The sequence below is a fragment of the Gossypium arboreum genome, chromosome 5, assembly GCF_025698485.1.
Source record: "Gossypium arboreum isolate Shixiya-1 chromosome 5, ASM2569848v2, whole genome shotgun sequence".
In the NCBI taxonomy this organism is placed as follows: Eukaryota; Viridiplantae; Streptophyta; class Magnoliopsida; order Malvales; family Malvaceae; genus Gossypium; species Gossypium arboreum.
The window spans coordinates 47,338,756-47,410,844 of record NC_069074.1 but is presented as its reverse complement, the minus strand read 5'-3'; the positions used below and the strand labels follow the sequence as shown (position 1 = coordinate 47,410,844).

Sequence of the window (72,089 nt, the reverse complement as noted above, 5' to 3'; positions counted from 1 at the left end):
TTTAGTGCCCTATTGGGTACTCTTGAATATGAATGGGCAGGTTGTAAAATTATACACCTTGAGTGTACTATTTAATTATCCATCGAAATTTCAATGATTCAACGGATAAAATACTTGACATGATATGAGAATTATGAGACGAAATGAATGGTGTCTTGAAAGAATATAGTATGATGAACTCCTTTATGCTTACTTGATGCTTATATGAACATTTATGTAACTAAATTGTTTGATTGAGTGTATGTGTATAGGTAAATTTGTCAAATTGATGAAAAAGCATGTTATATGAATGCTTAATGTTAATAAATATAAATTGGTAAGCTTTAATTCTTATTATACGAACTTACTAAGCATGTAATGCTTATTTAGTTTTATTTTCCCTGTTTTATAGTGCTCAGAAGCTCGTGAAGGTTCGAGATCGGTTGAAGCATCATCACACTATCCACTAGCTTATTTTGGATATATGTAGTAAAAATCATTTTGATATAATGGCATATATAGGATGCTTTATCATTAGTGGCTTGAAAATGATGTTTGTAACCTAGCCATTGGAATGGCTAGTAATGGTTTATTTTGGTATTATAAAGTAAGTTATTATGATAATCACATATGTGTTATGTTAAGTGTATGTGGTCAAATGATGTTAGTGCCCAAGTTAAACCAAGGTAAGATTATAAACATGTGTATGTTATGTTATACCATATTTAGATGTTAAAATTTGCTTGAATCAAATGCTTGAATTGGTTGGTATTTGGATGTAAGTTTTGGCGCAGGATATTGGTAAAATTTTGGGTGAAAAATGAAGCTAGAAATGGCTTTATTTTGTCCACACGGGCGTGAGTCTAGGCCATGTGTGACACACGACTTGGTACATGGGCGTGTAGTTAGGTCGTATGTCCCTTGCATCTTAAATTCAAGAAACAGAATGCTCAGAATTGAACACATGGGTAGAGACACGGGCGTGTGTCTCAGCCGTGTGTGCAACACGTCCTAGAACACAGACGTGTGTCTTGGCCGTGTGAACCTTGCACCTAATTTTTGAAAATTAAATTGATCACATGGCCTACTCACACGGGCGTGTGGTTGGCTGTGTGGCACAAGTCAGAGAGTTACACGGGGTCGAACACGGCCTGCGACACGCACGCGTCCCTAGACCACATGGGTGTGTGAGCCCTGGACCTAGGAAAATTTTAGAAAATTTTGTGAAAAATTCTTGGAGTTCCCGATTAAGTCCAAACTCGATTCTAATACTCGATTTTTCATGCAAAATCGGGCTATAAAATTTTTCTTTAAGAACAACTTCATTTATTCGTACACAAATTGTCCTTAATATGGGCTTACGAGGCCCAAAACAACCATCGAAAGGGATTCGGGACTGAATCGAAGACTTTAGAAAAGTTTGGAAAATTTTCCCCAAAGTGGTGCCACACGCCCGTGTGGGACAAGGGACACGCTCGTTTACCCTTGTCACGCCTGTGTCCTATGGCCGTGTCACTCTCTAACTATGACGTCAGCATCAATTTAGGGTTACACGGTTGTATCACATGCTCGTGTGGCCAGACCATGTGGTCAATTTATGTAACACCCCTCACCCGTATCCAACGTCGGGACAGGGTTCGAGGCGTTAACGGACTTAAACATTCACAACAACACATAAAATATTACCAACCATGCATGGCAAACATGCATATGCACATCACCAATATCAGACATAACATAAATAGCTAGATTTATAAGTCAGAATCATTAGCTCACTAAAGACCAATATATTTGGCCAAATTATAATAACACATGTTATAAAAACTAGGTCCCTATACATGCCACTCACTTGATAATTCTAGCATATGTGTTTATACGGTCAAGGTGTTGGCTTAATAGTGTGATGCTACCTCCGACTATCTCCAACCCTGAGCTAACATGACAACACTAAAAGAAATGGAAAGGAGGGGGTAAGCTTTATGCTTAGTAAGCTCGCATGAAATAATAATAAGCAATTTACTAACATGCTTTCCATAGTAAAACTAACCTAATTGTACATATACACATGTTCTGGTTAAGCTGCTTTCTTGAGTCACAGTCACTAAATCATTTATATCTGAAGTTACGGAACTCCAAATTAATATCTATAAATTTTCCCAAAAACTAGACTCATATATATTTCTACCATAAAATTTTCAGAATTTTTGGTCTAGCCAATAAGTACAGTTTATTATTCAAATTCTCCCCTATTTTGCTGTTTGACAGCTTCAACCTTTCTTCACTAAAATTTATTTATCTCATAGTACGAGACTCAAATAATATTCCTAATTGTTTCTATTAAAATTAGACCGATTCTAAGCATATAAATTATAACTTATAATTATTTTTCAACAATTTTTAACAATTTTTCCAAGTCAGAACAGGGGATCTCTAATTCATTCTGACACTGTCTCACAAAAATTAGAATACCACATAATATACGACTCTTTTGCTCCCCTTGTTTCTTTTATATGAAAATAGACTCATTAATCTTTAATTCCATAATTTATTTGAAATTTAATTCAACTTACACAATTTTTGGTGAATTTTTAAAGTCACACAACTGTTGCTGTCCAACACTGTTTTACTACTAAAATTCACTCTTACATAATTTCACTTAATCCATTTTGTCTTATCCAAGTTCACTCAAATATCCAGCATATTGCTCAAAATTTTCTTAAACGTATACCTGCACTTATTCATCATATAATCATGTTCATATGTATTTTTACTTAATCGATTTTCCTGTTGAACTCTTTGGAATAATAACTGATACTCAGTTGCCTGCACATATTTTCACACTTGTAGCCAAAACTATCTGGTACGCATAGTAGCCGCACTTAGTACTACACATGCGACCAATTATCTGGTACACGTAGTAGCCTGCACTTAGTACTACACACATGACCTAACCATCTAATACACGTAGTAGCCTACACTTAGTACTACACACGTGATCGAAGTTATCGGGTACGCATAGTAGCCTGCACTTAGTACTACACATGCGACCAATTATCCAGTACACGTAATAGCCTGCACTTAGTACTACACCCCTAACCTCACAATAGATCATTCGTATCGTTTCTATTTCGAAGGTTCAACCAGGAAATTCCTCACTTTCCAACATGTTACAATTTATTCATTGTCCTTTTCCAATTTACAATTTACAACAAATAATCATTCTATAGGCAGCCAAGTTTCATATGATAACAAAATATAATAAAATAAAAAGAATCGATAAATTATTTACATACAAACTTACCTCGGATACGGAAATGGCAATTTACCATTCTAGTCTATAAGCTTGTATTTTCCCGATTTAAGCCCAAATCTCAATTTCCTTGATCTATAATATCACATTTATCCTACTAATTAGTCACACTATTCATATGGGTCTAAAAATCATATTTTTTACAAATTTTCATTTTGACCCCTAAACTATTGCATATTTTCACTTTTGCCCCAAGGTTCAGAAATTAAAATTCTTCCTATTTTCTTATGTTTTATGACATGCTAATCATTTTTCCCTTCTATGGAAACATCAATTTCTCACTCTAACATGTACTTATGAACATTAGGTATTTTTACCGATTATGTTGTTCTACTCGTTTTCACGTAAAATCGCTTAGCAAAAGTTGTTTAACACAATTTCAAGCTTCATATTCTACCATTAAACATCAAAATACATGCATATCATTCATGGGTAAATTTTTAAACATAAATCCTAGCTCAAAATAATGGTAGAAATGAGCAGATCATGTTACCGGAATTTCAAAAATACATAGAACATTAAAAACGAAGCTCGGAATCACTTACTATTAAGCTTGGAAGCTTCGCCAAACCCTAAACATGGCTGCTCTTGGTAATTTTGCTGTACCAAGAAGAAAGGGACACATTTGGGGTGTAAAATTTGTCTTTTAATTCATTTTACCCCTAAATGACCAAAATGCCTTTTTTACTATTCTTTCAAATTTTACCCAAATAAGGCCATTTTTGTCCAACAAGTTATAAAATGGTTTAATTATCATTTAAGGACCTCCCATTTAAAATTTCATGACAATTATACACCTCTAACATGTCAAACTCAACATTTACACTTTTTACAATTTGTCATTTTTACTAAATTGAGTGCTCAAACGTCGAAATTTTCGAACGAAATTTTCACGAAATCATAGACAATAAAAATATAATAAAAATGGAATTTTCCTCATCAGATTTGTGGTCCCGAAACTACTGTTCCGACTAAGCCCAAAATTAGGATGTTACAATTTAAGTTAAATGAATTTTTTTCATAAAAATGATGCAGACTTCACGCAGTCAGATTACACGCCAATGTGGGTAGGCTGTGCCTCTCATATGTGGGTGTAGGGGACACACGACGATTCAACACGCCTAGACACATACCCATGTGTCTACCCGTGTGGACCAATTAAGGGTTATTTTCCAAACCAATAGTCACCCTCAATCACTTATACATTTAAACACATTTCATAACATGCAACATGATATGTTTAGGCACTCAAATATTCCACACCATGGCACTCTGACATCTTCCTAATGTCATCCTATTACACATTCATTTTGTTACACCATTTAGAAACATTCCACACCAATTTCATGCATTATCAAACTTGTTACCATAACTTCAAATTATGCATTCATGTTTATAGTCATTTTTAAGTTATTAGATAATCCCTTATCTTTTAGCATCTAATCCATACTTTATCATGCATTCACCAATCAACAACATATCACATCATAAAGTCACTAACACACCCATGCATGGGCAATTAGATTACAACCCAATGATCAAATATTGGCCATATCACATGGCCATTACAAAATGAATCATCATCATCATAGGCCCTTACAAATTGGCTAAATAGCATGACACATATCACAAAATAACCAAGTTCCCTATACATGCCATACTTAAATATAACAATTTCACTATACCTAATAATCTTTTGATAGTGTGGTCGAATGCTTCGACAACTTCCATCCCTGAGCTAGCTTAGCAGAACTACAAAGGATGGAAAGGAAAGGGGGTATGCATTAAAGATTAATAATTCCACATACAAATATTATGCAATAATAGTAAGCAATCAATATACAAGGACATAGCAACATATACCTAAAGATTATTCATCATTCAAACCTTTTGGGCTTACTTATCACATGTACATATATATATACTTGCTCATCACTAATCGTTCTTTTTCAAGGCATTCTTCATAGGTTTAGCGTACATACATGTACTCATCGTAGTATATCATATAACCATACCTCTTTATTATGCCCTCCTCGGGACTTTCATCACATCATTCACTATAATACCCGTTGAACACTTAGAATACTATTGGATACGTAGAAATTCGTACATAAGTGCCATATATACATACGTAGCCAAAGCTACCACATAACATGTAACGCTCACGGAGGAGCTAATCACGAGCTTGCTCATATAAGCTATCGGTTAAGGTGTAACTACACGGGCTGCTCACAAAAGCTGACAGGTATCCAACCACTCAAGGAGTACCTAGCCACTGGTAGGACACACAAGACCATTGCCCAGAACTTAATCACATGTATCGCATCCATCATGAACTCAGACCACTAAACGAGCTCGGATGCTTGCATTCATAACGAACTTGGACCTCTCAACGAGCTTGGATGCCACATATATCACGAGCTCGGACCACTCAACGAGTTCAGACTTCTTAACTCCTAGTGACATGTCACTTCCATCATAAACTATTCCTAAGGTTAAAACAGGATTTTCCTCACTTCCATATGGTACCCTTATCGCACTTGCTCGTGACGTCGTGGACAACGACCATAACATTACTCATGCTTTCATAACCATTAGTACGCATAACATTCATAATAATAACAAAATATTTATCATACAATATCAATACATTAAAATGTACTACATCACATTATTGGCATATGTACTTACCTCAGTACAAAAATGATGATAATCGAGCCTAATCGTCGTATACTTTATTCTTCCCTCGATCAAGACCCGGTTCTTGTTTTTCTTGATCTATGACACCAAATTTAACTTGTTTATTAATCACATTATTCAAATCAATCCATAATTCATGCCTTGGTAAAATTATCTTTTTACCCCTAACTTTTCACTTATTTACGATTTAGTCCCTAGGCTCGTAAAATGAAATGCATGCATTTTCTTTGTTACCTAAGCCTAGTCGAACCTTTACCATGCTCATATCAGCCCATATTTTCTCTTATTTCACATTATCACTACTTACTTTTACACTTTTACAAACAAGTCCCCTTTTCAGGTGTTTTCACTAAAAATCACCTGTTAAAAGATGTTTATCATACATCAAACATTCATATTCCTCCATTAATCATCAAAATACATGCATGTTACACATGGTTCAAATTCCATACATGAACCCTAGCTCAAAATATAGCTAGAAATGGGTAGATCATGCTTTAAGGACTTCAAAAATACAAAGAACATTAAAAACGGGGCTAGGGAGCACTTACAATCAAGCTTGGAAATGTTGAACAAACCCTAACTATGGTGTCTTGCAATTTTCGGCAATGGGAGAAGAAGATGGACACCAATTTTGACTTAATTTTCCCTTTTTATTCTTTTAATTACCAAATGACCAAAATGCCCTTAGGGTTTTTCTTTCAAATTTTTCCTATGCATGTCTATTTTTGTCCAAAATTATAGAAATTGGTCAAATTGCTAATTCGGACCCTCTAATTCATAATCTAAAGCAATTTCATGCTTAAAGCTTCTAGAATGCAAGTTTTGCATCTTATTCAATTTGGTCCTTAAAATTCAATCAGACATTTTATGCATAGAATTTCTTCATGAAACTATCACATAAGCATGTATTCATAACATAAACCTCATAAGAATCACATAATAATTATTTCTATCCCGATTTGTGGTCTCAAAACCACTGTTCCGACTAGGCCCTAATTCGGGATGTTACAACTCTCCCCCCTTTAGAGATTTTCGTCCCCGAAAATCTTACTGGTAAAAAGGTTTGGGTATTGTTTTCTCATAGTCTCTTCGGGCTCCCATGTAGCCTTTTCAACCCCATGTCTTTGTCATAAAACTTTCATAATATCAAAATTTTTGTTTCTCAATTCCTTAACTTCCCAAGCCAAGATCTTAACCGGTTCCTCACCATAAGTCATTTCCGGTCTGATTTCAACCTCTGTCGGTACAATCACATAAGAAGGATCGGATCTATACATGAAAAACATCGTGAATCTTTTCTAACTCAATCGGCAGACCAATCGATAAGCAACAGGCCTTATTCTTTCGGTAATCTCATATGGTCCTATAAAACGAGGACTCAACTTGCCTTTTCTACAAAATCTCAACCTTTTTCCATGGAGACACTTTCAAAAATAATTTATCACTGACCTGACACTCAATTTCCTTTCTCTTCAAGTCCGCGTACGACTTTTGTCTATCTGATGCCACTTTTAAACAATCACGAATTACCTTCACCTTTTCTTTAGTTTCCTTAATCAAATCTATTCCATGAATCTTATTCTCCTTAAGTTTAGTCCAATACAACGGTGTACAACATTTACGTCCATACAATGCCTCATAGGGTACCATTTTCAAACTCATCTAATAACTATTGTTATAGGAAAATTCAACCAACGGTAAGTACTTTTCCCAACTACCTTGGAATTTAAGAACACAACACCTGAGCATATCTTCAAGTATCTTAATTATTCTCTCAAATTGTTCATTAGTCTATGGATGAAAAGTGGTACTAAAACTCAGCTTTGTACCCAAAGCTTCTTGTAATTTCTTCCAAAACTGCAAAGTGAACCTCGGGTCTCTATCTGAAATAATCGATAAAGGTACCTCGCGAAGTCTCACAATCTCAGAAATATACAATTCGGCTAACTTATCAAGTGAATAATCAATGTGTACCGATATAAAATAAGCCAATTTAGTCAATCTGTCATCCACAACCCATACGACATCTTTTTTTCTTAGTGCCAACAGTAAGCATGTCACAAAGTCCATAGTGATTCGGTCTCATTTCCATTCGGGAACTAAAATAGGCTAGAGTAAACCTGAAGGTACCTGGTGTTCGATGTAATGCCTCGATACCCAAGACCATCGCTGGAGTCAAGCACGAGGTGTTAACGGACTTATTTCATTAATTAAACAGCTCCAACAATTTATTTTTAAAATTTCCAGACAAGCTGGCTAACTGCGTCACAGTCGCTTAAAAATTCATATCTCGAGTTTCGAAACTCGAAATTAAGATCCGTAAATTTTTCCTGAAACTAGACTCATATATCTATCTACTAATGTTTTTCTAGAATTGTTTTCAGGCCAATTAGTACATTTTATTAGTTAAAGTCTCCCCTATTTCAAGGTTCAACTACTCTGACCCCTGTGCACTACAAATCAAATTTCTTTCTGTACAGAAATCCAATAACTATGCCGTTTTATCAATTAAAAATAGACTAAATAAGGAATCCATACATATAAATTGTGATTCCTAATTATTTTTACACAAATTATGGTGAATAACTAAATTTAGAACAGGGAATCTAGAAATTGCTCTGACCCTGTTTTACCAAAACGTAAATATCTCATAAAATACAACTCTTTTACCTATTTTGTTTCTTCCACATGAAAAAAGATTCATTAAGCTTCAATTCCATATTTAATTCATCATCTAATTCTATCTCTACTATTTTTAGTGATTTTTAAAACTCATATCACTGCTGCTGTGTGATTCTATTTTATAGCCAATTTCACCATTTTATGGATTTCCATAGATTAGTTAGCACATAAAGCATACGTGTTATCAAATATAATCTCGATTAGCCACTCCAATAGCTAATCATTCTCAAACATTTTCATGCCATCTATGATCTATATCATAAGATTATATACACAAAAGGATTATAATGCTATACATGCCATATTCCAAAATATGCAAGCCACCATACCGAGATGGTCCGTTGATAGTGTGAGCGTGCCTTCGACCATCCTGATCTCCAAACCGGCTTGTCAAAACTACAAGAAGTGGAAGGGAAGGAGTAAGCATAAATGTTTAGTAAATTCACATGCAAATAACAAATAACTTAACAAAGCAATTATACCAACCAACATTAACATAATATCACCAAAACATATATCACATTTCTATTCATCATTCATCGTCTTACTACATTATTGTTATCATATCAAGTCTCAACCCGAGGGTTAAGTACATACCTGTCCAAAGTTCCCATTCCACAACACTTACCAATACATCACTTGCATCTTGAGTATTCTCCCATTTCACTAGAATTTTACCCGTTGAACACATCGGAATATAACTCGGATACATGGAAAGTTTGCACATAAGTGCCACATATGTAGCCAAGCTACCATGTAATCTGCCCATAAGCGAACTCGGACTCAACTCAACAAGCTCGGGCGTTCGCATCCATAAGTGAACTAGGACTCAACTCAATGAGCTCAGATGCCTAGTTACATCTCACGAACTCGATCTCAACTCAACGAGTTCGGACGTTCGCATCCATAAGTGAACTCGGACTTAACTCAACGAGTTCAGATGCCCAAATATCCAAATCTATTCCTAAGGTTCAACGGGACTTTCCTTGTCCGTACTCCTTTACCATTCTCCTTGGAATACCCATGACGATACTTTGGTAGTCTTTCACATTTTTTACATAATTCATAAAATTTTTGCATGTTGTCCAACAATGACCACAAAGCATAGAATTGCATGATAACAATCATAATATCGTATAAATAGCATTAAATGATTTAAAATAACGGTTATATTATAATATTTACATTTGAACTTACGTCGTATGCGAAAATGGTCATTTTTACCATTTTGTCCACAACATGGTATTTTGCCAATTTTTGCCCGAATTTCGATTTTCCTTGCTCTATCATTTCAAACATAGCCTAATAGGACTCATATTATTCAAATCAACCCAAAATCATATTTTGGCAAAATTACAATTTTTCCCCTAAACTTTAATATATTTACACTTTTGCCCCAAATCTCGTAAATTAAACTTCATCCTATTTTCTTATGTTTCATGATATGCTGATCATTTTTCGCTTCTACAGCAACATCCAATTCTCACTCTAACATGTATTTATAAACATTAGGTATTTTTATCGATTATGTCATTTTAGTTGTTTTTACGTAAAATCCTTTAGCAAAAGTTGTTTAACACAATCTCAAGTTTCATATTCTACCATAAAACATCAAAATTCATGCATATCATTCATGGGTAAATTTTTAAATAGAAACCCTAGCTCAAAATTTTGATAGAAACAGGTAAACCGAGCTACGAGGATTTCAAAAATGTAAAGAACATTAAAAACGGGCATAGAAATCACTTACAATCAAGGCTTAAAAGTGTTGAAACCCTAGCTATGGTGGAGAGCAATATTTGTCAATAACTTATGGAGAAGATGATCATTTTTGTTTTATTTTTCCCATTTTATTTCATTTAATATCAAAATGACAAATATGCCCTTCCTTATTAAACTTTCAAAAATTCCATCCATGTCCAATTTTTGTCCATAAACTTAGAAATTGGTCAAATTGCTATTTAAGACCTCCTAATTAATATTTCAAAGCAATTTCATACTAGAAACATCTAGAATGCAAGTTTTGTAACTTATTTAGTCCCTAACTTCAAATTAAGCACTTTATGCATAGAATTTCTTCACGAAATTTTCACACAATCATGAAATCATATCATAGACCTCAAAATAATCATAAAATAATTATTTCTATCTCGAGTTTGTGGTCCCGAAACCACTATTCCGATTAGGCCCTAATTCAGGATATCAAAACTCTCCCCCTTTTAGGGATTTTCGTCCCCAAAAATCTTACCGGAAAAGTGGTCTTCATTTATATTCCTCAATTTCATATTCGGTGCCGAAGAACTTTTGCTCAGGCGGTGCCTCTAATATATCTCTTTAATTTCTCATATATTCTGAAAGCCTATAGACTCATCTCTAAATTGTTCTTAAATTTTCAACCCTTCTCAGTTTCCCTTGTCACCTTGACATAAAACCCAGATCTCAATTTGGTTAATGGAGACTAGAATTTCAAGAAATCCAACAATCAAAGGGGCCTGCACTCTTCCAAAATAATCATACAAATTTTCATCATCGATAAATCACAATCCAATAACATCTGAATCAAATTACAATACACATTATTACTCTCTGAATGAATAGGAAAATTTTCAATGTAAGCTTCATACAATTCTTGCTATATAAACCTCGGAATAATAATACCATGAATTAGATCCAATCTAAAATTCAACATCAGAAGTTGATCCTCACTGTACTCTTTTAGTTTACTACTCACAATCACCTTTTCCTCTTTCCGCTACGGAAATAATTCTGATATAGCCCTGAAAATAATCCTTCTCATTTTCATCCTAATATCAATATTGGCAAAGATAATTCTGGTAGATCCTGATACTCGGCTTTAACCCCATCAACAACTCAAATTTTCTGTGACATTAAATGCTCCAAACTATCACATTACCTTATTTTCATGAAACACATCACCATTCATACAACAAAGGCATTATCGAAAATTAGGAAATCTTTACTCAATGCGACTAGTCCATTCAGACGCTTTGGTTAGCAATATTCTCATCTGTCCAAACCTTGCTAACATGTAATAAACTTTTAGCTTTCAGAAGATGAAAACTTTATCATTCTTAGTAGCTTCAACTCATATCAAAATTTTCTAAGAGATATACACTTCTCATTCAGACTATTTGCTTTTTACTCGTAAAGAAATGAAATTCTATTATCAGACTTAAAAAAAATGATCCTGACATAATTGTCATATGAAATCTTTCAAATAAATAATTCACACAGATTAAACACCAGAGCCGATCTAAACACCGTTGAATGACATTTCAAGTAATCCTTTCTTCTAGTTACTAAACAATTCATCACGTAGCGCTTTACTATTCATTTCTTACGCTAATCAAAACCATATCAATTGCATTAGCTCAAGCAACCAAAATATCTCAATTGAAGTCATTAATTATAATTAACTTACTTGAGAGAAGTAATCCACCATACCGATTGAAACTCGCACTTTTATCACTTATGCCTTTACTGTTGTCAAATCCTTACATAGAAATTTGAGAGATTCCAATATTAAAATCACCACATTACCAAGATCAAATCAAAAGTTTAGTTGTGCTTGTCATGATTATCACGAGCTGAAGAGCGCATTTCGAACATAAGCCATAATTGACAAATTATGGAATAACGATAACAAGAAAACCGAATAAAGAAATCCAAGATATGATACTATGTTGGAAAATCAAAAACCTAACTCTTAGGAAAATATAGAAGATCTCGAAAATTCCTCAAAGGAAAGAAGTCCAGAAGAAAACATCATTTAAATCGACCAGAATCAAATATAACAAGAACAATGTATCTTCCCATACATATATATCAAATGGAGCATTAAGTAGAAGAAACAGTATCATAATATCATACATATCCTCTCATCAATTCTTATTAGACGAAATGTAATAAAATGCCCGAGGAAATACAGTAATACAAATTATAAACCAATGGACTACCAATGCATCCATCTAACACCGTGATTAGAAAACATTCCCATATAACAAGAATTTCTTCAAAAGATCAATGACCATAGAAATTTTTTTGAGAACGGATAAATACATAGAACATCTCGAAGAAGCTGTTAAATCATCCCAGAATCGTCACACTCGGATATTACACATTTCAAATATCATTTCCCACAACTAGTTCTCGCCATCACAAATTTCATGTTAGACCTTTCACTAAAGAAGACCAGATTCGAATAAATTTTGATTTACACTTTTCTCGACCTTGTATCTCGAGTAATTCAATTTACCAAAGTAAATTCATTCTTTAACTGGGACAGTGCATAGCTCCAATAATCTTTATATCATCCTAATACTTTTCTAGCTCTAACTTTATTTACCAACTCATTCTCAGTCTCTAATCATGTTTATGATTATTCTATCACTAAACTCTTTGGTTTCTCAACCGGAAACTTATTCAGTACAAATCTCATGAAATTCCATTATAAGCTCCACTTCGATAAGGGGGAGGGGTTGTAGGGCCTCTGACTCAACTTTCTCGTACATATACATATTACACAATTTCCATCATCATTACAACATCATCAAAATCATATCATTCATTCAGGCAATGCATCATTCATGTTGGTTTACACAAATTTTCTAGTTATCCCATTTAGACAAGTATACTTATGCATGCATCGTATGTTTTCTGGATAGTTTGACTTATCCATTCATTTACTCAAACAAATCATACTCATGACATCATAAAAGGGCTAAACAAACATAGATATTTATATCACAATCGCAACTTTCATTTCGTGCATCATCATATACATATCATAAACTTCTATTCATACTTTTCTGAATCGAGACTCATCATAATCGTAATTTTATTCAAACACCTTCGCATCATATTGAACATGGTCAGTGCAGCTCAGTTGGAGAGTGCCTCTGTCCAAACAAGACGGTGCTCATACGCGTCGGGAGGCATCACACTATCACGGATCCGTAGCATGTATAGCTAGACTCTTACACATGCTAGGTTAGTCCGAGAATCAACCAAACCATAGCTCTGATACCATCAAATGTAAAGCCCTCGTACCTGAGACCATCGCCGAATTCGAGCACAAGGTGTTAACGGACTTAATTCATTAATTAAACAGCTCAAACAATTTATTTTTAAAATTTCCAGACAAGCTGGCTAACTGCGTCACAGTCGCTTTAAAATTCATATCTCGAGTTCCAAAATTGAAATTAAGATCCGTAAATTTTTCCTAAAACTAAACTCATGTATCTATCTACTAATATTTTTCTAGAATTTTTGGTCAGGCCAATTACTACAGTTTATTAGTTAAAGTCTCCCCTGTTTCAGGGTTCGGCTACTCTAACCCCTGTACACTACAAATCAAATTTCTTTCTGTACAGAAATCCAATGACTATGTCGTTTGTTTCACTTACAAATAGACTCAATAAGGAATCCATACATATAAATTGTGAGTCCTAATTATTTTTACGCAAATTATGGTGAATTTCTAAAGTAAGAATAGGGAATCCAGAAATTCCTCTGACCCTATTTCACCAAAACGTAAATATCTCATAAAATACAACTCTTTTACCTATTTTGTTTCTTCCAAATGAAAATAGATTCATCAAGCTTCAATTCCATATTTTATTCATCATATAATTCTATCTCTACTATTTTTATTGATTTTTCAAACTCACATCACTGCTGCTGTGTGACTCTATTTTATAGCTAATTTCCCCATTTTATGGATTTCCATAGATTAGTTAGCACATAAAGCATACATGTTATCAAATATAATCTCGATTAGCCACTCCAATAGCTAATCATTCTCAAACATTTCCATGCCATCCATGAGCTATATCATAAGATTATATACACAAAAGGATTATAATGCTATACATGTCATATTCCCAAAATATGCAAGCCACCATACCGAGATAGTCCATTGATAGTGTGAGCGTGCCTCCGACCATCCTGATCTCCAAACCGGCTTGTCAAAACTACAAGGAATGGAAAGGAAGGAGTAAACATAAATGCTTAGTAAGTTCACATGCAAATAACAAATAACTTAACAAAGCAATTATACCAACCAACATTAACGTATTATCACCAAAACATATATCACATTTCTATTCATCATTCATCGTCTTACTACATTATTGTTGTCGTATCAAGTCTCAACCCGAGGGTTAAGTACATACCTGTCCAAAGTGCCTATTCCACAACACTTACCAATACGTCACTTTCATCTTGAGTATTCTTCCATTTCACTAGAATTTTACCCGTTGAACACATCGAAATATAACTCGGATACATGGAAAGTTTGCACATAAGTGCCACATATGTAGCCAAGCTACCATGTAACCCGCCCATAAGCGAACTCGGACTCAACTCAACGAGCTTAGATGCCTAGTTACATCTCATGAACTCAGACTCAACTCAACAAGTTCGGACGTTCGCATCCATAAGTGAACTCAGACTCAACTCAACGAGCTCGGATGCCTAGTTACATTTCACGAACTCGAGCTCAACTCAACGAGTTCGGATGCCCAAATATCTGAATCTATTCCTGTAACGCCCCAAAAATTGGGCCTAGAAGAGTTGGGCTTTGAGTCTGGGATTCGGATAAAAGAAAACCTGAATATTGAGAAGTTTTGAATATTACTAGTGTTTAAATATATATATTGATAAAATATTTATGTTAGTACTAATATTTTAATTTTTATGAAAATTATTATCATTATAATTATTAGATACAAATATATTTATACAATTATTGTTGTTAATTTAGTGTTTAAATTAACATATTATCAAAAATTTTATGTATCTATTTTCATTGATTTATGGAAATTATAATTATTATTATTAGGAAAAAATTTATATATATTATCGTATTTGAAATCTTCATTATTATGGTTATTATTATTATTATTATTTTAGTTTTTAAATAAATTTAGAAGTATTTAAAGTGTGGGAAAAATTCGGACCAAGACTCTAGCAAAAAAATTATTATTTTTGCTTCTTTAGGGGATCTGGACATTAAGGTTTATTAATAAGTTAGGCTAAAATTAGACATAAGGAGGAGTCTGGTCCAGTGGTTAGGAGTGTTGGGCAGCAGAAAGGGAACTGAGGTTCGATTCCCTGCGTGCGCAAATGTGAGTTTTTTTTTAGTATACAGGTTGCGGTTGGAATAGGCCTTAAAGGAAGTTACGAATGAAGTTTGACACAAAGAGAGCCTGTGGTGCAGTGACAAGCAACGTATGTGTGTGTTAAAGAGGTCGCAGGTTCGATTCCGTACGTGAGCGAATCCTGTTTTATTTTTAAAGTGGGCCAGAACTGAAGCAGGTAAGGTTTATAATTTATTGTGGCCATATATTAGCAAGGAAGGAAGCCTGGTGCAGTGGCCAACAGCATGGGCGTGGGCGCAAGGCGGATGGAGGTCTGGGGTTCAAGTCCAGGCTAAGGTATGTTTTAATGTTATATTTTTAAAATGAACGGGACTTCAGCAGGTAACCTTTAAGATAAAATGGGACGGTATATTATTGAAAGCAAATGCGCGTCCCAGTGGCCAGCAGCATGCTGGGCAACCTGGAGGTCCCAGGTTCGAACAACGTCATGCGCAAAAGGGTGTTCTTTTTTGCTGAACGCACGTGGGAAGGACCGTACAGGATTGAAATGCTACCAGCTGCAGGAGGATTCGGCTGAATGGGGGACTGCTTCTCAGCAGTGGAGAGTTTGAATTAAATTCAAACTTTGATTATGGCCATGAATTAAGGAGATAAGGAAGGAATTAAAATTGGAAAAGGATTTTATTTTATTCTAATCTTAATCTTATTTCTTTTTACTCTTATTCTTTTCTATTTTTCCCAAAAGCTGAACAATTTTCTCATTTTTTTTTAATTATTTTCTTTCCTTCTCTCATCTATTCCCCTCTTCTCTTTTCTTTCTCCTCTTGCCGATTGTTCTTAAGCTAATCCCTCTCTTTTCTCTTCCGTTATTTCTTCCACAAACTCTCTACTTCTCATTCTTCCTCTCTTTCATTTATAGTAAAAGTTGAACCGATCATTCTTTTCATTGCTAACCGAATATCAACAAGCCAAACTCAAGGAGTCAAAGGAAGTCGATTGCTTTATAAAGTGACCCAAAAGCCAAAAGCACAAAGACCCTTGGGTGACTTGGTGGCCGATTCAGAGGATCCTTGTGGTACGGGTTCGCTAGTGTTTTAGAGTCATGCATGCGTTGAATCGGAGTTAACACGGATTGAAACCGCTTGGGTAAGTGAACCTTGGTAAGTGCTCGTAGCTTTAATCAATTCAATATTAGGGAGTTTAAGAAAAGCCGAAACCTCTCTAATTTAGGGAGATGGCCGAATATGGGCATAGACTTTATGGGGTCTTCTTTTAATATTTTTGGTTTATTTATTGAAGGAGCAGCAAGGTGTAGTGTCGATTTGGAGTAGCTTGGATCGCCGGAGTAGCTAGGCCTAGTCATCAATCGCGACAAAGGTAAGGTGCCTAAGGCCATTATGGATGGTGGCCGAATGTGTAAGTGTTAATATTGGAAAGTTCTTGATTTGGTTCAATTATTGCGAGCTGATCTATTTAACAATTGATTATAGGAGAAATCGCATAGGAGATCTCGTCAAGGAATATCGCAAATCGTGTGTAACGAACCCTTTCATAGCTTAAAGCGATAAAATGTCGAAAAGTCGAAATGCCAAATTTCGCATTTCGAGGACTTGTGAGCAAGTTTAACGCTCACTAGTTAGTTAGAATCGATGAGACGGTGATCGAGAACGATGGAAACGGTAAGAATGTGATTTTTGGCGTTCTTGGTAAGTTGGGCCTCGAGGGGCCGAAGTGGGGCCCATTGGGCTTTCGGGCCCATTTGGGTAAAAATTGGTAGAAAACGGAAATCTGTTATATGGCATGATAAGACTGTTAAAACCGTTATGGAATATAGGCTAAATGGGCCTAGATGACGAAATTGGCTAAGTAGGCCCATTAGGGTTTTAGGCCCAATAACTCGATTTCGCTAAAATGGGCCGTAATCACTGCTTGCACCCATGGATTGTTAGTAATCGTTAATGAACATGGAAACCCTAATTTTGGTAAAATTATGAGATTACCCTTATACCATGAAAATGACCGCTTTTGCCCCTAGGTTAAAATGACTATTATACCCCTAGGGTTTATGTATGATTTTAATACATGGGATTTTGATAAATATGGTGTGTATGAGATGCACATGACATGTATGATATGCACATGATATGTATGATATGCACATGAGGTAATCATAATCGCATTGGGTTGGGTTTTATATGGATGGAGGAAGTGCAAAAGGGCTTATGCCCTGCTTATTAAAGGGCTTATGCCCGCTTATTAAAGGGCTTATGCCCTGCTTATCAAAAGGGCTTATGCCCCGATTATCAAAAGGGCTTATGCCCCGCTTATTAAAGGGCTTATGCCCCGATTATTGAAAGGGCTTTTGCCCTGATTATTAAAAGAGGCTAGGCCTCCGGTTATATGATAAAGCAACTATGTTGCCAAGAGAGAGTATGTATGGGTGGGTCGAGTTAATCCCACATGGTGTGTTGGTTGGTACGGTGGAGAGTAGCGGATGGTGGGTTGAGTAGTCTCCCAAATGGGTTGCATTCTTTCATTGAAATTATATGTGATATTGAAATGGGCCTAAGGGCCATACTGGTTATAGTAAAGGCTTGACCAAGAATATGAAATATGAAAAGGCTTCACCAAATGTTATGGAATATGAAACATGAAAAGGGCTATGGCCCAAGATATGTTGAGATTGGATTTGGGCTCAGACCAACAGTCGTTATTGTTTTGGGCTCGAAAGGGCTTGTTGCACACCGAGTTTCCAAACTCACCCCCTTTCCTTAACCTTGCAGTGAGCCTTGATGTGGGGACTTAAGGAGAGGATTCAGAGTGGCCACGGTGATCGCTTTTGGACCTTTAAATAAGCATTGGTTTTATTTAATTTCCTTTAATTATTATTTATTTTGGGTTGTAATAAGGCCAATTTTAACTTTCCTTTTATTTCTTTTCTAATTATTTTAATTTTAATAACTTTAAAATTGGTTAATAATTATTCAAATGGGCTAGACTTAGGACGTGTTTTCAAAATGATACTTGTTTTCAAAATATCTCAACACCACGATTAATCGATTTATCAAAGACGCCCACTTAAACAAATTTAAACTCGATATAACAAAGTGTGGCTATGGTTGTGGGCATGTCTAGGATTGGATCCAATTAAAGAGCTTGGTACTTAAGCGACCTTCATGGCTCACCTCCTCTGTCTCGGATACCTACCGGTGCCCGACTTCCATACACTTTGTTAACTCAACAAAATATATGATTTTAAAACACTAAAACTAACGTGGGTTTTTCAACTCCAATGTGGCACGTCAGATTCGGCCATAACGTCTGGGCCGAGTTTGGGGTGTTACAATTCCTAAGGTTCAACGGGACTTTCCTCGTTCGTACTCCTTTACCATTCCCCTTGGAATACCCATGACGATACTTCGGTAGTCTTTCACATTTTTTACATAATTCATAAAATTTTTGCATGTTGTCCAACAATGACCACAAAGCATAGAATTGCATGATAACAATCATAATATCGTATAAATAGCATTAAATGATTTAAAATAACGGTTACATTACAATATTTACATTTGAACTTACCTCGTATGCGAAAATGGTTATTTTTACCATTTTGTCCACAACTTGGTATTTTGCCGATTTTTGCCCGAATTTTGATTTTCCTTGCTCTATCATTTCAAATATAGCCTAATAGGATTCATATTATTCAAATCAACCCAAAATCATATTTTGGAAAAATTACAATTTTGCCCCTAAACTTTCACATATTTACACTTTTGCCCCAAATCTCGTAAATTAAACTTCATCCTATTTTCTTATGTTTTATGATATGCTGATCATTTTTCCCTTCTCCAGCAACATCCAATTCTCACTCTAACATGTACTTATGAACATTAGGTATTTTTACCGATTATGTCATTTTAGTCGTTTTTACGTAAAATCACTTATCCAAAGTTGTTTAACATAAGCTCAAGCTTCATATTCTACTATAAAACATCAAAATTCATGCATATCATTCATGGGTAAATTTTTAAATATAAACCCTAGCTCAAAATATTGGTAGAAACAGGTAAACCGAGCTACGAGGATTTCAAAAATGTAAAGAACATTAAAAACGGGCATAGAAATAACTTACAATCAAGGCTTAAAAGTGTTGAAACCCTAGCTATGGTGGAGAGCAAAATTTTGCAGCAACTTATGGAGAAGATGATCATTTTTGTGTTATTTTTCCCATTTTATTTTATTTAATATCAAAATGACCAAAATGCCCTTCCTTATTAAACTTTCAAAAATTCCATCCATGTCCAATTTTTGTCCATAAACTTAGAAATTGGTCAAATTGCTATTTAAGACCTCCTAATTAATATTTCAAAGCAATTTCATACTAGAAACATCTAGAATGCAAGTTTTGTAACTTATTTAGTCCCTAACTTCAAATTAAGCACTTTATGCATAGAATTTCTTCACGAAATTTTCACATAATCATGAAATCATATCATAGACCTCAAAATAATCATAAAATAATTATTTCTAACTCGAAATTGTCATCCCGAAACCACTATTCGAATTAGGCCCTAATTCGGGATATCACATTCGACCTTTACTTGTTGACAAATCAAGCATCTCAATACAAATTCGGATATATCTCTTTTCATACCGTTCCACCAATACATTTTCTTTAAATCATTGTACATTTTTGTGCTACTCGGGTGAACTGACATACCTCCATTATGGGCCTCATTCAAAATTTTTTGAATCAACTCAGCATCTTTCGGGACCCAAATCCTTCCACGGAATCTCAGACATCCATCAAAATCTCTCTGGATTCTGATTCACTGTTCGACATACATTAAGCTTTCCTAGCTTGTAACCCTTTATTAGCTCCCTGAGCATCACGAATCTGTTGAAGAAAAGTCAGTCAAGCTCTTAACTCTGCTAGAATAGCACCATCATGAGATAGGGTTAGCTGTGCATTCATAGCTCTCAAAGAAAATAAAGACTTTCTGCTCAAGGCTTTAGAAACCACATTTGTTTTACCGAGGTGATAATCAATTACAAGCTCGTAGTCCTTCAACAATTTAAGCCATATTCGTTGCCTCAAATTTAGGTCCTTCTAGCTCATTAGATACTTAAGACTTTATAGTCTGTATAGACATGGCTTTTTTCCTCGAATAGGTAATGTCGCTAAATCTTCAAAGCAAATACAATGGCGGCCAATTCTAGGTCATGTGTAGGATAGTTTTTCTCATGGGGCTTTAGTTTCCTCGAAGCATAAGCTACTACCTTGCCTTCTTGCATAAGAATTCCCTGGTTCTGGTTGTACTAACACTGGTGCTCGGTCAATAACATTTTCAACTTCTCGAAGCTCTGCTGACATTTCTCTGACCATTCAAACTTGACATATTTTTGAAGTAGTCTTGTCATAAGAGTAGCTATCATAGAGAACCCTTTCACAAACCATCTGTAACAACTAGCTAAACCCAAAAAGCTCCTAACTTCAGTTACATTCCTTGGTAGCTTTTATTCGAAAATAGCAGAAATCTTACTGGGATCAACTCGTATACCATCTCCTGAAACAATGTGGCCTAAGAACCCAACCTCTTGAAGCCAAAACTCGCTTTTATTAAACTTGGCATACAACTATTTGTCCCTCAAAGTCTGCAATACAGTTCTCAAGTGTTTGGCATGCTCTACCTCATCTCTAGAAAAATCAGAATATCATCGATAAACACCACAACGAACTTATCCAAATATGTTTCAGTTTATTAAATCCATAAACACGGTAGAAGCATTCGATAATCCAAATGGCATAACTAGAAACTCGTAATGGTCATACCTTGTTCTAAAGGCAGTCTTAGGCACATCTGACTCCTTAACCCGTAACTGGTAATATTCGAACCTCAAGTCTATCTTAGAGAACAATGTGGCTCCTTTATTTTGGTCAAACAAGTCATCAATCCTTGGAAGAGGATACTTATTTTTGATTGTCACCTTATTAAGTTGCTGGTAGTTAATGCATAATCTCATGGAACCGTCCTTCTTTTTCACGAATAATACGGGAGCACCCCACGACGAAAAGCTTGGTCTCGCAAAACCTTTTTCGGTCAACTCTTACAATTGTGTCTTCAATTCTTTCAGCTTATTCAGGGCCATCCTATATAGAGCAATAGAGATAGGTGTCATCCCTGGCATTAGCTCAATACCGAATTCAACTTCTTTAACTGGAGGCAAACCTGGCAATTCCTCTGGAAATACATCCACAAACTCACGCACAACCGGTACTGATTCGATTTTCAATTCGGATTCCTTTGTATTCAATATATATGCCAAATAAGCTTTATACCCTTTTCTCATGTATTTCTGAGCAATCATTGAAGAAATCATCATTGACGGCTTATCTGCAACATCTGATTCAACCCGAAGAATCTCACCATTTTCATATTTCAATTCCATAACTTTCTGCCTACAATTCACTATAGCCTCATGTAGTGTCAACCAGTCCATACCTGTATGACATCAAATTCATCAAACGGCAACAACATTAAGTCGGCCGAAAAACAATGATCTTTAACCATCAAAGGACATTCCTTACATACTTTATCAACTATCACATGTTTTCCTAACGGGTTAGGCACCTTAATTATAATTTCTGTAGACTCGATAGGTATATTCATACTAGATGCCAATTTCATACACACATACGAATGAGTGGACCCAGGATCTATCAAAGCAATAACATTAGTATCATACAGAGAAAATTTACCAGTGATCACATCAGGAGAAGTTGCGTCTCCGCATACACGTATGGCATAGGCTCTAGTCAGAGCCCTAACTTCAGAACTCACTGATGTATCTCATGTCACATTTTTACTACCAGGCCCATTCCCAACATTTCTCGAAGGTCTTCCCTTAGAAGCTGCGCCACTCAGTCTTGGACTCTAAAATATTTCTTTTTCCATCATTTCGGGACAGTCCTTAATACAATGGTCTAGAGAACCACATCTAAAACAAGATCCTTCGCTCACACTACAGTTGCCAGAATGACGTCTGCCACATTGCTAGCATTCAGCCTTGAAATGTTTAGCGTTACCTACACTTTCCACAGATGTAGCCTGAGATCTAAAACTTGAATTCTGCTTTCTACTATTCCCGTATAAATGTTCAGCCGATACATGTGAACGAGAATACATCTCTCTATATTTCTTAAATTGAGATGACAATGACTTACTCATGTACCTCATTCTTGTATCTATTGCTTCAGACTCGGCCTTCTTCTTTTCTTTAACCAATTCTTCAGCTTTACAAGCTCGCTCAACAAGTACCACAAATTCTTTCAACTCAAGAATACCCACTAATGTCTTAATATCCTCATTGAGTCCATCTTTAAATCTTCTGTACATCTTAGCTTTGGAGGGTACACACTCCCGAGCATATTCACTAACTGTCATACGACCCTGTTTCAATTCTAGGAATTCCTTGTGCTTCTACTCAATGGACCGTTCTCTAATGTATTTCTTTCGAAACTCCTCTTGAAAGAATTCCCAAGTAACCCCCTCTAGTGATATTACAGATATCAACGTTCTCCACTAATGATACGCCACATCTTTCAACAAGGATATGGCACATTTCAAGCACTCCTCAGGTGCACATGATAATTTATTAAATTCCCGTATTGAGTTCTCTAATCAGAACTCTGCTCTTTCAGGGTCATCATTGGCATTTGCCCTAAATTCTTCGGCATCTTGTTTTCAAATTTTGTCAACAGGTGTCCTAACAAATCTCATGAAATCCATATGTTGAGGCATTACATGTGCAGGTTCAGGATTTGAGGGAGGTGGGGGAGGTTGAGCGTTTAGGTTCGTTCGAACGAACTCTGTATATCATGCGTTCATCGTGTGGAAAAAGGCCTCTCTGCCTCCTCTTCTACTGACGGTTTTGGGCCTACTTTTGAATGGCACCGCTCCTTCCGCTGGAGTAGGCTCGTTATTTTCTACATCATCTGCCACTGCTCTGTATAGATCCATTTGCTATATGAAAACACATTTTAATATTTTCAGGAGTCGTCACACTATCATTTACATATGTATATAAGTATGGCATGTATAGCTAGACTCATATACGCTAGGCTAGTCCGAGAATCGTCTAAACCATAGCTCTGATACCACTAAATATAATGCCCCTTACCCGTACCTGAGACTGGGATAGGATACGAGGCATTACCAAACATGTACACAATTTTTTCATGCAAAATTGGGCTATAAAATTTTTCTTTCAGAACAACTTCATTTATTCGTACACAAATTGTCCTTAATATGGGCCTTTGAGGCCCAAAACAACCATCGAAAGGGATTCAAGACTGAATCAAAGACTTTAGAAAAGTTTGGGAAATTTTCCCCAATGTGGTGCCACACGCCCTTGTGGGATAAGGGAGATGCCCGTGTGCCCTTGACACGCCCTTGTCCTATGGCCGTGTAGCTTTCTGACTATGACATCAACATCAATTTAGGGTCACATAGCCGCATCATACGCTAGTGTGGCCAGACCGTGTAGTCAATTTAAGTTAAATGAATTTTTTTTCATAAAAATGGTACAGACTTCACACAGTCAGAGTACACGCCCATGTGGGTAGGTCGTGTCTCTCACACGACTAAGACACACGCTCGTTTCTTAGCTCGTGTCTTTACTACTGAGCATACTGATTTGTAAAATTGGGGTGCAGGGGACACACGACCATTCAACAACCTCATGGGGCAGACTGTGTGTCACACACGGTCTAGACACATACCCATGTGTCTGCCCGTGTGGACCAATTAAGGGCTATTTTCCAAACCAATAGTCACCCTCAATCACTTATACATTTAAACACATTTCATACCGTGCAACATGACATGTTTAGGCACTCAAATATTCCACACCATGGCACTTTCACATCTTCCTAATGTCATCCTATTACACATTCATTTTGTTACACCATTTAGAAGCATTCCACAACAATTTCATGCATTATCAAACTTGTTACCATAACTTCAAATTATGCATTCATGTTTATAGTCATTTTAAAGTCATTAGATAATCCCTTATCTTTTAGCATCTAGTCCATACTTTATCATGCATTCACCCGTCAACAACATATCACATCATCGAGTCACTAACATACGCATGCATGGGCAATTAGATTACAACCCAATGATCAAATATAGGTCATATCACATGGTCATTACAAAATGAATCATCATCATCATAGACCCTTACAAATTGGCCAAATAACATGACACTTATCAAAAAATAACCAAGTTCCCTATACATGCCATACTCAAATATAACAATTTCACTATACTTAATAATCTTTTGATAGTGTGATTGAATGCTCCGACAACTTCCGATCCCCGAGCTAGCTTGGCGAAACTACAAAGGATGGAAAGGAAAGGGGGTAAGCATTAAAGCTTAGTAACTCTACATGCAAATATTATGCAATAGTAGTAAGCAATCAATATACAAGGACATAGCAACATATACATAAAGATTATTCATCATTCAAACCTTTTTGGGCTTACTTATCACATTTACATATATATATATATATATATATACTTGCTCATCACGAATCATTCTTTTCCAAGGCATTCTTCATAGGTTTAGCGTACATACCTGTACTCATCGTAGTATATTGATCGCGTGATTCATAACAAGTAATAAATATTTATATTGAAGATCAAACCTAGACTAACTATTATCACGACAAAAAGGCAAGTGCACCTATCGAACAATAGTATAGTAATGGCAAGATCGGGATGTAACACCCTAAACTCGGCCCAGACGTTATTGCCAGATCTAACGTGTCACATGGACTTACGACTTAGTATGCATTCATTGGTTTAAGTGATTGGGGTGGTCTTTGTAAAAACAGCGGTTGAATGAAAAGCCAGTTTATCAATCTTTAAGCTATCCATTTGTTGTGCTTGTTAAGTCTTGGAAAACGTTCATTAATTTTGAAAACCCGCGCAGCCTAACACTAGCAGTTTCGACATAGTATAAATATAATCAAAAAATAAAACCATAGCGGAAGAAGAAATTTAAAAATCGGCCTTATTACAACTTAAAACCCAAAATTAAATCAGAATATAAAAATAATAAAAATACACTAACTTAGAAAAACCAACTTTGCAGATGATGTGGCCACTCCGAATCCCTCACAGCTCCAAGCCCACTATGGTTAGGGATTTCCTGCAGAGATGAAAATAAAGGGTGAGTTCGGTAAACTCAGTGTGTAACATAACCCAACCATAGCCCAAAACAGATCATACCTCAGAGTTAGACTTATCTGGGCCTTAGCCCAGTATAGAAATCAGAATGAAACCCATAGGCTCATAGAAGATATAGAACAAATATATAATGAATGCAGAAATCCCAACCCAGATCCATCCATAACACCCCCATACTAGCCTTACACCATGTGGGGAGACTACTCAACCCACCCAACCGCTACACACCATAGAAATTGCAGCGAGGCTGCCAGATATTGTGACGAAGTCACCAAATACAGATATTATGGCTAGGCCACCAGAACAGATATATATATATATATATATATATATATGTGGTGAAGCCACGAGATTGCAGCAAGGCTGCCAGATATTGTGACGAAGTCACCAGAACAAATATATGTGGCGAGGCCACCAGATTGCAGCAAGGCTTCCAGAACGCTTCCTCCATCAATATAACCCCATGTCCCATGCAATAAAAATAATATGTCATGGCATACGTATACAGAAAACAGAACATCATGCTTTTCAGAAAAAAATAACCCTAGGGGTAAAATCGTAATTTTGCATGCATAAGGGTATTTCAGTAATTATTACCTATTGCTAAGGTTTCATGCTCATTCTAACGTTTACCAAGTAATCAAAAGTACTTACCTCGTCTTTTTACCAAAGTGGGCCCATTGGTCCATTGGCCCGTTTTTGACCCATTAAGCCCAAAAATACCGTTGTGCACGAAAATGCTCACTCTGCACTCTAATCATCCAAATGCACCATATTCATTAAAAACTGTCTCACGAGCGCTCGCACGCTAGCGAGTTCACAAAATACCAACGTTTCGGTATTTTGGCTTTTACCGATTCAGTCTAAGGGAGGGTGTCGTTTACACACCTGGTTGATGACAATTGATGACGATATCTCCTACGCGATAATCCTACAATCGATCACTAACACATTAGACTTACGAATTAACGATAACTAACATAAATCCACGTCAACCAACCCAATCATCACACAAGTTAGTCATTTACGTACGAAGGGCAAAATAGTCATTTAACACCCTAGGGGCAAAATGGTAATTTTACCTCACAAGGGTATCTCGGTAATTCTACCTTACAAGGGTATTTCGATAATTCTATCCTACAGGGGTATTTTGGTAATTCTACAACTTATCCACTTGGGCCTACAGACCCATTGGGACCACATGGCCCATTTTAGCCCATCGCAACCCAAAATAGCCGTCCTATTGCTAGAGTAATGAGAAATACACACCTATTAGGAGACTGCAGTTAATCCGCGCTCCAAACACTCTTAGCTGACGCCCAACCCAAACGAACACATCACAAAGCGAAAGGGATCAGCCAAGAAGGGTATGCCTACTCTCCTCATGGTTTGCACTATTTAAAGCCAGCTCTCCATCTACTCTTATGTTAGCTTCTCGATGTGGGATCCCTCCACCACCAGAGTTTAAAACCAACACCAACTCTTGCCGTCCCAACATAGCAAAATAATCAACCTTTGCGTGCCAAGGGATTCGAACCAAAGTCCTCTCACATGCCGACTCACGCCACCACCACTAGGCCATCAACTCATTTGTGTCATAAATCCAACACATTAAACTTTAAAGCGCACCTACTTGCTTCCAGATTTATTGAAAAGAAAAACCAAAATATATTGCAGGAGCTAAGACTTGAACCTTGGACCCCTTGCTTCCTCTATGGCATCACTTCCTTGTCCCCTAAGTGGCGCCACCTTGCCACTACACCACACTCCTTTTTGTGTCATCTTTTACCCCTTTACTCTTAAAAGCCCAAACGCCAATTGCATCACCTGTTCATAAAATTAAAATTCTGAAGACTACCATGGATTTAACTTAAGTTTGGGCCTTCCAAAGGCCCACTAACCTACTAAAATATATATTTTAACCAACCCGAACACACACAAATTTTAAAAATCACAGAAACACAGAAAACCCGAAAATTAGGGCGTTACAGGGATATCGTACCCAAGGGAACCAAAAGTACTAGTAATGACTGTCTTTTTTATTATCTAGCCTAAGAATAATGGGATTTTGTTTTAATTAACTAATTATCTAAACTAAGAACGCACAGAGAAAAGAGTTGGGGAATTGCTTTTGGGAAAATTGATTGACTTGAGACAATACCTAAGCAATAATCCACCTAGAATTTACTTGATATTCTGGCTCCGAATCGGACGATTTATTCATTCAACTTGTTCCGTAGAGATCCCTAACTTATGTTATTATCCCTATTCAAGACTAATAACATCTAATCCCTATATTGAATAACCGAGACTTTTCTCTAATTAACACTCTATGGTTGTATTAACTCGAACTATGGATCCCCTTATTAGGTTTCACCCTAATCCGGTAAAATCTTGTCACCCTATTTCTAGGCGCGCAAACAACTCCGCTTAATTATGACAAAAGTACTCTTAGACAGGGTCTATTCCTCCTCTGAATAAGAGCATGTCTTGAATTAGTATCCTGGGATATCAAAACAAGAATTAAGAACACATAATTAAGAACAAGTAAAATATTTATCATACGATTCAGAAAATAATAACAAGATTCGTCTTAGGTTTCATTCCCCTTAAGTATTTAGGGGATTTAGCTCATAACTAAATAAGAAAACATCTCAGAAGAATAAAGAATACAAAACATAAAGAAAACCCAAAACTCCTAAAGGGAAATTAAGGAGAGATCTTCAATCTTAATGATGAATCCGGCTTCTGAGACGGATCAATCAGCTTCCTTGGGGTAATTCCTTACCCCTCTTGTCCGTCTCCCCCTTTCTCCTCTTCTAGGGTGTATTTATAGGCTTTGGAATGCCTAGTATCCCTCAAAAGTGGCCTTTTCTGAATTGGACTTAACTTGGGTCGGCAGGGACACGACCATGTGACACTGCCGTGTAACGTGATTGCCAGGCTGTGTTCGATCCGTTAAATTGCACATGGCTGTATGGGTCAATGGCCAGGCCGTGTGAATCATAAAAGCCTTGGTCGACACCCTCGAAAGACACAGGCGTGTGAGCTACCCGTGTGGCAAGGCTTAGGCTGTGTCATCTTCTCGATTTGGTTCTTTTTGTCCCTTTTTTGCTCGTTTTTGGCTCCTTTCACTCTCCTATGCTCTCCTAAGTATAAAACATGAAATTAAAGCATTAGGAGCATCGAATTCACCAATTCTAATGAGAAATCATCCATAAAATGCATTAAACATGGGATAAAAATATGTATAATTTACGGTTTATCATATATCATCTAACCATACCTCTTTATTGTGCCTTCCTCAGGACTTTCATCACATCATTCATTATAATACCCGTTGAACACTCGGAATACTATTGGATACGTCAAAATTTGCACATAAGTGCCACATATACATACGTAGCCAAAGCTACCACATAACATGTAATGCTCACGGAGGAGCTACTCACGGGCTTGCTCATATAAGCTATATGTCAAGGTGTAACTACACAGGCTGCTCACAAAAGCTGACGCGTATCCGACCACTCAAGGATTACCTAGCCACCGGTAGGACACACAAGACCATTGCCCAAAACTTAATCACATGTATCACATCCATCGTGAACTCGGACCACTCAACGAGCTAAGATGCTCGCATTCATAACGAACTCGGACCTCTCAATGAGCTCGGATGCCAAATAAATCACGAATAACGAGTTCAAACTTCTTAACTCCTAGTGACATGTCACTTGTATCCTAAAATATTTCTAAGGTTCAAACGGGATTTTCCTCACTTGCATATGGTACCCTTTTCGCACTTTCTCGTGACGTCGTGGATAACAACCATAACATTACTCATGCTTTCATAACCATTAGTACGCATAACATTCATAATAATAACAAAATATTTATCATACAATATCAATACATTAAAATGTACTACAACATCACATTATTGGCATATGTACTTACCTCAATACTAAAATGATGATAATCGAGCCTAATCGTCGTATACTTTATTCTTCCCTCGATCAAGACCCGGTTCTCATTTTTCTTGATCTATGATGTCAAATTTAACTTGTTTATTAATCACATTATTCAAATCAATCCATAATTCATGCCTTGGTAAAATTACCTTTTTACCCCTAACTTTTCACTTATTTACGATTTAGTCTCTAGGCTCGTAAAATGAAATGCATGCATTTTCTTTGTTACCTAAGCCTAGCCAAACCTTTACCATGCTCATATCAGCCCATATTTTCTCTTATTTCACATTATCACTACTGACCTTTACACTTTTACAAACAAGTCCCCTTTTTAGGTGTTTTCACTAAAAATCACCTAGTAAAAGATGTTTATCACACATCAAACATTCATCTTCCTCCATTAATCATCAAAATACATGCATGTTACACATGGTTCAAATTTCATACCTGAACCTAGCTCAAAATATAGCTATAGAAATGGGTAGATCACGCTTCAAGGACTTCAAAAATACAAAGAACATTAAAAACAAGGCTAGGGAGCACTTACAATCAAGCTTGGAAATGTTGAACAAACCCTAGCTATGGTGTCTTGCAATTTTCGGCAATGGGAGAAGAAGATGGACACCAATTTTGACTTATTTTTCCCTTTTTATTCTTTTAATTACCAAATGACCAAAATGCCTTTAGGGTTTTTTTTTCAAATTTTTCCTATGCATGTCCATTTTTGTCCAAAATTATAGAAATTGGTCAAATTGCTAATTACTACCCTCTAATTCATAATCTAAAGCAATTTCATGCTTAAAGCTTCTAGAATGCAAGTTTTGCATCTTATTCAATTTGGTCCCTAAAATTCAATCAAACATTTTATGCATAGAATTTCTTCATGAAACTTTCACATTTGCATGCATTCATAACATAAACCTCATAAGAATCATATAATAATTATTTCTATCTCAGATTTTTGGTCTTGAAACTACTGTTCCGACTAGGCCCTAATTCGGGACGTTACATGTGTCTCAAAATAGTTTGTCACATGATTTAGTACATAGCCTAGGACATGGATATGTGGCCCTATTTTAATTACACACATGGGTTGGGGCATAGTCATGTATCCCTACTTAGAATATCCATATGGTCTAAGCCATGTCACACAACCGTGTGACCCTTATTTTCCCAAATTTTTAAGTTTTCCCTAAAAATTTTTTATTTATTCAAAATGATCCTCAAACATTTTTAAATTGTTTTTAGGGCCCCAAAAGCTCAATTTAAGGCCTAAATGTGTATGTTTGCTATAATCGAAATGAGTTATTGAATATTTTTACTTAATTTGAACTATTGTTTTGTTTTGTACAGTAACGCTTTGTAAGCCTAACTCGACGATGAAGATAGGTTAGGATGATACATTTACTGGTATCAAAGCTATAGTTTAGTCAGTTCTCAGACTGAACGTAGCATGTGTGGAGTCTAGAGATACATGCCATTTTATGACATGTGATCGTGTGATGTCTCCTAACATAAAGTGATTTTGTTTCTTTTATAGATAAGACATGTCTTCCAATCAAGCTAATTTCGATGAAGTTGAAAGCAATACTTAAGTCCACGATTAAGGGACTGCTCATGATGTGATGAAATTCAAGAATTCTAAAAAAGAGGTTCATAGTATTTTTTTATTAATAATGAATTATGTGTTTGATGTGTTTATGAGAATTAATGTTGTGGCTTTATGAACTCCACCCCCTCGTCCTCAAATTTCTATACAACAGAATATTCATAGGATTTTTTTCGATTAAGTTCAAAAGTGTAGAACTAAAAAGTTAACTAAAAAGTTAAGTGGTAGAATGAGTAATAATTTGGCCAGAGCAGACTAATGGTTAAAAATTCACAAGAGTTCTAAATGAAATATTATATATTTCAAAAGATTATCTGAGATGTGCGATGCCACTTTTAAAAGAAGAGGTTATTCACTGGTAATTGAATTTAACTACTATGGTATCAAGAGAATGGATTAACCAGGATTTATTCTAAATTGATTTTTGAAAGAGTTACGTCAGCAAATGATATTTAGACAAGAAGAAAAAGGAAGTTCTTGAATTGAAGCTGGGAAATAGATTAGTTGTAGATTTTGGGTGAGAGTAGTTCAGCTCGATAAGTATGTTAATAAGATGGTATAGATTGAAGATAAATTTTGTACTTATTTCAAAGATGGATTGACTAATGAGATTAAAATACTTGTCAGTGCAATGGAATTTTGTGAGTTCATAATTTTTCTTTCATCTGTAATACCCCAAACCCGGCCCAGACGTCATGGCCGAATCCGACGTGCCACATCGAAGTTAAGAATCCACGTTTTGCTTTAGTGTTTTAATAAACCGTCTTTTGTTAAGGCTTAACCAAGTGAATAGAAGTTGTGCACCAGGTAGGCATCCAAAAACAGAGGAGGTGAGCCATAAAGGCTGCTTAAGTACCAAGCTCTTTGATTGGATCCAATCCTAGACATGCCCACAACCATTGCCACACTTTGATAACTGAGTTGAAATTCATTTGAGTAGATATCTTTGATAAACCGATTAATCGTGTCGTTACGTTATTTTGAAAACGAGTATCATTTTGAAAACGCGCCCTAAGTCTAGCCCATTTGAAGTATTATCAGAAATATTTAGAGTTATTAAAAATAAAATAATCCCAGGAAGAAAATAAAGTTAAAATGGCCTTATTACAATCCTAAAGAAAAAAAATAAATAGTAATTAAGATAAACTAAAGAAACCCAGTTACTTATTTTAAAGTCCAAAAGCGATCACCGTGGCCACTTTGAATCCCCTCCGGCTCTAAGTTCCCACATCAAGGCTCACCTGCAAGGTTAAGGAACGGGGGTGAGTTTGGAAACTCAGTGTGCAACAAGCCCCTTTCAGAGCCCAAACCAATATCAGCATACTAGGCCTAAGCCCAAATTCAGTCTCAACATATACTGGGCCAAAGCCTTTACTGTAAACGGTATGGCCCATAGGCCCATTTCAAAACCATATGCAATGTTAATGAAAATATGCAAGCCCATTTTGGGAGACTACTCAACCCACCATCCGCTACTCTCCACCCGTACTAACCAAGCTCTCCATGTGGGGAATAACTCAACCCACCCAACCAAGCTCTCCACTGGTAGCATAGCTGCTTTATCATATAACTGGAGGCCTAGCTTCTTTTAATAACTGGGGTAAAGCCCTTTTTGATAAACTGGGGCAAAGCCCTTTCCGCTAAACTAGGGCAAAGCCCTTTTGCACTTCCTCCATTCATAACAAAACCCAACCCATGCATATATGAACATATCATGGCATATCATGTACAAAACAGTATCACATGCATCTTAATTATAACATATCCCTGGGGGTATAATGGTTATTTTCACCTAGGGGTAAAATGGTCATTTTCACATTATAAGAGTAATTTCATTATTTTATCAATTATTAGGGTTTTCCATGCTTATTACCAATTATCAACAATTTCAAGTGTTTAACAGCGATTCTAGCCCATTCTTAGCAAAATCAAGTTATTGGGCCAAAAACCCCTAATGGGCCCTACTTAGCCGACCTAGTCATCTAGGCCCATTTAGCCTATATTCCATAACGGTATTAACTTTCTTAATGTGCAATTTATCAGGATTCCATTTTCTATGAACTTACCCAAATGGGCCCGAAAGCCCATTGGGCCCGATTTGAGCCCCTCGAGGCCCAACTTACTGTGATGCAAAAAATCGTGCCCTCACTTGTTCCAACGATCCCGATCATCAAACTTAGCGTATCTACTAACCTATGAGCTATCGTATGCTCACAAGTCCTTGAAATGCCAGAATTTTGGCATTTTGGCTTTTCGGCATATATCGATTTTAAGCTACGGAAGAGGGTTCGTTACAGACCTGTTTTGTGACGTTCGCCAATAAAGTCTCCCACGGCAACCTACAATTATTTACCACCATTCTTAGTCTACGCAACATGCTAATCAAACCCAAATCTTAGTCTCCCACGGCAACCTACAATTATTTACCACCATTCTTAGTCTACGCAACATGCTAATCAAACCCAAATCTTACCTTACCAAAATCGGCCAAAGAATCCCTAACAACCATAAGTCACTTACCTTCACCGAGTCCACTGCTCGATCCAATTTTTCCAAATCGATACCCCAAGCCTTACTGCTCCTTCAAAGTATCTACCCCACTATACAAACCATAAAAATCAAATGAAAAAGCCCAATAAGGCCTATATCTCAAATCGAAAACCTCCCTAAACTATAGAGGTTTCAGCTTTTGTCAACAATTATACTACTGAATCGATTGGAGTATGAATACTTACTATAGTCTTCCTCTTTGAACCGATTGAAGCTTAGCAGATGAAGGAATTGACCACCAAACAGTGAAGGAAAAAAAGGTTGCTGGTCAACAAGAAATCGGCACCACCAAGTTTCACAGGTTTCGACTTTTATGACTTTTCCGCAAAAGTGAAGATAAGGAAAGAAGTAGTAGATGAACGGAAGGGAATAGTGGACTGGTTTCGGAAAAAAGAAAAGGAAGGAAAGATGGATGGAAGGGTGGTAGTTTCAGCTAGAGAAGAAGAAAGAAAAGAAAAGAAAAAAAAAGAAAAGAATAATCCTATGGTTTACAGAAGAAAACGGCACAACTAAGCTCCTAAATGCCGAAATACTAACCTAATATTCCTCTGCCGAAATCCCCTCTCTAATCCCCATTATTCGGCCAACTATAAGCCTCCCTTTCAATCCCTAAAATCTCTCCCCTTATCACTCCTTAATCCATGCGTTTGACTGATTTAGACACTCTCCAACAGAGTTTCATTCGGTTTTAAACTTCTGCATGCACAAGGCATTAAAATAACATCATATTTGCCATCACAGAGAATCGAACCCAGGTTTCCCCCAACCACTTACACGCCACCCTTTTAGCTCCTTAGTGGCATCACTTAGCCACTTTGCCAGGGGCTCCTTTGTGATACATTTTACCCACAACTTTTAATAAAGCCATCTACCCAAAGCCCCTAACTCCTTAAGTCCAAAGTTCAAAAATTCTTCCGAGTTTTGGTCATCACATTGGCTTTCCATAAGCCCATTTACTTATTCCAACTATGAATTTTCACTACCAAATACCAAATTTTAAAAACTTTACAAAATTCTCAGAAATTACGAAAAACCCAAAAATCAAAATGTTTCAACTCTACCCTACTTAAAGAAATTTCGGCCTCGAAATTTACCTGATCCAAATAGTTGAGGATATTGTTGACGCATTGCCTCCTCGGACTCCCAAGTAGCTTCTTCTTTGCCATGGTTTCTCCAAAGTACCTTCACCAATGGGTCTGACTTCCTTCTCAACACCTTGACGTCGTGATCAAGTATCTGAACCGGTTCCTCTTCAAAGGTCAAATCTGACTGTACTTTAATTTCTGCAACTGGCACGATATGAGTTGGGTCAGAACGATATCGCCTTAGCATGGACACATGAAAGACGTCGTGAATACGATCCAATTCCGGAGGTAACTCCAGCTGATAAGCCACCGGCCCTATCCGCTTAAGGATTTGATAAGGCCCAATGAACCGTGGACTCAACTTGCCCTTCTTACCAAACCTCAATATCTTCTTCCAAGGCGATACCTTTAAAAAGACCATGTCCCCTATAGCATATTCAATATCCTTACGCTTCAGATCAGCATAAGACTTTTGTCAATCCGCTGCCTCCTTTAACCGATTCCTGATCACCTTAACCTTGTCTTGAGTATCTGCTACCAAATCTGGACCAAGTACTTGCCTTTCCCCCAACTCTGCCCAACAAGTAGGCGAACGACACCTTCGCCCATACAGTGCCTCGTAAGGAGCCATCTAAATACGTGCTTGGTAACTGTTGTTATACGCGAACTCCGCCAATGGCAAGTAATCCTCCCAACTACCCCTAACGTCGATAACACAACCCCTCAACATATCTTCTAGAATCTGAATGACCCTCTCTAACTACCCATCCGAATGAGGGTGAAAAGTCGTACTAAAATCCAATCGCGTTCCCAACGCCTCGTGCATCTTCTGCCAAAACTAAGATGTAAACGTTGGATCTCGATCAGAAATTATTGATACTGGCACTCCATGCAACCGCACTATCTCTACCACATACAACTTGGCCAACTTCTAAAGTGAATAATCGATTGGGACAGGTATGAAATGGGCAGATTTCGTCAATCTATCCACAATCACCCAAACTGAATCCTTCTTGGAAGGTGTCAATGGCAAACCACTTACAAAATCTATAGTTACCCTTTCCCACTTCCAAAGTGGTATCTTTACTGGCTGTAACAATCCTAAAAGTAGTTGATGCTCGGCCTTTACTTGTTGAAACATCAAACATTTTCCCACAAATTCAGTCACTTCTCACTTAAGCCCAGGCCACCAATATAGCTCTAAGTCTCGATACAACTTACTCCCTCCTGGATGCATTGCACAAGGTCCACTATTTGCCTCCCTTAAAATCATCAATCTCAAGTCAGAGTCCTTCGGCATACAAATTCTTCCTCGAAAACAAAGAACCCCATCATTATTTACTCCAAAGTCTGGATTCTCCCCCTTCTCAACTTACTAAAACCGAGAAACCAATGACTCATCCACCAACTGCTGCTTCTTAATCTGCTCCACCCAAATGGGTCTCACTTGTAATTCTGCCAATAAGCTTCCATCGTCATACAAACTTAAACGAGCAAACATTGCCTTCAGTTCCGCCACAGTCCTTCGACTTAACGCATCAGACACGACATTTGCCTTACCTGGATGCTACTCAATCGAACAGTCATAGTCCTTTAACAACTCTATCCACCTTCGCTGTCTAAGATTTAGCTCCTTTTGAGTCAGTAAGTACTTAAGACTCTTATGATCCGTATAGATAATGCATCTCTTCCCATACAAGTAGTGCCTCCATATCTTAAGCGCAAAAATCACCGCTGCCAACTCCAAGTCATGAGTAAGATAGTTTACCTCATGAGGCTTAAGCTGTTGTGAAGCATAAGCGTCCACTTTACCCTCTTGCATCAACATGCAGCCCAAACCTATATGTGACGCGTCACTGTACACGGTGAAATCCTTACCAGACTCTGGCTGAATCAACACTGATGCCTCAGTCAGGACCTTCTTTAACTTCTCAAAGGCCTCTTGTTGCTTACTTGTCCAAACAAATGGTGCTCCCTTCCTTAGAAGTTTCGTTAATGGTGCTGCTAACACAAGAAATCTTTCCACAAACCTCCGATAATAGCCTGCCAACCCCAGAAAACTCCAGATTTCTGTTACTGACCTCGGTGGCTTCCACTCCAGAATCGCCTTATCTTTCGAGGGTCTACCTTGATCCCCTCAGCAGACACAACATGCCCTAAGAAAGTCATTTCCTTCAGCCAAAACTCACACTTACTAAACTTTGCATAAAGTTGCTTTTCCCTTAGCACTTGCAGTACAATACGAAGATGTTCATCATGCTTCTCTTCTGTTTCTGAGTACACTAAGATATCATCGATAAAAACAATTACGAGCTGATCCAAGTATGGCTGAAAAACCCGATTCATTAAATCCATGAATGCTATCGGTGCATTAGTCAAACCAAAGGGCATAACCAGAAACTCGTAATGACCATATCGAGTTCTGAATGTCGTCTTATGAATATCTACTTCTTTGACTCTCAACTGATGGTATCCTGACCGAAGGTCAATCTTAGTAAATACCGAAGCTCCTTTCAGTTGGTCCAACAGATCATCGATGCTGGGCAAAGGATACTTGTTCTTGATCCTCAGCTTATTCAACTACCGATAATCAATACACATCCGCATGGTCCTATCTTTCTTCTTTACGAACAGCACCGGTGCACCCCACGAAAAAATACTTGGTCTTATAAACCCTCTATCCAACAGTTCCTGAATCTGAGTTTTCAGTTCCACCAACTCCTTTGGTGCCATCCTATAAGGCGTAATGGACACTGGAGCTGTTCCAGGTAACAAATTGATTCCGAACTCGACTTCTCTATTCGGAGGTAATCCAGGAAGTTCCTCCGGAAATACATCTTGAAACTATTTGATGGTCCTAACTGACTCTACAGTTATCCCCTTAGGTTTAGCTTGACTCACAAATGCTAAAAATGCCTCGCAACCTTTCTGGATCAACTTCTTAGCCCTTAAAGCCGAGACAACATTGGACAGATAGTTCCTTCACTCCCCTATGACCATTATCTCCTCGTCCTTGGTAGTTTTTAGCACCATTCTCTTAGCAGCACAATCCAACGTCGCCCTATGCTTAGTTAGCCAGTCCATTCCCAAAATAAGATCAAAATCCCCAAATGGCAGCTCCATCAAATCTCCTACAAATATCCTATCTTGTGTCTCTAAGGGCACCTCTCTAAAGAGTTTATCTACCTTAACCGAGTGTCCTAAAGGGTTTATCACCGATACTCCACTCACAGTCTCCTCAAGAAGCACACCCAATGCCCTAATACATCATAAGCAACATACGAGTGAGTGGAACCCACATCAATCAAAGTAGTGTAAGGCGTGCTATGAATGAAGAACGTACATGTTATAACATCAAGAGCGTCACCCCCCTCACGAGGCCGTGCAGCATAAACCAACACCAACTATTGAGCTTCAACATGTCCAGCACCCCTGCCAGGTGCCCCACGTCCACATCCATTACCATTACCACCCCTACCTTGCCCACAGCCTCTCTGTGGTGGTGGTCCTCCTCGTGGCTGTTGGACCCCTCTTTGTTCTGCAGCTTGACCTTGAACTGCTCTCCGAGGACACTCTCTGAACTTATGTTCCTTTGACTCACATCGAAAGCATGCCCCAGTTCATTTCCAGCACTCCCCCATATGCACTCTGCCACAGTCCTTGCAAGCCTGCGGTCTAAAAGTGTTCACCGGAACTGCTCGAACCAGTTCCTCCATTCTAGCTCTTTTAGCATTCCTATTTGCAACACCTGGGGGTCTAGAATCCCTCCTAAATCTGGGTCGATCCTTCTCATGATTCTGCCTTTCAGTCCGTTTTACTTCCTCGGCTATCTTAGCCTTCTCTACAAATGCAGCGAAATCACGCTCCCTCTGTGAAGCTATCAGCACCCTAAGCTCATCGCAGAGACCATCCTCGAATCGAACACTGCGCTCATATTCAATCGCTACTATCCCGCTAGCATACCGACTCAGCCTCAAAAATTCTGCCTCATACTCTGCAACAGTCTTATTTCCCTGTGCCAGATTCAAAAACTCCTTTCGACGGGCATCCACATAACTAGCTCCAACATACCTGTAACACCCCAAACCCAGCCTGAAAGTTTGGCTCGAATCTGGCGTGTCACATTGAAGTGTTTTTTGGAAACCATGTTTCCATTAAAAACCCTTCTTAATAAGTAAAAACTTGTACCCTTTTTAAACCTTGTTAGAAAACCTCAGCTGAATTGTAATTTCCTGATTTTGGGCCTAGTCGGAATAGTGGTTTCGTGACCAAAAAATCTGAGATAGAAATAATTATTTTATGATTATTTTAAGGTTTATGATATGATTGCATGATTGTGTAAAAATTTTGTGAAGAAATTTTATGCATAAAGTGCTTAAATTGAAATTAGGGACTAAATCGAATAATTTGCAAAACTTGCATTCTAGAAGTTTCTAGTATGAAATTGTTTTGAAATATTAATTAGGAGGTCTTAAATAGAAATTTTACCAATTTCTAAGTCTATGGAAAAAAATTGGACATGGATGGAATTTTTGGAAAGTTTAGTAGTAAGGGCATTTTGGTCATTTAGGGGTAAAATGAATTAAAATACAAAAATAAAAGCCAATTTTGCTCATCTTCAACCCCATGGCCAAATATAGCAAGGAGAAACCATGGCTAGGGTTTTTCAAGCTTCCAAGCTCGATTGTAAGTCCGTTCTAGCCTCGTTTTTAATGATTTTTACATTTTTGGAGTCCCGGTAGCTCGATTTAGCTTATGCTAGCAATAATTTAACCTAGGGTTCATATTTGGAAAAATACCTATAGGTGAAATTTGTGTATTTTGGTGTTTTATGATAGAATATGAGGTTTTAAATTATGTTAGACAACTTGTGCTACTCGGTTTTAAGTGAAAACGAGCAAAAGGGCTTAATCGATAAAAATACCTAATAGTCATAAGTACATGTTAGAGTGAGAATTTGATGTTGCCATAGAAGGGAAAAATGATCAGCATGTCATAACACATAAGAAAATAGGCTGAAGTTTAATTTACGAGCTTTGGGGAAAAAGTGTAAATATGCAAAAGTTTAGGGGCAAAATTGTAATGTTTCCAAAATATGATTTTGGGTCAATTTGAATAATGTGAGTGCTAATTAGACTATATTTTAAATGATGAGCAAGGAAAACTAAAATTCGGGCTAAAATGGGAAAATACCAAGTTGTGGACGAAATGGTAAAAGTAGCCATTTTAGCATACGAGGTAAGTTCATATGTAAATGTTGGTAACATAGTTATTATTTTAAATGTTTTAATGTTATTTAAATGATATGATAATTATTATGAAATATTATACTTGTGATAATTGTTTGATAATATGTCAAATTATGTGATATACTTGGAAAATGTGAAATACTACCGAGTATCTAGTATCGGCATTCCATAGAAGATGGTTGAGACACATGATTGGGAAAAAGGTCCCGTTGAACCTTAGGAATGGATTAGGATACAAGTGACATGTCACTGGGATATTTGGGCATCCGAACTCGTTGAGTTGAGTCCGAGTTCACTTATGGATGCGAGCGTCCGAACTCGTTGAGTTGAGTCCGAGTTCGTGAGATGTAACTAGGCATCCGAGCTCGTTGAGTTGAGCCCGAGTTCACTTATGGATGCAAACGCCCAAGCTCGTTGAGTTGAGTCTGAGTTCGCTTATGGGCGGGTTACATGGTAGCTTGGCTACATATGTGGCACTTATGTGCAAACTTTCCATGTATCCGAATTATATTTCGATGTGTTCAACGGGTAAAGTTCTACTAAAATGGAGGAATACTCAAGATGAAAGGGACATATTGGTAAGTGTTGTGAAATGAATACTTTGAATAGGTATGTACTTAACCCTCGGGTTGAAAACTCGATATAACAACAATATGGTAAGATGATAAATGAAAATGTGATATGAATGTCTCGGTGATGATTATGAAAATGATGTTTTATGTTTGCTTATATAGTTGTGTTACTTGCTATTTGCATGTGAACTTACTAAGCATTTATGCTTACTCCTTTCTTTTCATTCCTTGTAGTATTGACAAGCCAGCTCGGAAATCGGGAACGGTTGGAGGTACGCTCACACTATCCGTATACCATCTTGGCATAATGACTTGTATATTTTAAGTATGGCATGTATAGCATTATAATCATTTTGTATATATGGTCTTATGATATGGTTATTGAGTGGTATGGAAATGCTTGGTAATGATTAGCCATTGGAATGGCTAATCATGATCATATTTGGTGTTATGTATGTCAAATTGCTAGCTAATCCATGGAAACCATGAAATAGGTAAAGTTTACCATAAAATAGATTCAGATAGCAGTAGTGACGTGAATTTGAAAAATCACTAAAAATAGTAGAAATGGAATTAAATACTGAATAAGTTATGGAATCTAAGCTTGATGAGTCTATTTTCATATGGAAGAAGCAAAACAGGTACATGAGCTATATTTTATGAGATGTTTAAATTTTTGTGAAACAGGGCCAGAGTAATTTCTGGATCCCCTATTCTGACTTTGGAAATTCACCATAAATTTTAAAAATATAATTAGAAGTCATTCTTTATATTTAAAGATTCCTTATTGAGTCTAGTTTTATTAGAGACAAACGGAATAGTCATTGAAGCTCTGTACAGAAAGATATCTGATTCATAACACACAGAGGTCAGAGTAGTTGAACCCTGAAATAGGGGAGAAATTAACTAATAAACTGTACTAATTGGCCCAATCAAGAATTCTATAAAAAAATTAGTAGATAGATATATGAGTCTAGTTTTAGGAAAACTTTACGGAATTGGATTTCGAGTTTTGGAACTCGAGATATGATTTTTAAAGCGACTGTGATGCAGTTAGCCAGGTTGTTTGGAAATTTTAAAATGAATTGTATGAGCTGTTTAAGTAATGAATTAAGTCCGTTAACACCTCGTGTTTGACTCCGGCAACAGTCTCGGATATGGGGTGTTACATGAATAACATTCTTAACAACTTTGTAAAAAATCCTGGCAGTTGCAGAAGCTTAATTTAAAAACAATTACGGTTACGTGATGTTTTGAACCATAGTAGTTGCTTTGGAAAACCGTGTTCTAATACTAGCAGTTATAAGAACAATAAATAGAATTCCAAATTTGAAATCAAGAAAATTACAACGGCTTTACTACAACCCACATAAAAACATTTAAAAGCAATAATCAAAACTATAACATAAACAATGTGTGTGGCTTCCTCCGAGCCCTCATGACTCCGATCCGCCTAAAATTGGAAATTACCCGAAAGGTTAATAAGCGGGGTGAGTTACGAAAACTCGTGTGAAATCCCTACTATAAAAAGGAACATCACCATATAAAAGAATTAAAAGTCCGCCTGACCTTACTTACATAGCCAATATCAATTGGGCCTTAGCCCACTATAACAGACAATACAGATGGGCTATAACCCATTACGAATAAGAAACATTATCGAACTAGAATCGAATCGAGAATCGAATCGGTGTGTGAATCAAAATCGAATGTGAATGCAATCCCAACCCACCTATAACCAACCGCTATACTCCACCGTATCACCCTACACTCCATGTGGGAATAGCTCAACCCACCCAACCCTACACTCCACAGTTAAAGCATTGTCGCTAGATATCGATAAGTTGAGGCAAAGCCTCCGAAGACGGGCTAACCACTTTCGAGACTTCCTCCATCAATATAACCCATAACCCATGCAACTGATATAAATGTCATGGCATACAACATACAGAATCAGAATATCATGCCCATATTTGAATCAAACAATCACAGTCAAGTCATTCATATCACAAACATATATTCACAATCAAATCAGTCAACCACACAGTCCAAGTCAATCACTTGCCCACAAGGGCAAAACAGTCAATTAACACCCTAGGGGCAAAATGGTAATTTTACCCCACAAGAGTATCCCGGTAATTCTACCCTACAGGGGTATTTCGGTATTTCTACCCTACAAGGGTATTTTAGTAATTCTACCTTACAGGGGTATTTCAGTAATTCTACCCTACAAAGGTATTTCGATAATTCTACCTTACAAGGGTATTTCGATAATTTTACCCTACAGGGGTATTTCAGTAATTCTACCCTACAAGGGTATTTCGGTAATTTCACAAATCAGGGGTATTTTGGTAATTTTACAAACCAGGGGTATTTTGGTAATTTTATTGATCGAGGGTATTTTGGTAATTTTGTAAACCAAGGGTATTTCAATAATTTTGTAAATCGAGGGTAAAATGGTAATTCTATAAATCGAGGGTAAAATGGTAATTCTGTAAATCGAGGGTAAGACAGTAATTCTGTAAATCGAGGGTAAAATGGTAATTCTATCTTACAGGACTATTTCAGTAATTTTACAAATTGAGGGTATTTCAGTAATTTTGCAAACTGAGGGTATTTCGATTATTTTACAAATCGAGGATATTTGGGTAATTTTATAAATTGAGGGTACTTTGGTAATTTTACAAGTCGAGGGTATTTGGGTAATTTGGTAAACTAAAGTATTCTAAACAGGGATAACAATACGAATGGCCTTAAAGCCCATTCTCGGCCCAACTGGGCCCACACGCTCGTGTGGCCCTTTTAGCCCAAATCTAGCAACAAATATGAGATTCACTTAGCCTAGTCCAATATTTACTACACAATCAAACAACTTATCCAATTGGGCCCGTAGGCCTATTGGGCCCACATGGCCCCTTTCGACCCATGCGGCCGGAAGTAGCCATCCTACAGCTAGAGTAGCGAGAAATACACACCTGATTGGAGACTGGAGTTAATCCAAGCTCCAAACACTCTTAGCCGACGCCCAACCCAAACGAGCACGCCATAAAGCGAAAGGGATCAGCCAAGAAAGGTACCTTACTCTCCTTATGGTTCTCTCTATTTAAAGCCAGCTTCGCATCCACTCTTATGTTAGCTTCTCGATGTAGGATCCCTCCATCATCAGAGTTTAAATTCAACACCAACTCTTGTCGCCCCCTATTAGCAAAATAAATGCTCTTTGCTTGCCATGGGATTCGAACCCATGCCTCCCCTTAAATGCTCCACACGCTACTTGCCACTAAGCTACAAGGCTTTTTGTGTCACAATTTCTCCAACAATATTCTTAAGGCCTACTTACTACACCCGTGGTTTGATTCACCTTAAACCAAAATTTTTGCTAGAGTCCGTGTTTGAACCGGGACTTCTCCAACACTTCAAAGACACTTAACCACTAAAACAAGTCTTCAACTCTGAAATTTTCATCATGCAGAATATTATAAGCTGCCTTCAACCGCTCCCATGCTCAAGGCCCAAAACTTCTAGGCCCAAATTCAGGGTGTTACAATACCTCCCCTTAAAAGTAGTCTTGAACAGCTCCCAGGTTACTCGTTCAATCGGGGTACTCTCCCTTACGGTGATCTACCACCGGTATGCCTCATCTCGTAGCAACGACACAGCCCCCTTTAGCTTTTGCTCCACAGAGCAATCTAAGTCGTCCATAATCCGCTCTGTTGCCTCTAGCCAATATTCAGCCACATTTGGGGCTACTCCAGATACGCCCCTAAAAACTTCTGCTCCGTTAGCGCGGAGTCGCTCAGAGATGGATCCCCTATTTACTGTCCCAGTGCTAGCTCCAGCAACCCTTTCTAAAACCCTTAACATTGCTTGGGACAAAACATCATCCCCATGACCCGATCATATGACCCGGTCTCGCCGCCAGGCACGAATGCCTCCTCAGCTGGCCTATGCCCTGAGGATGAAGATTCAGCTTGCACCCTTCCACGACCACGTCCGCAGCCTCGTCCACGAGTTCCTCTTGTACTCATATCGAATTATTTGATTACGAATTTTATGACGTTAGTTTAATATTCCAATTGTTTATTACGAGATGTCTTATGGAAATATAGCAGTTCAAGGATTGTTTTCGCAACGTCGTAGCCTAGCTACAGTCTCATTCCTACCGTTTTACAGTTCTACCCTATGTAAAGCATCATAGTAGGGTTTCAGTTCTACCCATAGCATCATGCCAATATCACATAACGAAAAAAAAAAGAGTATACTTACAGACTTTGTGCCGGGGATTCAGTGTGCCACTTCTTTCTTCAAACCATTTAAAATAAAAACCTTGTATTTGGTCACAGAAAATAGAAATTTCCTAAAAATTGATTTAAAATACCTTTGTTTTGAAATTCTTGATTTAAAACCCGTTTAGAAACCCACAGCCGAGTTGTTACAACTTGGCTCTGATACCACTAAATGTAACACCCCAAACCTAGCCCAGACGTTATGGTCGAATCTGATGTGTCACATCGAAGTTAAGAATCCACATTTCGCTTTAGTGTTTTAGTAAACCATCTTTTGTTAAGGCTTAACCAAGTAAATGGAAGCTGTGCACCAGGTAGGTATCCAAAAACAGAGGAGGTGAGCCATAAATGCTGCTTAAGTACCAAGCTCTTTGATTGGATCCAATCCTAGATATAGCTGAGTTGAACTTCATTTGAGTAGATATCTTTGATAAATCGATTAATTGTGTCGTTACTTCATTTTGAAAACGAGTATCATTTTGAAAACACGCCCTAAGTCTATCCCATTTGAAGTATTATCAGAAATATTTAGAGTTATTAAAAATAAAATAATCCCGGGAAGAAAATAAAGTTAAAATGGCCTTATTACAATCCCAAAGAAAATAAATAAATAGTAATTAAGATAAACTAAAGAAAACCAGTTACTTATTTTAAAGTCCAAAAGCGATTACCGTGGCCACTCTGAATCCCCTTTGGCTCCAAGTTCCCACATCAAGGCTTACCTGCAAGGTTAAGGAAGGGGGGTGAGTTTGGAAACTCAGTGTACAACAAGCCCCTTTCAGAGCCCAAACTAATATCAGCATACTGGGCCTAAACCCAAATTCAGTCTCAACATATACTGGGCCGAAGCCTTTTCATTATTCATATCACTGGGCCATAGGTGAAATTTGTGTATTTTGATGTTTTATGATAGAATATGGGGTTTTAAATTATGTTAGACAACTTGTGCTACTCGGTTTTGAGTGAAAACGAGTAAAAGGGCTTAATCGGCAAAAATACCTAATAGTCACAAGAATATGTTAGGGTGAGAATTTGATGTTGCCATAGAAGGGAAAAGTGATCAGCATGTTATAAAACATAAGAATAAGGAATAAAGTTTAACTCCCGAGCCTAGGGGAAAAAGTGTAATTATGCAAAAGTTTAGGGGCAAAAGTGTAATTTTTTCAAAGTTCATATTAAATGCTGTTTTGATGAATGTATGTATCAAATAAGATTAATTTGGTATTATAGATCAAGAGAAACGAGATTCAAGTCGCGATCGAGGAAAAGAAAAGATTGTGGACTAAATTGCAAAATCTTTATATTTTGGTACCAAGGTAAGTTCATGTGTAAATAATGTAGGAAAATTGTTATTTTTAAGTTATTGATGTTAATTATATGATATGCTAATTTTTAATCGTGAAATATTATGCTTTCTGCTTAATGTTGAGTAATATGCAAATTATGTTTACTACTTGATAAATATGAATTGCTACCGAGTATCGGTTCCGATATTCCATGGAAGATGGCAAATGTGAGATCGAGGGAAAAAGCCCATTTGAACCTTAGGAATAGATTAGGATACAAGTTACATGTCACTAGGATGGTTGAGCATCCGAGCTCGTTGAGTTGAGTCCGAGTTCACTTATGGATGCAAATGTCCGAACTCGTTGAGTTGAGTCTGAGTTGTGAGATGTAACTAGGCATCCGAACTCGTTGAGTTGAGTCCGAGTTTATTAATGGATGCGAACGCCCGAGCTCATTGAGTTGAGTCCGAGTTCACTTAGGGGAGGGTTACATGATTTCTTGATTACATATGTGGCACTTATGTGCAAATTATCCATGTATCCGAGTTATATTCCGATGTGTTCAACGGGTGAAATTTCTAGTTTAATGGAAGAGCACTTAAGATATAAGTGACGTTTTGGGTAAGTGTTGTGAAATGGACACTTTGGACAGGTATGTTCTTAACCCTCGGGTTGGAAATAAATACATCAACGATAAGATCATAAGATGATGAATGATATTTAGAAATGTGATAAATGTTTTGGTGATACCAGGTTAAGGTTGTTTGGTATGATTGTATTGCTATGTTACTTGTTATTTGCATATGAACTTACTAAGCATTTATGCTTACTCTTTCCTTTTCATTCACTGTATTCTTGAACAAGCCGGCTAAGGAATCGAGACAGGTCGAAAGTTCGATCACACTATCCAAAGGACTTTTATCTTGGTAAATGGCTTGTACAACTACTTAAGTATGGCATGTATAGCAATATACCTATTTTGTGTAAATAATTTTATGATATGGCCATGTTTGGTTGAGAAAATGTTTGATATTGATAAGTCATGGTGATGGCTAATTTAGATCATGTTTTATATTATGGAAGTTTAATAGGTTATCTAGTTCATAAAAATTCATGGAAATATGAAACTTGCTTTAAAATGTAATATTGTCAAAGAATGACATGAATTTGAAAAATCATTAAAAATAGTATAAATGGAACTAAATGATGAGTAAGTTATGAAATTGAATCTTAATGAGTCTATTTTCATGTGGATTGAATAAAATAGGCATATAAATTATATTTTATGAGATATTTAAAATTTTGTGAAACAGGGCGAGTGATTTCGAATCCCACATTCGACTTTTAAAATTCATAATAAATTTTTAAAAATAATTAGAAGTTTTTATTCATATGTAATTGAGTCTAGTTTTAATAGAAACAAACCTCATAGTCATTGAAATTCTGTATAGAGATATATCAATCGTAATACACAGAGGTCGAGCAATGAACCTCAAACAGGGAGACTTTAATTAATAAACTGTACTAATTGGCCCAACCAAAAATTATAGAAAAAAATTAGTATATAGATATATGAGTCTAGATTCAGGGAAATTTACGGATCTTGATTTCGAGATTCATAACTCGAGATATGATTTTTCTTGTAACTGTGACGCGGGTAACTAGAAAGCTGTAAATGTAGAAACAAATGATTTGAAGCTCTTAATCTGATAAATTATGTTCGGTACCCCCTCAAGCTCGACTCCGGCGATGGTCTCGGGCATGGGGGCGTTACATTTAGTGGTATCAGAGCAGGTTTAGTCGGTTCTCGGACTACGTGTTGTATGTACAGATTTTTGCTATACATGCCATATGTATGAATTGTGATAGTGTGATGATTTCTGACCTTTTTAAATGATTTTTATATAGTAAATGGATCCCGATCCAGCTATGGCAGATGAAGTAGAGAGTAATGTGCCAGCTCATTTGAAGGGCAAGACTGATCGAAAACCCACCTCCCATGTTAGTCGGGAGGAGGAGAAAGGGATCGGAAGCCTTTCTCTAAATGATGAGTGCATGGTACACTGAGTTCGTTCATACGAACCCAAATGTACGACCTCCCCCACCTCCCCCAATTCCTCAACCTATGCTTCCGATGCCTCAAGGAGTGGATATGATAAAATTTCACAGAACCACCGTTGATAGAATTCGTAAACAAGGGGCCGAAGAATTTAGAGCAAATATTGATGATGATGCAGAGAAAGCAGAGTTCTGGCTTGAAAATTCTACCCGGGTATTTGATGAATTATCTTGGACACCTGAAGAATGTTTGAAATTTGCTACATCTTTGTTGAGAGATTCAGCCTATAATTGGTGGAAGACTTTGATTTTGGTGGTACCAAAAGAGAGGATAACCTGGGAATTCTTTCAAGAAGAGTTCCGGAAGAAATATATTAGTGAAAGATTTATTGATCAGAAATGTAAAGAGTTTCTTGAGTTGAAGCAAGGTAATATGACAGTCTCAGAATATGAAAGAGAGTTTGTTCAATTGAGTAAGTATGCCAGGGAATATGTTCCTACAGAAGCCAAGATGTGCCGACGATTGGAAGACGGGCTCAACGAAGACATTAAGGTATTTGTCGGGATCCTTGAATTGAAAGAAATGGTAGTACTGGTTGATCGAGCTTGCAAGGCTGAAGAACTACTTAAAGAGAAGAGAAAGGTAGAGGCTGAGACACGAATTGGAAGAAAAGGCCAATGAGTAAGGCACCTTCACAGCAACCCGGAAAGTCAAGAAATATGAATCCTCGTTCCCAAGTTTCAGCTGGGCAATCATATAGAAATTTTAAGAAGCAGAATGTGGGTCCTAAATCTCAGAATACTTCTACAGCCAGTGTAGGGAACTCGAGATTTGTTAAACCTGAGTGCCAACGATGTGGTAGAAATCATTTTGGTCCGTGCAGAGCAAATGAATGCTTTCGATGTGGTTCTCCGGATCATTTTATTATAGACTGCCCAGAGAGAGCTGAGAAAGAAAAAATTCAGAGTGTAAAAGCTAGTGGTGCAAACTCGAGGGGAAAGTATCTGAGAAAAGTTGGAAGTGAAACAAGCAGTAAGAATGTAGCCAGAGATGCAGCAGTTAGATCTAAAGGAAGAGCTCCGGCTAGAACTTATGCTATTAAAGCGCGTGAAGATGCTTCCTCACCCGATGTGATTATCGATACATTTTCTTTTTATGATATTAATGTTATTGCTCTGATTGATCCTGGTTCTACTCATTCATATGTATGCATGAAACTAGTGTCTAGTATGAATATACCTGTTGAGAACACAGAATTTATGATTAGAGTGTCGAACCCGCTAGGCAAATGCGTGATAGTTGATAAAGTAAGCAAGAAATGCCCTTTAATGATTCGGGGTCATTACTTTCCGGCCGACTTGATGTTGTTGTCGTTTGATGAATTTGATGTTATTTTGGGTATGGATTGGTTGACATTGCATGATGCTATAGTAAATTGCAAAGAAAAGATTATAGAATTAAAGTGTGAAAACGGTGAAACTCTGCGGGTTGAATTAGATAAATCAGAGGCATTGTCTAGTGTGATTTCTTCGATGTCGGCTCAGAGATATTTGAGAAAGGGTTATGAAGCTTATTTGGCGTATGTAATTAATACAAAAGAAGTTGAAAAGAATGTTGAATCAGTGTCGGTTGTGTGTGAATTTGCGGATGTATTTCCAAAAGAATTGTCGGGTTTGCCTCCAGTCAGAGAAGTAGAATTTGGTATTGATTTGATACCAGGATCAGCTCCGATCTCGATTGCTCCATACAGAATGGCACCAACAGAGTTGAAAGAATTAAAGTCGCAGTTGCAAGAGTTGACTGATAAAGGCTTTGTGAGACCGAGTTTTTCACCTTGGGGTGCTCCCGTGTTATTTGTGAAAAAGAAGGATGGTTCTATGAGATTATGTATTGATTATCGGCAGTTAAACAAGGTGACAATCAAAAACAAGTATCCATTGCCGAGAATCGATGATTTGTTTGATCAGCTAAAAGGAGCGACATGGTTTTCAAAGATTGACTTGAGATCTGTGTATTATCAGCTGTGAGTAAAAGAGTCAGATGTGCCTAAAACTGCTTTTAGAACAAGGTACGGTCATTATGAATTTTAGTTATGCCATTCGGGTTGACAAATGCTCTCATTGTGTTTATGGATTTAATGAATCGCATATTTACCATACTTGGACAAATTTGTTGTGGTGTTTATAGATGATTTTTTAATTTATTCAAAAGATGAGACAGAGCATGCTGAGCATTTGAGGATAGTATTGCAAACTTTGAGAGATAAGCAGCTGTATGCTAGGTTTAGTAAAAGTGAATTTTGGCTCCGAGAAGTCAGATTTTTGGGTCATATTGTTTCAGGTGATGGTATACGGGTTGATCCTAGTAAAATTTCAGCCATAGTTGATTGGAAACCACCGAAAAACGTAACTGAAGTTAGAAGTTTCTTGGGGCTAGCTGGGTATTATCGGCGGTTTGTAAATGGATTTTCTATAATTGCTGCTCCTATGACTAGACTACTCCGAAAGGATGTTAAATTTGAATGGACGGAAGAATGTCAACAGAGTTTCGAAGAATTAAAGAAGTTATTAACTGAAGCACCAGTGTTGATACAACCCGAATCAGGTAAAGAATTTGTAGTGTATAGTGATGCTTCTCTAAATGGTTTGGGGTGTGTCCTCATACAAGAAGGAAAAGTGGTGGCTTATGCTTCGAGACAGTTAAAACCTCATGAGAGGAATTATCCTACTCACGATTTGGAATTGGCTGCGGTGGTATTTGCTTTGAAGATTTGGCGACATTATTTATATGGTGAAAAGTACCAAGTATATACCGATCACAAAAGTCTTAAATACTTGATGTCACAAAAAGACTTGAATTTGAGACAGCGAAGATGGTTGGAGTTATTGAAAGATTATGAGCTTGTTATTGATTATCATCCGGGAAAAGCGAATGTGGTTGCCAACGCTTTAAGCAAAAAATTGTTGTTTGCTTTGAGAGTTATGAACACTCAGTTGAAAATTTCAGATGACGGTTCGATTCTAGCAGAGTTAAGAGCAAGATCGATGTTTTTACAAGAGATTTCTGAAGCTCAGAAAAATGATCAAGATTTGCTAGCCAAAAGAAAACAGTGTGAAGCTGATACGGGATCAGATTTTAAAATCGGTTCTGATGGTTGTTTGATATTTAAAAATCAGATTTGTGTACCGAAAAATGATGAGTTGATTCAAAAGATTTTGCATGAAGCACATAATGGTTGTTTAGCGGTTCATCCGGGCAGTACGAAGATGTATAATGACTTGAAGAAAATGTACTGGTGGAGTGGAATGAAAAGAGATATTTTCGAGTTTGTATCAAAGTGCTAAGTTTGTCAACAAGTGAAAGCTGAACACCAAGTACCTTCGGGATTACTCCAGCCTATTATAGTTCCTGAATGGAAATGGGATCGGATTACTATGGATTTTATATTAGGTTGCCGTTAACTCGGGGAAGAAAAATGCCATCCGGGCAATAGTTGATGATCGACTAAATCGGCTCATTTTATTTCGCACGCATGATTATTCTCTTAATAAGTTGGTGAAGTGTATATCCGAGAGATTGTTAGACTTCATGCGATACCTTTGTCAATCATTTCGGATAGAGATCCGAGGTTTACCTTACGGTTTTGGTAAAAGTTGCAAGAAGCATTAGGTACAAAGTTAAATTTCAGCACTTCCTTTCATCCACAAACTGATGGACAATCAGAGAGAGTAATTCAGATTCTTGAAGACACGCTCATATGTTGTGTATTGGAATTTCAAGGTAGTTGGGAAAAGTATTTACCGTTGGTAGAATTTGCTTATAATAATAGTTATCAGACAAGTTTGAAGATGGCACCTTATGAAGCATTATATGGTCGTAAATGTCAGACGCCATTGTATTGGACTGAACTCAAGGAAAATCAGATTTATGGAGTTGATTTAATAAAAGAAACCGAAGAAAAGGTGAAAGTGATTCGAGATTGTTTGAAAGCTGCTTCAGATAGACAAAAATCTTATGCGGATTTGAAACGAAAAGAAATGGAGTTTCAAGTTGGTGATAAGGTATTTTTAAAAGTGTCACCATGGAAGAAAGTCCTTAGATTTGGATGAAAGGGCAAGTTAAGTTCGCGTTTTATTGGACCGTATGAAATAATTGACAAAGTTGGACCGGTAGCATATCGGCTAGCGTTACCACCTGAATTAGAGAAGATTCATGATGTGTTTCATGTATCTATGTTACGTCGGTATCGTTCGGATCCTTCACATATAATTTCACCGATAGAAATTAAACTACGACCGGATATGACTTATGAAGAAGAACCGATTAAGATTTTAGCTTAAGTAGTCAAACAACTAAGAAATAAAAATGTTGCACTTGTGAAAGTGTTGTGGCAAAAGCATGGGGTAGAAGAGACTACATCGGAACCTGAAGAAACTATGAGAAACCAATACCCACACCTGTTTACCGGTAAGATTTTCGAGGACGAAAATCCTTAAAAGGGGGGAGAGTTGTAATATCCTGAATTAGGACTTAATCGGAATAGTGGTTTTGTGACCACAAATTCGAGACAGAAATAATTATTTTATAATTATTTTGATGATTATGATATGATTGCATGATTGTGTGAAAATTTCGTGATGAAATTCTATGCCTAAAGTGCTTAAATTAAAAGTAGGGACTAAATCGAATAAGTTGCAAAATTTGCATTCTAGAAGTTTTTAGTTTGAAATTGCATTGAAATATTAATTAGGAGGTCTTAAATAGCAATTTAACCAATTTTAAGTTCATGGAAAAAATTAGGACATGGAAGGAATTTTGAAAGTTTAGTAAGGAGGGCATTTTGGTCATTTGGATATTAAATGAAATAAAATGGGAAAAATAACACAAAATTGGTCATCATCCTCCTTAGTTGCTGCCGAATTCTCCTCTCTCCATAGCTAGGGTTTCTTCAACTTTCAAGCTCCATAGTAAGTGATTCCAAGCCCGCTTTTAATGTTCTTTACGTTTTGGAACCCCGTAAGCTCGATTAAGCTTATGCTAGCAATAATTCAACCTAGGGTTTATATTTGGAAAAATACCCATAGGTGAAATTTGTGTATTTTGATGTTTTATTATAGAATATGGGGTTTTAAATTATGTTAGACAACTTGTGCTACTCGGTTTTGAGTGAAAACGAGTAAAAGGGCTTAATCGGCAAAATTCCTAATAATCACAAGTATATGTTAGAGTGAGAATTTGATGTTGCCATAGAAGGGAAAAGTGATCAGCATGTTATAAAACATAAGAATAAGGAATAAATTTTAACTCCCGAGCCTAGGGGAAAAAGTGTAATTATGCAAAATTTTAGGGGCAAAAGTGTAATTTTTTCAAAGTTCGTATTAAATGCTGTTTTGATGAATATATGTATTAAATAAGATTAATTTGGTATTATAGATCAAGAGAAACGAGATTCAAGTCGCGATCGAGGAAAAGAAAAGATTGTGGACTAAATTGCAAAATCTTTATATTTTGGTACCAAGGTAAGTTCATGTGTAAATAATGTAGCATAATTGTTATTTTTAAGTTATTGATGTTAATTATATGATATGCTGATTTTTAATCGTGAAATATTATGCTTTGTGGTTAATGTTGAGTAATATGCAAATTATGTTTACTACTTGATAAATATGAATTGCTACCGAGTATCGGTTCTGATATTCCATGGAAGACGGCAAATGTGAGATAAAGGGAAAAAGACCGTTTGAACCTTAGGAATAGATTAGGATACAAGTGACATGTCACTAGGATGGTTGAGCATCCGAGCTCGTTGAGTTGAGTCCGAGTTCACTAATGGATGCAAATGTCCGAACTCGTTGAGTTGAGTCCGAGTTGTGAGATGTAACTAGGCATCCGAACTCGTTGAGTTGAGTCCGAGTTCATTTATGGATGCGAACACCATAGCTCATTGAGTTGAGTCTGAGTTCACTTAGGGGAGGGTTACATGATTTCTTGATTACATATGTGGCACTTATGTGCAAATTATCCATGTATCTGAGTTATATTCCGATGTGTTCAACGGGTGAAATTTCTAGTTTAATGGAAGAGCACTTAAGGTATAAGTGACGTTTTGGGTAAGTGTTGTGAAATGGACACTTTGGACAGGTATGTTCTTAACCCTCGGGTTGGAAAAAGTTACATCAACGATAAGATCGTAAGATGATGAATGATATTTAGAAATGTGATAAATGTTTTGGTGATACCTGGTTAAGGTTGTTTGGTATGATTGTATTGCTATGTTACTTGTTATTTGCATATGAACTTACTAAGCATTTATGCTTACTCTTTCCTTTTCATTCACTGTAGTCTTGAACAAGCCGGCTCAGGAATCGGGACAGGTCGAAAGTTCGATCACACTATCCAAAGGACTTTTATCTTGGTAAATGGCTTGTACAACTACTTAAGTATGGCATGTATAGCAATATACCTATTTTGTGTAAATAATTTTATGATATGGCCATGTTTGGTTGAGAAAATGTTGGATATTGATAAGTCATGGTGATGGCTAATTTAGATCATGTTTGATATTATGGAAGTTTAATAGGTTATCTAGTTCATAAAAATTCATGGAAAGATGAAACTTGCTTTAAAACAGAATATTGCTGCAGCAATGACATGACGTTGAAAAATCACTAAAAATAGTATAAATGGAACTAAATGATGAGTAAGTTATGAAAATGAATCTTAATGAGTCTATTTTCATGTGGATTGAACAAAATAGGCATATAAATTATATTTTATGAGATATTTAAACTTTTGTGAAACAGGGCGAGTGATTTCGAATCCCTGTTCGACTTTTAAAATTCATAATAAATTTTAAAAAAAATAATTAGAAGTTTTTATTCATATGTGAAGATTCTTTATTGAGTCTAGTTTTAATAGAAACAAACCTCATAGTCATTTAAATTCTGTATAGAGATATATCTGAATCGTAATACACAGAGGTCAGAGCAGTCGAACCCTGAAATAGGGGAGAATTTAATTAATAAATTGTCCTAGTTGGCCTAACCAAAAATTATAGAAAAAAATTAGTAAATATATATATGAGTGTATATTCAGGGAAAATTTACAGATCTTGATTTCGAGTTTCATAACTTGAGATATGATTTTTCTTGTAACTGTGACGCGGGTAGCTAGAAAGCTTGAAATGTAGAAACAAATGATTTGAAGTTCTTAATCTGATAAACTATGTTCGGTAACCCCTCAAGCTCGACTCCGGCGATGGTCTCGGGCGTGGGGGCATTACATTTAGTGGTATCAGAGCAGGTTTAGTCGGTTCTCTGACCACGTGTTGTATGTACGGATTTTTGCTATACATGCCATATGTATGAATTGTGATAGTGTGACGATTTCGACCTTTTAAATGATTTTATATAGTAAATGGATCCGATCCAGCTATGGCGATGAAGTAGAGAGTAATGCGCCACTCCATTTGAAGGGGTAGCGCCGATCGAAAACCCACCTCCCATTGTTAGTCGGGGAGGAGGAGAAAGGGATCGAAGCCTTTCTCCAAATGGTGAGTGCATGGTACCTCGAGTTCGTTAAATGACGAACCCAAATGTACGACCTCCCCACCTCCCCAATTCCTCAACCTATGCCTCCGATGCCTCAAGGAGTGGATATGATAAAATTTCACAGAACCCCGCTGATAGAATTCAGTAAATAAGGGTCAAGAATTTAGAGCAAATATTGATGATGATGTAGAAAGCGAGTTCGGCTTGAAAATTCTATCCGGTATTTGATGAATTATCTTGTACACGAAGAATGTTTGAAATTTGCTACATCTTTGTTGTGAGATTCAGCCTATAATTGGTGGAAGACTTTGATTTCGGTGGTACCGAAAGAGAGGGTAACCTGGGAATTCTTTCAAGAAGAGTTTCGGAAGAAATATATTAGTGAAAGATTTATTGATCAGAAATGTAAAGAGTTTCTTGAGTTGCAGCAAGGTAATATGACAGTCTCAGAATATGAAAGAGAGTTTGTTCCATTGAGTAAGTATGCCAGGGAATATATTCCTACAGAAGCCAAGATGTGCCGACGATTTGAAGACGGGCTCAACGTAGACATTAAGGTATTTGTCGGGATCCTTGAACTGAAAGAAATGGTAGTACTGGTTGATCGAGCTTGCAAGGCTGAAGAACTACTTAAAGAGAAGAGAAAGGTAGAGGCTGAGACACGAATTGGAAGAAAAGGCCAATGAGTAAGGCACCTTCACAGCAACCCGGAAAGTCAAGAAATATGAATTCTCGTTCCCAAGTTTCAGCTGGGCAATCATATAGAAATTTTAAGAAGCAGAATGTGGGTCCTAAATCTCAGAATACTTCTACATCCAGTGTAGGGAACTCGAGATTTATTAAACCTGAGTGCCAGCGGTGTGGTAGAAATCATTTTGGTCCGTACAGAGCAAATGAATGCTTTCGACATGGTTCTTTGGATCATTTTATTAGAGACTGCCCAGAGAGAGCTAAGTAAGAAAAAATTCAGAGTGTAAAAGTTAGTGGTGCAAACTCGAGGGGAAAGTATCCGAGAAAAGTTGGAAGTGAAACAAGCAGTAAGAATGTAGCCAGAGATGCAGCAGTTAGATCTGATGGAAGAGCTCCGGCTAGAACTTATGCTATTAAAGCGCGTGAAGATGCTTCCTCACCCAATGTGATTACCGGTACATTTTCTCTTTATGATATTAATGTTATTGCTTTGATTGATCCTGGTTCTACTCATTCATATGTATGCATGAAACTAGTGTCTAGTATGAATATACCTGTTGAGAACACAGAATTTATGATTAGAGTGTCGAACCCGCTAGGCAAATGCGTGATAGTTGATAAAGTAAGCAAGAAATGCCCTTTAATGATTCGGGGTCATTACTTTCCAGTCGACTTGATGTTGTTGTCGTTTGATGAATTTGATGTTATTTTGGGTATGGATTGGTTGACATTGCATGATGCTATAGTAAATTGCAAAGAAAAGATTATAGAATTAAAGTGTGAAAACGGTGAAACTCTGCGGGTTGAAACCGATAAATCAGAGGCATTGTCTATTGTGATTTCTTCGATGTCGGCTCAGAGATATTTGAGAAAGGGTTATGAATCTTATTTGGCGTATGTAATTAATACAAAAGAAGTTGAAAAGAAAGTTGAATCAGTGCCGGTTGTGTGTGAATTTGCAGATGTATTTCCAGAAGAATTGTCGAGTTTGCCTCCAGTCAGAGAAGTAGAATTTGGTATTGAATTGATACCGAGAACAGCTCCGATCTTGATTGCTCTATATAGAATGGCACCAACAGAGTTGAAAGAATTAAAGTCGCAGTTCAAGAGTTGACTGATAAAGGCTTTGTGAGACCGAGTTTTTCACCTTGGGGTGGTCCCGTGTTATTTGTGAAAAAGAAGGATGGTTCTATGAGATTATGTGTTGATTATCGGCAGTTAAACAAGGTGACAATCAAAAACAAGTATCCATTGCCGAGAATTGATGATTTGTTTGATCAGCTAAAAGGAGCGACATGGTTTTCAAAGATTGACTTGAGATCTGTGTATTATCAGCTGTGAGTAAAAGAGTCAGATGTGCCTAAAACTGCTTTTAGAACAAGGTACGGTCATTATGAATTTTTAGTTATGCCATTCGGGTTGACAAATGCTCCTGCTGTGTTTATGGATTTAATGAATCGCATATTTCGGCCATACTTGGACAAATTTGTTGTGGTGTTTATAGATGATTTTTTAATTTATTCGTAAGATGAGACAGAGCATGCTGAGCATTTGAGGATAGTTTTGCAAACTTTGAGAGATAAGCAGCTGTATGCTAAGTTTAGTAAAAGTGAATTTTGGCTCCGGAAGTTGGATTTTGGGTCATATTGTTTCGTGATGTTATACGGGTTGATCCTAGTAAAATTTCAGCCATTGTTGATTGGAAACCATCAAAACGAATCGAAGTTAGAAGTTTCTTGGGGCTAGCTGGGTATTATCGGTGGTTTGTAAATGGATTTTCTATAATTGCTGCTCCTATGACTAGACTACTCTGAAAGGATGTTAAATTTGAATGGACGGAAGAATGTCAACAGAGTTTCGAAGAATTAAAAAAGTTATTAACTGAAGCACCAGTGTTGATACAACCCGAATTAGGTAAAGAATTTGTAGTGTATAATGATGCTTCTCTAAATGGTTTGGGGTGTGTCCTCATGCAAGAAGGAAAAGTGGTGGCTTATGTTTCGAGACAGTTAAAACCTCATGAGAGGAATTATCCTACTCACGATTTGGAATTGGCTATGGTGGTATTTGCTTTGAAGATTTGGCGACATTATTTGTATGGTGAAAAGTACCAAGTATATACCTATCACAAAAGTCTTAAATACTTGATGTCACAAAAAGACTTGAATTTGAGACTGCGAAGATGGTTGGAGTTATTGAAAGATTATGAGCTTGTTATTGATTATCATCCGGGAAAAGCGAATGTGGTTGCCGACGCTTTAAGCAGAAAATTGTTGTTTCCTTTGAGAGTTATGAACACTCAGTTGAAAATTTCAGATGACGGTTCGATTCTAGCAGAGTTAAGAGCAAGACCGAAGTTTTTACAAGAGATTTCTAAAGCTCAGAAAAATGATTAAGATTTTCTAGCCAAAAGAAAACAGTGTGAACCTGATACGGGATCAGATTTTAGAATCGGTTCTGATGGTTGTTTGATATTTAAAAATCAGATTTGTGTACCGAAAAATGATGAGTTGATTCAAAAGATTTTGCATGAAGCACATAATGGTTGTTTAGCGGTTCATCCGGCAAAGACGAAGATGTATAATGACTTGAAGAAAATGTCTTGGTGGAGTGGAATGAAAAGAGATATTTCGAGTTTGTATCAAAGTGCTTAGTTTGTCAACAAGTGAAAGCTGAACACCAAGTACCTTCGGGATTACTCCAGCCTATTATGGTTCCTGAATGGAAATGGGATCGGATGACTATGGATTTTATATTAGGGTTGCCGTTAACTCCAGGGAAGAAAAATGCCGTCTGGGCAATAGTTGATGATCGACTAAATCGGCTCATTTTATTTGACGCATGATTATTCTCTTAATAAGTTGGCTGAATTATATATCCGAGAGATTGTTAGACTTCATGGGATACCTTTGTCAATCATTTCGGATAGAGATCTGAGGTTTACCTCAAGGTTTTGGCAAAAGTTGCAAGAAGCATTAGGTACAAAGTTAAATTTCAGCACTTCCTTTCATCCATAAACTGATGGACAATCAGAGAGAGTAATTCAGATTCTTGAAGACACGCTCATATGTTGTGTATTGGAATTTCAAGGTAGTTGGGAAAAGTATTTACCGTTGGTAGAATTTGCTTATAATAATAGTTATCAGACAAGTTTGAAGATGGCACCTTATGAAGCATTATATGGTCGTAAATGTCGGACGCCATTGTATTGGACTGAACTCAAGGAATATCAGATTTATGGAGTTGATTTAATAAAAGAAACCGAAGAAAAGGTGAAAGTGATTCGAGATTGTTTGAAAGCTGCTTCAAATAGACAAAAATCTTATACGGATTTGAAACGAAAAGAAATGGAGTTTCAAGTTGGTGATAAGGTATTTTTAAAAGTGTCTCCATGGAAGAAAGTCCTTAGATTTGGATGAAAGGGCAAGTTAAGTTCGCGTTTTATTGGACCGTATGAAATAATTGACAAAGTTGGACCGGTAGCACATCGGCTAGCGTTACCACCTGAATTAGAGAAGATTCATGATGTGTTTCATGTATCTATGTTACGTCGGTATCGTTCGGATCCTTCACATATAATTTCACCGACAGAAATTGAACTACGACCGGATATGACTTATGAAGAAGAACCGATTAAGATTTTAGCTCAAGAAGTCAAACAACTAAGAAATAAAAATGTTGCACTTATGAAAGTGTTGTGGCAAAAGCATGGGGTAGAAGAGACTACATGGGAACCTGAAGAAACTATGAGAAACCAATACCCACACCTATTTACCGGTAAGATTTTCGAGGACGAAAATCCTTAAAAGGGGGGAGAGTTGTAATATCCTGAATTAGGACTTAATCGGAATAGTGGTTTTGTGACCACAAATTCGAGACAGAAATAATTATTTTATAATTATTTTGATGATTATGATATGATTGCATGATTGTGTGAAAATTTCGTGATAAAATTCTATGCCTAAAGTGCTTAAATTAAAAGTAGGGACTAAATCGAATAAGTTGCAAAATTTGCATTCTAGAAGTTTTTAGTATGAAATTGCATTGAAATATTAATTAGGAGGTCTTAAATAGCAATTTAACCAATTTTAAGTTCATGGACAAAATTAGGACATGGAAGGAATTTTGAAAGTTTAGTAAGGAGGGGCATTTTGGTCATTTGGATATTAAATGAAATAAAATGGGAAAAATAACACAAAATTGGTCATCATCCTCCTTAGTTGCTGCCGAATTCTCCCTCTCTCCATAGCTAGGGTTTCTTCAACTTTCAAGCTCCATAGTAAGTGATTCCAAGCCCCGTTTTTAATGTTCTTTACGTTTTTGGAACCCCGGAAGCTCGATTAAGTATGCTAGCAATAATTCAACCTAGGGTTTATATTTGGAAAAATACCCATAGGTGAAATTTGTGTATTTTGATGTTTTATTATAGAATATGGGGTTTTAAATTATGTTAGACAACTTGTGCTACTCGGTTTTGAGTGAAAACGAGTAAAAGGGCTTAATCGGCAAAAATACCTAATAGTCACAAGTATATGTTAGAGTGAGAATTTGATGTTGCCATACAAGGGAAAAGTGATCAGCATGTTATAAAACATAAGAATAAGGAATAAAGTTTAACTCCCGAGCCTAGGGGAAAAAGTGTAATTATGCAAAATTTTAGGGGCAAAAGTGTAATTTTTTCAAAGTTCGTATTAAATGCTGTTTTGATGAATATATGTATTAAATAAGATTAATTTGGTATTATAGATCAAGAGAAACGAGATTCAAGTCGCGATCGAGGAAAAGAAAAGATTGTGGACTAAATTGCAAAATCTTTATATTTTGGTACCAAGGTAAGTTCATGTGTAAATAATGTAGCATAATTGTTATTTTTAAGTTATTGATGTTAATTATATGATATGCTGATTTTTTATCGTGAAATATTATGCTTTGTGGTTAATGTTGAGTAATATGCAAGTTATGTTTACTACTTGATAAATATGAATTGCTACCGAGTATCGGTTCTGATATTCCATGGAAGACGGCAAATGTGAGATAAAGGGAAAAAGACCGTTTGAACCTTAGGAATAGATTAGGATACAAGTGACATGTCACTAGGATGGTTGAGCATCCGAGCTCGTTGAGTTGAGTCCGAGTTCACTAATGGATGCAAACGTCCGGACTCGTTGAGTTGAGTCCGAGTTGTGAGATGTAACTAGGCATCCGAACTCGTTGAGTTGAGTCCGAGTTCATTTATGGATGCGAACACCATAGCTCATTGAGTTGAGTCTGAGTTCACTTAGGGGAGGGTTACATGATTTCTTGATTACATATGTGGCACTTATGTGCAAATTATCCATGTATCCGAGTTATATTCCGATGTGTTCAACGGGTGAAATTTCTAGTTTAATGGAAGAGCACTTAAGATATAAGTGACGTTTTGGGTAAGTGTTGTGAAATGGACACTTTGGACAGGTATGTTCTTAACCCTCGGGTTGGAAATAGATACATCAACGATAAGATCGTAAGATGATGAATGATATTTAGAAATGTGATAAATGTTTTGGTGATACCTGGTTAAGGTTGTTTGGTATGATTGTATTGCTATGCTACTTGTTATTTGCATATGAACTTACTAAGCATTTATGCTTACTCTTTCCTTTTCATTCACTGTAGTCTTGAACAAGCGGTTCAGAATCGGACAGTCGAAAGTTCGATCACACTATCCAAAGGACTTTTATCTTGGTAAATGGCTTGTACAACTACTTAAGTATGGCATGTATAGCAATATACCTATTTTGTGTAAATAATTTTATGATATGGCCATGTTTGGTTGAGAAAATGTTGGATATTGATAAGTCATGGTGATGGCTAATTTAGATCATGTTTGATATTATGGAAGTTTAATAGGTTATCTAGTTCATAAAAATTCATGGAAAGATGAAACTTGCTTTAAAACAGAATATTGCTGCAACAATGACATGACGTTGAAAAATCACTAAAAATAGTATAAATGGAACTAAATGATGAGTAAGTTATGAAATTGAATCTTAATGAGTCTATTTTCATGTGGATTGAACAAAATAGACATATAAATTATATTTTATGAGATATTTAAACTTTTGTGAAACAGGGCCAGAGTGATTTCTGAATCCCCTGTTCTGACTTTAAAAATTCATAATAAATTTTAAAAAAAATAATTAGAAGTTTTTATTCATATGTGCAGATTCTTTATTGAGTCTAGTTTTAATAGAAACAAACCTCATAGTCATTTAAATTCTGTATAGAGATATATCTGAATCGTAATACACAGAGGTCAGAGCAGTCGAACCCTGAAATAGGGGAGAATTTAATTAATAAATTGTACTAATTGGCCCAACCAAAAATTATAGAAAAAAATTATTAAATATATATATGAGTCTAGATTCAGGGAAAATTTATGGATCTTGATTTCGAGTTTCGTAACTCGAGATATGATTTTTCTTGTAACTGTGATGCGGGTAGCTAGAAAGCTGTGAATGTAGAAACAAATGATTTGAAGTTCTTAATTTGATAAATTATGTTCGGTAACCCCTCAAGCTCGACTCTGGCGATGGTCTCGGGCGTGGGGGCATTACAATTAAGATGTCGAAACTTCAATTTCGATAAAACTAGCTAGTTTTCAGTAGTAAGAAATAAGAGGTTTTAATTGTGTTTTCCTTGTTGTTTGGTTGTGTTCAAGGTTGTTTTTGATGAGTTTGGAATGTGTTTGTTATGTGTGTAAAGTGTCAGATCAATCGGGAGCTACAATGAGCAAACCTAAAGGAAAGGAAAAGCTTGTTTAAGCTTTTGGCTAGTAAACGTAAGCGTAATTGGTGAATGTCCAGAGTCGCTATTGGTATGCGCAATTCATAGCATTAATCGAAAGCTTAGGAATGGCCTAAACCCCTATCCTAAGTTTGGGATGTAAGCCTTTCTTATACTTATTGCCTTGTTGAGAAATTATGCCTAATGTATGTCAAGTTGTGGATTGTGATGTTATTATGAGAGATAATGAGTGTGAATATTTGTATGTGATATGTGATAAACTTATTTTAATGCACACATTTGTGGTCAGACTTGTGATGGCTCAATGAGCATGGTTGTGATACTTAAAGTGTAATTAAATTTGGATCTGATAAGCATGCATTGTGTACAAATTTGTGTTACAAGTGATGAATATGAACAAAGATTACGTGCATTAGAACAATAATTAAAAATGTGTAATTGTGGATATTTTGGCCTTGTCATCTCTTGAAATCGTTAGATATAGTTGGCATGCCATAGGATTGTGAGTAACTCACCTTTGTGTTTTGTGATTTGAGTGTTGAGGCCCCAAGACAGGTTGGAGAGATAAGGGAATGTTGAGCTAAGCTCCATTCATTGGGACATGTTGGTGTGCTACAGAATGTTTAGCTTTATGCTACACTTATGGGACATGTAGACTCTTTGAGCCATTGGTGTAATGGAGATTTGTTTATCCAATGTGTGGTGATAGAGTCCAGTTTATATGTTTCATAATCTTAAGCTATCAAATTATCATTATTTGAATTATATATTTATGAGATATGTTGTGTGTAAATGCATTTGAGTATATAAGCTAGACTTGTGAGATAATGATGTATGAATATGTTATTTTGACTTGATCAAAGTATGGTTATGAATGTGTCTTATTATGCTCTTACTTAATTTATGATGTTGTGTATGCTTTGTGGTAATTCAGAACATTCACTGAGCTTATTTAAGCTCACACATTCTACATTAAAATCTTGCAGATAAGTAGCTCTTTCGGAGTCAGTGGAGCAGCTAAGGAAGTGACCTAAGCAAGGCTATACTTCAAGTAGGTGGTTTTGTAATGGCCTAAATTCAAGGTTATCAGAATAGTGTTTTCATAACCAAAAATCTAATTTAAAGAGAAATTTATTTTAATATTTTTGCATGAATATTGATATGATAGGAAAATCGTATGGAAATATCGATAGAAAAATTTTACCGATTTAGTGGTTATGAAAACAAGGTATTGAGACTTCGATCTCATAAAACTAAGTCAAAATATTTTATAAATATTTATAAAATGTTAGTAATATGGTATTAAAATTTCGTTAGAAAATTTTTACGTTTGGATAGTTAATTAAGTAAAAAGGACTAAATTGAAAAGGGTGTAAAAGTAACTAAAAGGATTAAATAGCTCAATTGTTAAATGAGGAGGGACATAAATTGAAAATAAGCCCAAAATAATTGGGCTTTATAAGCTGAGAAAAATCAGGAGAATTGGTGAAATAAGGGCAAAATGGGAAAATAATAAAATTTACTAAAATAAAAATGGGACCAAATTAGAATATCTAGAATTCTCTTCATATTTCTTCATTATCATCAGCCAAAAACATCCTAAGGGTTTATTCAAGCTGGTATTTCATAATTATTGCACCAAGTGAGTAAATCCTTGCCTTTTTCTTATTATTTTTGTGTTTTTAAGACTTTTACAACTAGGCCCTACTATTAAATTCATTAGTTTTTGATTTCATGGATGAAATTGAAAGTCACCATAGTTGAGTGCTGTAATTTTATGATGAAATAGCATGAAATTGAAGCTTTAATTTGTTTATGAGATGATTTTACTAGGTAATTTCAATATAAATTGATTTTTAGGACCTAATTGTGAAAATGTTTGAAATTAGAGTTCAGTGCCAAAATTCTGATTCCCAAAGGTTATAAATTAGTTTAAAGTGATAGAATTAAGTGTTAATTGAGAAAATCAGCTCAATAGAGAGGCTAATTGAGTAGGGACGAAATTATCATTTATTAAAACCCTAGTGGAAAAATGATAATAAACATCTTGCACTAAAACAGTTTTGGACAGCAGCAGTAGACTAACTTTGAAAAATCACCATAAATTTTGCAAATCGAATTAGATGATGAAAAAAATATGGAATTAAATCTTATTAAGTCTAGTTTATCATAGAAGAAACAGTGTAAGCAATGGAAATATAAGACATGAGATATAATAAATTTTGTGAGATAAGGTCAGAATGAATTTGGGTTCCCCTGTTTTGACTTTGAAAAATCATCAAAAATTGGAGAAAAATAATTAGGGTTTAAAATTTATATTTTAAAATTATTAATGAGTCTATTTTCAATAGAAATAAACAGAAACATCATCCAATTTTTTTACTAAGAGATAATTAATTTTTAGCAAAGAAAGGTCGAAGCTGTTAGATAGCGGAGACGTGGGTCTTGTCGGATAAGCGTAACGGGGTAAGTTTGAAGATTTAACTCTACTTATTGGATGAACAAAAAATTTTGAAAATTTTATGGTAGAAATTTATTTGAGTCTACTTTCAGAAACATCAAGCGGTTTTTTATTTTGAATTCTATAGCTTGAGATATAAATAATTTAGTGACTATGACTCAAGTAGACAGCTTTGACTAAACTATAAATAATAGTGGAATTATAGAGAATGTTACATAAGAACATGAAATGTATTAAATTTATGATTAAATTTATTTATTTAGATCCAAAAAATTTAAATACGAAGCTAGATCGAGGAAAAGAAAAAGTTCGGGATTAGTAGATTTTTGTATACGAACAAGTATCTAGGTAAGTTCGTGTAACTTGAATTATATTCTTAAATGCTTCAAATGTTGTTATTGATGTGAATATGATTTGAATGTTCACTGTATGGAAATTGATGAAACATTGATATATTTGATAAAAAGGGGAAGAAATCCCAGTTGAATGAAAGGAAAATTTGATGGATCTCTGAAAAGGAATTGACAGTAAAAAGGATCTAGCCCGGACGGGTGATCCTATCTTGATATAGCCCTCCCGAAGAATATGTGGAACGGGTAATCTGAATTAAGGTTTGAATTTAGCCTGAACTGGTAATTCAGATCCAAACTCATTAGAGTAATTGTCGTTGCAGGGGATTTAGCTTGGACTAGTAATCCCGACAATACTTTATAAGTTTATATTACAGGGGATTTAGCCTGGACTGGTAATCCCGCTGTAAGGATGAGGTTCGGGGGAGTGTGCTCTCTGAAAAGGAAATGTACGCACATGAATATGAATTGATGGACCTGGATTTGTACACTAAAGTGTACCCCTGAAAATCCATCGAAATTTTGAGAAATTCAATGGAATAAATAAGGAAAAATAACAAGGGTTGGAAATCATGGTATTGATGAGCTCATGAATCATGGTATATATTATTGATACGTGGAAATTCTTGGACTAACTTGAATGTTTAGTTTGTGCATGATAGGGTAATAATGCATTGAATGGATATGTGAATGTTTATTGCATTATTTTGAAAATATTAGGTAAGTATAATTCTTGTTACATTAGCTTACTAAACACGAAGTGCTTACCTTATTTCCTTTTCCCCTATTTTGTAATGTTAAGAGCTCGAAGGTCAGATTCAGTTGGAGACACATCACACTATCAACCTCAAGATTTCAGTATATAAAGAAACTTTATTTGGAAATCAATGGCATGTATAAGCTAATAAAGTAAATGTTAATGTCAAATGAATGTAAGGTCAGCCATTGGTATGGCTAACAAATCTTGGTTTTGGTATATGATGAGGTTATCTTATAAATATGCCTGAATCTATGTTGAAAATATGTTAAATTGAATTAGTTGATGTGGATTGGTCTCGGTTTAAAATTGAAGGGAAGGTTAGATATCTATAAAGGGGTTACATTGAGTTAAAAATTCGTAAACTCCGGTAATTCCTCGCACCCTATTCCGATAACAAATACGGCTAGGGGTGTTACATTTGTTGGTATCAGAGCTACGATTTAGCTAGTTCTCGTATTGACGTAACAAATACGGGATTAGCTATACATGCCATTTAAAGTATTGCTGATAGTGCGATATCTCCTGATCATTTAAATGTGTTTTTCTTATAGTAAATTTCTGCCGACGGAGCTCAATCCGAGGAAGCTAAGAGTCATGCTCCGGCTCCAAAACGGACACAGAAGGAAGCTGAAGTTACTAGTAGTACAAGGCCTGTATCTGAGGGCCAAGGTGAGGAGGCAAAACGAGCCTTCTTTCAAATGATGAATGAATGGTTTAGTCAATACTTAAGAACTAACCCTGTAATGTAACAAGCTCAAGCTCCCCCTCCTACTCCTCCACTAGTTCCCGAGATCCCACAGGGTACAGGTACTAAATCTGGCAGAAAAGGGAAAGCTCCAGTAGATAAAATCTGAAAATATGGGGCCAAAGAATTCTGAGCAACAGTTGATGATGATCCCGAACGGGCTGAATTTTGGTTAGAGAATACTACTCGAATTTTGGAGGAATTATCTTGTACACCAGAAGAATGTTTGAAATGTGCCGTCTCACTGCTAAAAGACATAGCTTACCATTGGTGGAATACTAAAGCTTCAGTTTTTTCGAAAGAATAAAATACATGGGAATTCTTTCAGAACGAATTTAAAAAGAAATATATCAGCTAGAGGTTCCTTGATCAGAAAAAAAAAGCATTTCTTGAGCTGAAACAGGGTAATAGATCAGTATCTGAGTATGAAAGAGAATTTGTTCGATTGAGTAAATATGCTCGAGAATGGGTACAGTTAGAAGCAAAAATGTGCAAACGATTCGAAGAAGGATTGAATGAAAACATTAAGCTACTGATCGAAATTCTAGAAATTCGAGAGTTTACTACATTGGCAGAGAGAGCTTATAAAGCAGAAGAATTGAGCAAAGAGAATAAACAAGCTGAGAGGGAAGCTCGAATTTTTAGTAAAAAACCGATGGGAAAATCCCAGTTTTTTGCTCCAAAGAAATTGAAGAAGTACCAAGATCATTCTACCTCAGCCACAGGGTATTCAGGTAGAGAGCGAGTTTCTCAACCTACTAACCCAAGATCTTCCACTACATCAGTAACCAGTGTTGGCAGTGTTGGTACCCCTAAGCCGAGATGCCAGTACTGTAATAAAGCTCATTTTAGAGAATGTCGGTTGAAAAGTGAGGCTTGTTATCAATGCGATTCTTTCGACCATTTCCTCATAGATTATCCAAAAAGGGGTGAAAAAGAAGCTGAACAGATATCTAAGCTGAGTAATCTAGTTTCGAGGGGTAGACCACCTCGACCATCTGGTAATATCAGTGGTAGCCAAGGAGCTACGAAAGATACTGCAGGCAAGCCTGAGGCACTTGCACCTACTAGGACATATGCCATTCGTGCCAGAGAAGATGCCTCAGCACTCGATGTTATTATTGGTACGTTTTCTTTACTTGTCACTGATATTACTGCATTAACTGATCCCTGTTCTACGCATTCATATATATGTATAAAGCTTGCATCTGTTAAAAATTTATCTATTTAACCTATAGAATCTGTGGTTGAAGTCTTGAACCCCTTGGGCTAATCTGTTTGGTGGATAAAATTTGTAAAAATTATCCACTGATGGTAAAAAGTTATTGTTTCCTGGATGATTTGATGTTACTGCCATTTGATGGATTTGACCTGATATTGGGCATGGATTGGCTAACCCAGCATGATGTAGCAGTAAATTTTAGACAGAGATATATTGTGCTAAAATGTCAGAATGGTGAGTTGCTCTGGGTTAAATCTGATAAGACAGAGTGGTTATTTGATGTGATTTCAGTGATTGCAATATAGAGGTATGTCAAAAAAAGGTATGATGCTTACACCAAGGTATCTGAGTCAAAGATACAAGCAGTGTCAGTGGTATGTGAATTTTTCGATGTGTTTCCAGAGGAATTACCAGGGTTGCCACCAGAAAGAGAAATAGAATTTTCTATAGATTTGATTCCGGGAACTACTCTGATTTCCATAGCTCCGTACCGGATGAATCCTATAGAATTAAAGGAGTTAAAGACACAATTACAGGAACTTGCTGATAAGGGTTTTGTTCGATCAAGTCATTCACCTTGGGGTGATCTGGTTCTATTTATGAAAAAGAAAGATAGGTCTTTGAGACTATGTATCGACTATCAGTAGCTTAATAAAGTAACCATAAAGAATAAGTACCCATTACCCCAAATTGATGATTTATTTGATCAGCTGAAAGGTGCTACAGTGTTTTCAAAGATTGATCTCTGATCGAGTTATTATCAGCTACGAATAAAGGAGTCAGATGCGCCAAAAACAACCTTCAAAACCAGGTACGGGCAGTATGAGTTTCTAGTTATGCCATTTGGGCTAACTAATGCACCTGCAGTATTCATGGATTTGATGAACTAGATATTCAGATCTTACTTAGACAGATTTGTGGTAGTATTCATAGATGATATTCTAGTCTATTCTCGAGATGAAAATGAGCATGCAGAACATTTGAGAATAGTGTTGCAAATTCTGCGTGAAAAGAAACTTTATGCTAAATTCAGTAAATGTGAATTTTGGCTCTGAGAAATGGGTTTCATTGGACATATTGTATTCACCGAAGGCACCAGGGTAGACCCAAATACAATCTCAGCTATTATTAATTGGAGATCACCGAAGAATGTATTTGAAGTTAGAAGTTTCTTGGGTTTAGCTGGTTATTATCGGAGATTTGCGCAGGGGCTCTCTATGATAGCTTCTCCAATGACTTGATTATTGCAGAAAGATGTAAAGTTCGAGTGGACTGATGAATGTCAGTAGAGTTTCGACCGATTGAAAGATCTACTAAAGAAAGCACCTGTATTAGTGCAGCCTGAACCGGGTAAGGAATTTGTTATTTACAGTGATGCCTCATTAAATGGTTTAGGTTGGGTCTTGATGCAAGAAGGTAAAGTAATAGCCTATGCTTCAAGACAACTTAAACCACATGAAAGAAATTACCTAGTACATGATCTTGAATTAGTTGCTATTGTATTTGCGCTAAAGATATGGCGGCATTACTTGTACGGTGAGAAATGTCATATTTATACTGATCATAAAAGCCTGAAATATCTAATGACGCAGAAAGATTTGAATTTGAGACAGCGTAGGTGGCTTGAACTGATAAAAGACTATGATTTGATTATTGATTACCATCCGGGTAAGGCTAATGTTGTAGCTGATGCTTTGAGCCAGAAATCTCTATTTGCTTTACGATCTATGAATACCCGGTAGTCACTGACTGATGATGATTTAATCATAGATGAATTGAGAGCTAAATTGACATTTCTACAGCAAATATGTGAAGCTCAGAAGAATGATAAGAAGTTACAAGTTAAACAGGCACAGTGTGAGTCAGGTATTGATTTAGAGTTTCAGATTGGTTCTGATGGTTGTTTATTATTCAGAGGCAGAGTTTGTGTATCGAAGGATACAGAACTCATACAGAAGACTCTACAGGAGGCTCATAGCAGTAATATGTCTGTACATTTTAGGAGTAATAAAATGTATAATGATCTGGAAAAGATGTACTAGTTGTCGGGTATGAAATGTGGTATCTCTGAGTTTGTATCAAAGTGTTTGGTATGTCAGTAGGTTAAAGTTGAACATCAGGTACCTTCGGGGTTACTTTAGCCAATCACTATACCGGAATGGAAATTGGAAAGAATCACTATGGATTTTGCATCGGGGTTACCGTTGTCTTTGAGGAAAAAAGATGTCATTTGGGTGATTATTGACTGATTGACAAAGTCAGCGCACTTTATTCCGGTATGTATGGATTATTCTTTAGATAAACTGGCTGAATTGTACATATCTAAGATTGTCAGGCTACATGAAGTGCCTGTTCCATTATATCGAATAGAGATCCGTTATTTACGTCTTGTTTCTGGGACAAATTGCAAGAAGCCCTGGGTACTCAGTTGTATTTCAGCACTACATTTCATCCTCAGACAGATGGCCAAACTGTAATTCAAGTATTGGAAGATATGCTCCGGTGTTGTATACTAGAGTTTGAAGGTAATTGGGAGAGGTATCTACCTTTGATTGAATTTTCTTACAATAACAGTTATCAATCTAGTATTAAAATGGCCCCGTATAAAGCTTTGTATGGTAGAAAATGTAGAACATCGTTATATTGGACAGAGCTCAGTGAAAAGAAGATAAATGGAATTGATTTGATCCGAGAAACAAAAGAAAAATTAAAGGTTATTCGGGATAGTCTAAAAGCAGCTTCTGATAGTCAAAAATCATATGTCAATTTTTAACGATAAGAGATTGAATTCCAGGTTGGTGACA

The 72,089-nt window shown here is 36.6% G+C and overlaps 1 protein-coding gene across 1 annotated transcript; it reads right to left on the bottom strand.

The window, feature by feature from the left end:
• Positions 1-21,906: 21,906 nt before the first annotated feature.
• Positions 21,907-46,088, bottom strand: LOC108450840 (uncharacterized). Its single transcript, XM_017748612.1, has 5 exons — positions 46,048-46,088; positions 39,018-39,325; positions 38,753-38,944; positions 37,038-37,312; positions 21,907-22,101 (listed from the first exon to the last, which is right to left on the bottom strand). The coding sequence occupies exons 1-5, from the start codon at positions 46,086-46,088 to the stop codon at positions 21,907-21,909; spliced, it is 1,011 nt and encodes a 336-aa protein (XP_017604101.1).
• Positions 46,089-72,089: the final 26,001 nt, after the last annotated feature.

Excerpts from the sequence above, each read along its gene's own strand:
- LOC108450840 (XM_017748612.1), bottom strand. The coding sequence starts at position 46,088 with ATGTGGGAACTTGGAGCCAAAGGGGATTCAGAGTGGCCACG. Across the intron at positions 39,326-46,047 it reads GGGGATTCAGAGTGGCCACG|TTATGTGGATGCCCGTCGAA; the intron begins GTAATCGCTTTT and ends TGTTGGAGCTAG. Across the intron at positions 37,313-38,752 it reads CCACCACAGAGAGGCTGTGG|GCTATTATCGGAGGTTTGTG; the intron begins GCAAGGTAGGGG and ends TGGGGTTGGCAG.